We start from the raw sequence: 60,082 nt of genomic DNA, 5'->3' as shown, positions 1-60,082 counted from the left end.
CACCAAAGCTTTCCTTTATTGTAGATCTGCCCTCTGAAAACCACCTCTGTGCCTAAGAGTGGTCAGATAAATAGAAGAAATTGTAGTGTGGTATATATAATTATTTGGGGATTCCCTGTACACTTCCATATACCGTATTTTTTGCTCTATAAGACTCACTTTTTCCCTCCTAAAAAGTAAGGGGAAATGTGTGTGCGTCTTATGGAGCGAATGCAGGCTGCGCAGCTATCCCAGAAGCCAGAACAGCAAGAGGGATTGCTGCTTTCACTGCGCAGCTATCCCTCTTGCTGTTCTGGCTTCTGAGATTCAGAATACTTTTTTCCTTGTTTTCCTCCTTCAAAAACTAGGTGCGTCTTGTGGTCTGGTGCGTCTTATAGAGCGAAAAATACGGTATATAATAAATGCTGGTTCAGGGATTGTTACAGCTTGGGTGTTTGCTGCAATAGGGGACAATGCTTTACAAAGAACATATTACAACTGGCCTAAGAATGAATTTGTACACTTCTTTCAACATCACAAAAAGGCACGGACGTTTTGATATTATGCAAATTATCTAAAGTCAATGATTTACTGAAAAGCAGATGAAAATATTTAATTGGCTTATAGGCATAAGATGTTGTAATAGTACGTTGAGGCAATTTTTTTACAATCAATGGGAAACAACAGCATAGTTTTAATTGAACACCATTTTGTGGCATTTAAGCTAATGAGACATGCATGATACATTATTAGTGGTCAATTATAATTTTTTAAAAATACTTTTTATATCTTACATGATCGTCTGTACCCTATGATACGTTTGGCTTATGTGGATTCCCAGCGTTTCTCCAGTTGACAGGTTGTGCTGCAGAACTGCAGCTGAAGGGATTCAAAACAGAATTGGAAACAAATGCCGCCTCTCATCTTGGAGCAGCTTAAAGCCACAAAGCAGTTGAGCCAAAATGTATGGATCCAAGAGGCACTCCCGTTTAAATGGCTTGTCAGATACAGATGAAATCTGTATTTATTTCTCTTTCACGCACATACCTTCCAATCTCTTTATTAAGTAGGTACCCTCCAAATTCAGCATCTGTCATTTGATGTCATCTGCAGATGGAGCACCAGTGTCCTCCACAGAGTACAGCTGTCCATCTCTGGCACTCAGGTGATGAATTGTTCACTGCAAGCCAAGCTATTTGGTGCTGCAGGTGGGCCCCGTGTGAGTAAATGGGAATGATGTACCGTAGTTATGCATGGAGATACTGAAATCATTCTCACAATGAGTTTATATCAATTAAATAATCTTCACATTCAACGAGCCTGTTTCTTGAGGTGTCTATACTGGAGCGTTGCAGTTTGATAATGAGAGGCTTGCCAGGAGTCGCAGGACCCAATCCAGAGTTAAGCATTTTTAAGCCCTCTAATATCAGGTCTCTGATTCAAATCACACCTCAGTCTTGAGCTCCCTAGGCAGCCCCAGCAAAACACAATGGTTCAGCCTCAGCCCCCAACCTGTAGTATGGCAGCATAATACTGACCTCCTTTGCAGGGACGTTGTAAGGGTTATTGACATATGGGATGCGCAGTGAACGTTCCATTGCCAGCTATGATTACTTTTGTTAATTTTGTTCAATTTAGTTTGGTGGAAGTGAGAAGTGGCAACTTTATGACCCCATTTAAACGTATTAGTGGGATTCCAAGCTCTCATTCCTTATTCTATATCTGATGGCCACTATAGGGTCCGCCCGTAATGATAGCGGCAGCAGTGGCTTTAAGTTGTAAGTAACAGGAAATAATAAAGCTAAGAATATTCCACGTGTTGGAAGCAAATGAGGATTGTTGGCCTTATTTTTAAAGGTTGTAAATTCAATTCCTTCTGACCTTTTTGTTAAACAAGTTAAATAGTTTGCTGCTTCTTTCTTCTGGGCACTAATTAATTCTTGTGTTAATTTTCAATTGGAGCAAGCAAGTGACAGTGTACTTTATTAAGCTTTGCAGGTTAAAGGTGTATTTAATAGGAGTGTGCAGCAAGCACCAGATTCGCCTTGTTTTTGCAGCGTTTGGAAACAGCCCCATCTGTTTCAGCTCCGCTCTGTCACTCAGATTCAATTTTTTTATTCAGGTTCAGATCTGATCTGTTAAATCTGAAGCTTCCCCCTCCTTTTTCACATAGATGGATGGATTAAATTTGCAGGCAAAGGGCACCTTCTCCACCCAAAAAGGGGGATTAAAGCTGTCAAATTTCAGGTGGATAAACCCCAGCGGGAGTCGTGCACAAAATCCTCAAACTTTTTTGTTTTAAAAAAGAATTATATTATTATTATTTGCCATGTTTCCCCACATGAAGTCTAGAGATAATTGGGATAGAATGATGCCATCAGTTTTGGGGTTAACTTTATAGTTCCCACCAATGCCAGGCAATTTTAAATTTCTGTGGCTGAAGTAGAATAGATTTAAGCAGCTGGACTCTCCAAAGTGCTCAGGTTTGGTTGGATGATGTCCCTGATGTGAAATGTTTCTGAGACACTCAGAATTGAGAAATGATTTCAATACATGCCTTCCTATATAGGAACTGCAGCACTCGGTCAATTGTTAGAGCAGTCAGTTTAAAGCATATTTATTTACTTGTTTAGAAATTATTTTGTTATTAAATATTTAACAAACAAGACTAACAGAATATTTCAACGATTCAACAATTTCTTTTGTTGGATTCTTAAATCATTTTTATTAATTAAAAATCAATCTTCAGTTTAATTTGGTGAGGTTTAATTTTTAAAAAATACAAGTACAAAATATGCAGGAGATTAGCTTCTAGAAGCATTTCCCCCTTCTGTAATACACAGGCAGGAATGCGTCTTCTAAGAACCATCTAAGACAGTGTCTGACATTACACCGGCATGCATCATCTAAAAACAGGATGCTTCAGAACTACTGGTTTTATTCGTTTCCAGATTTAATTGGTTAACCAATGAATCAATTAATCGACTCCTTTATCTGGCTGGCTGACTTAGAATAAAGAATTAGAAGCATGGCTGTTTGCCCTTGTGGTCAGTCCACTAGCCAATGAGAATGACCGCTCCCCGCTTAAAACGGGGGGCGCCCTTTGCGTGGACGCGTGCAGCCCCTAGATCTGGAGCGGCTCCAACAGCATAGGCTTGGCTTTGCCTTCCCTCAGGTGGGATACCTGGAGGTCTCCGCCTACCTCAGTCAGTTGTCCAATCGCACCTGGGGGAAGCATTGCCAAGGAGACCAGGCCAGGTAGGGGAGGGATTACCTGCCCACACAATAGAGGGAGGATCTTACCTGGGAATCCTCACTTGGCTCCAGAGCTTCTCCCACCCTACCCACCCTCAGTTAATGTCTTATTTTGCAGGTTGACTTTTCTTCACAGGTTTTGCAGGTTAACTTTTCTTCACAGGTATGCGGGCGCTGCTACGTTAAGGTCGCTGTTAAAGGGCCGGAAAGGAATTTCCCTGCATTGGTAGGTTTCGCCTTTCCCGTAGGAAAACGTCACAACTTTGGCGGTATCAGGCCTTGGGCGGAATCCTTTAGTCCATCTTCCTCTTTGCGGCGGCGATACCAGGGTTCCCCATTAAAGGGGTTTCTGAAGGGAGGCTTTGACCGTACGCCGAAAGGTCGTCATTGCTCTCCCCTGCGGCGGCAGCGTAACGGGGGCGGCTATCTCTGCTTGAACATATGTTCTCCAGAGCCGGCCCATCCCCCCCACTGGATAACCCTGATGCTCCCTAGGTCCCCGGCTGGGGACTGGGGAGGGAGAACGCCCAATGCCTGAGCCAAGGTCTACCCACATTTGAAACTTAATAAAGTTGTGGCCAATTTAATCCCATAGCACGTAGTCTTGAGTCGTTATTCCACATGACGGGGGGACCACGCGGGATCTGGGGACTCCGCCTGTCTGCGCAATGGCTGATAATGTGCCTGAGATATACAAGACTGATAATCTCCAGGCTCTTTGGGAAGCCAATATTTAAACAGGTTTCACAATTTAAACCAAACATCCCCATTCCATGTTTCTCCATGAAAGTCAAGAACGGAGAAGGTGGTCTAGATTTTTCTGGGAAAGTATAGTTGGAATACAACACGCATACCAGGCTATGTGTGTTACCGTGTGACATGGTCATTATCCCATCTGATAAACAAAGGGGAGAGAGGTGCTGAGTAGTAAATGGGCTTGCTTGAAGAATGTGCCCTCGCGGCCCTGAAGTCAGTCATCTGAGGAGATCACTTGCTACCAAGCTTCTAACCCAACCTGTATTACATTTGTGCTGCAGCAGGGATTTCTTTTTCCATCGACCTCCTGATTGTACGAGGGGACTCCAAAACTCGCATGTGAGCAGCAACTGTTTGTCCTCCTCCAAGTACATTGTGGAGCGGAGCCAGCAGAGAGTCTCTTACTGTCCATGCCTGCTGTTCTGTACTGATTAGGAATTGGATAGCAGCTCTATGAATGTGATGCTGCCCAGCTTCCAGAAGTCATGTGAGACGGGGCATCAGGAAACGGGAGCTGACGGTCACATCACAGCCACTCCGAGAAGAAATAGCCGTCTAAAAAAAGAAAGGCATCCTGCAGCATGACTGGCGCTCTGGCCCTGAAGCACCCTGGCCCTGGGCTGCTCAGGCTGGGATTAGAAGTCACACAGCCATAAAGATGCCACTCCGACAGGCAATGCCCATACGTTATGTGTGTGGTGACAGGTCCTACGTTTTCTACCACTTACAGCAGGGGTCAGTAAACCTCTTCAGCAGGGGGCCGGTCCACTGTCCCTCAGACCTTGTGGGGGGCCGGGCGATATTTTTTTGGGGGAAATGAACGAATTCCTATGCCCCACAAATAACCCAGAGATGTATTTTAAATAAAAGCACACATTCTACTCATGTAAAAACACGCTGATTCCCGGACCATCCGCGGGCCGGATTTAGAAGGCGATGGGGCCAGATCTGGCCCCCGGGCCTTAGTTTGCCCACCCATGACTTATAGCTTAGCCCATGCAACAGCAACCTCTGCCCCCCTCCCTCCAAAAAAACAGCCCATAAAGGATGTTGCAACAAGCACAAACAGCGCCCAGGATCTGAACTGGAACAGAACGGAACTGGAACTGGAGCAGAAATTATTTGCTGTTGCACCATTTTTCAGCTCAATGATCTTTAACCCATGTTTTGTGTATGTATACTCACCAGTCACCTTCCTCGTTTTTCCTTTCAAAAAGTAGCATCTAGTACAAATGAAAGGAACATTCTCTTTAAAACCCTTATTCCCATATTTATCAAACAAATTCCAGTTCTCAAAATAACTTTTCAGCATGTCTCCTCTCCCTTTCCCTCCTTGGAAATAAATTAGTTGACATAACTATATTTAGGGCATTTCCCATTCTTATTAACACTTAACGGGGGAGGGGGGTGTTATTTGGAGGCTTCCAAAGAAAAAAGGGGGAAAGGGAAAGGGTTAGGCATTTGCCTTTATCTCCTGTGTAACCTAACAACAGGAATTTTCTTCAGGGCAATTTACAGATTCCATAAATATACAAAAAAAAAAAAAGAGGCTCTCCCAGAGCTTTAGTTCAGGAATCATCTTCCCTACATCTCATAGGTTTCAATGCTGGCTAAAATATTGCATTTAACAAGCTGACACCTAATAATAATTTCCAAATGTCTTCAGTGTCTTAGAACATATCACTTCAAACCGCATTTTAAAATGGAAGTTGAAAAATAATGAAATTTAAATCCTTAAAACTTTGCTCCTTTATGAAGTGGCCTCAAGCTTTGCTTTGAGTGGGCATGTTTTGTGTCGTACTAAGATCCAGAAGAGCTGGATTCAAATTCCTTCTCAGCCATGAAGCTCACTGTGTGACCTTGGGCCTCTCGCTGCCTCTCAATGTACTTGTTGTCAAGATAGAATGGATGGGGGGGGGGGATGGGACATGAATGCCACCTGGAGTTCTTTGGAAGAATGTTGGGTATAAATATCATCATCATCATCATCATCAAAGGCAGCTTTGGTCTCTGTGTTTTCCTGGCATCACATAGCAACTCTGCCAATGGCTACGGATCGCTTGCAAGCTGAGCGATAGAACCCAAACTGTGTTTACCTCAGATTTTGCCCCCCGTTTTTCATGAGGGCAAATTGGCAATATGAGGTTTTTTAAAAAATCATATGTTTTAGTTTGGCACCCCATTAATATGTCTACAGTTATGGTAACTGCTGTTAAATTATATTTATGCAAATTCTGGGATCAGAATTAGTACATAAACATGTAAATTGCTGCATTAACCTACTTCACTGTTGGAAATATTTCTTCAGGATATGCTGATAGATATCGTGTAAAGTCTAACAGATTTTTGAGAAGAGTTTTTCCTCCCTTAAAAGACCCGCAATATCGCAGAAGCAGAAACGGTGCATTTTGTGAATTACTTAGGAAGACTGGTAGATGGTGCTAGAGGATGCTCGGGATCCACATTAAGCCCATTGTAATGCAACTGCTAGTTCTGGAAGCTTCCCTGTTTCACCCGAGGAACCAAGGCCCTCTGGCACCCTGGGCAGAAGAGAAGGCGCAGCTCTTATTAATTCAAGTTCAAGTGGCGATAAACGAGGTTTGTGTTTGATTAAGAGATATATCTTCCTCTGTTGTATGGCTCTGCCATGTATTGCTCACCTGACAGAATATAGATTGAATTGTTTATGATGTCTGACACAACTTCTACTTTCTTCTGAGATTCTCTAGTTCAGCGTCAGTCATAATTTTCAAGAAGGAAGGAAGGAAGGAAGGAAGGAAGGAAGGAAGGAAGGAAGGAAGGAAGGAAAGAAAGAAAGAAAGAAAGAAAGAAAGAAAGAAAGAAAGAAAGAAAGAAAGAAAGAAACTTCTATTGCAACTAATAAGTAAAAATGGCAAAAGGGGGGGTTGAATTCACTCCCTACTTTTCAAATCAGTTGTGAATATTTGTTGGAACATACTGTTTTTGTTTATGCTGGAAGCCGCCCAGAGTGGCTGGGGCAACCCATTCAGATGGGTGGGGTATAAATAACAAAATTACATACCCTCCAACATTTCTCCGATGAAAATAGGGACATCCCATTCCACAGTGGTAATTTTACTATTTATACCCCACACATCTTACTGGGTTGCCCCAGCCACTCTGGGCAGCTTCCAACATGTATAAAAGCATAATAAAACATTAATTTTTTTTAAAAAAACCTTCACTACACAGGATTGCCTTCAGACAGCTTGGGGGGGGGTCAGATAACTCCATACCCTCCAACATTTTTCCAATGAAAATAGGGACATCCTAAGGAAAAGTGGGACATTCTGGCATCAAATCAGAAACCTGGACAGCTTCTCTAAATCAGGGACGTCTCTGGAAAACAGGGACACTTGGAGGGTCTGAAATCATTATTATTATTTCTAGGCACCTCACTGTTTCCACTGTGCCCAGAGTGTGGCTCGATTCTTTTGTCAGTGACCACACAACATTCTCCTTAACCAAGTGGCAGCCTGCACTTCCTTCCAATTGATTCAGATTTCCCTGGTCTGCAGATAATCCAGTTAAGGAAGGGAGGGAAGCCAGCATAAAATCATGCATTACCTGAGTGAAGTGCATTGTGAGTTCACATTTTGAGTGAGCTTTTTAAAAAATGTATGTAGTGACGTTTTAGTGGCTGCTCTCTGTGGTCACACCCCCTACTTCCAATTGCCCCCCCCAACACAGTTTAGCACAATTTTGTTTCAATCAACCGAAAGAAAAAATGCAGCATGCTTATCACCATTGGTTGATGCTGAAGGTATGTTAACAATGTGTGTGTGTATCAGCATTGCTCAAAATTGCTCTTGTGCAAACAATGATATCAAAAATAAAATTAGCCCTTTAGAATACAAACAGAAATCAGCTTGCTGTCTTAAAATACAGATGATGATAATCACATTACTATTAGTATTGTCAATTCATCTTCAATATAACGAAGAATGGGTGGTTAAACCTCGCTGAGAATTTTGCCCTCTCTACTAAGATCTCAGTCTTCCTATTGAAACATGAAATAATATCTCTGGGAAGGGAGGCTGTTTGAGGAATACAAGTCCAAATCTCCTTTGGGTGCATGGAATTAGCCTCATTGCCGTTTCAACTCAACATTATTTAGGCACACAGTTAAGGGCTTAGTCTTGTGTTTACAGGTTTGTGAGGGAAACGGCAGAGCAGGGAGAGAAATGTGATGTTCAAGGGCGGGGGAGCAATCCCACAGGGGATACATCTCAACAAACACAAAAGCTGTCAATAGTAAAATCACCACGGGCTTACAAAGAAAGATGCAAAGTTGGGCACTGAACTTGCCTGAATTTTCAGGGTATAGTAGAATCCCAAGAATGTCCATCTGAGTTTATTTCCTGGAAGCTTAGTAAACTGTTATCATCATAATAATTCCTCTAGCAGTTTTATCACCTTTTAAAATTTCTGTCTGCCATTGGGCGGATGCTTTCAGTGAAGTCTCTGTGCTGACCCTGATGTGTCTTTACCAAGTGGTAACCGCGAATTTGGATCCTTACATGGTATATAATTAGGTTTATTGTTTCCAGTGCATCTCTCACGAAGCAATTACCAGTAGTGTGTTTCCGTTCTCCATTCCATTATCTATCCTGTTGCCCAAAGGAGAATTACTTATCGCAAGTCAGCAACAGTTGACTATATTGTTCTCTTGACTATATTGTTGTTTTCAGATGCATTTAATTCAGCATTTTTAGGAGGGCAGGAGGGATACAAACAAAGCAGTAGGACAATGTGCAGCTTGTTGTACCAGATTGCTTCAGAGCACAGAAGGTCTGCCAACCAGCAGGGAGACCCTTGTCTTCACAGAGCAGGAGGAAGGCTAACTATTAGCCACAGTATGTTGAATGCTGGAGACATTGCCTCACGTCCGTGCCTGAGGGAGTTTCACACTGTTAAGTCCGAAACACATTCTAAAGCCAATATTGTGTTCTTTTTATGAGTACAGTGGTACCTCGGGTTATGTACTTAATTCATTCTGGAGGTCTGTTCTTAAGCTGAAACTGTTCTTAACCTGAAGCACCACTTTGGTTAATGGGGCCTCCCGCTGCCACCGTGCCGCTGGAGCACGATTTCTGTTCTCATCCTGAAGCAAACTTCTTAACCTGAAGCACTATTTCTGGGTTAGTGGAGTCTGTAACCTGAAGGGTATGTAACCTGAAGTGTATGTAACCTGAGGTACCACTTTGCTTGCATGTTACAGAGAATCAGAATATAATATTTGCTGTAATGGAGCTATCCAAAGTCCACGCAGCCCAGCATTTTGTTTCCCACCCCCACTCAGGAGGCTCACAAGCAAGGCATGGAGTGATCCTAGATCACAGATCCTAGAGTTGTAGAGTTGAAAGGGACCCTGGCCCAGCATCTAATCCTGATGAGGAATACTGCCATTGAACATGGAGCTTCTGTTGAGCTTTCATCACTAATAGCTGATGATAGACCTGTCTTTCATGAATTTGTCCATTTCTAAAATAAAAGCTATCTATCTATCACCATGTTTTATGACAATTTAATTCAATAATTGTGCATTGTGTGAAGAAATGTTTTATCCTGCCTGCTCCAAATCTGCCAGTAAACTTCACTGAGTGATCCCAGGTTGAAAGATGGTGAAACATTTCCCAATTGCTCATCTTTTCCCCCTATTGAGGGAAGTATCTTAGCAAAGGTGCCACCACCAGCTTCTAAAAAATTTCAGTCGTGTCATTTAGTGAGTGTTTTGATGGACACTGTCTTATAGTGGAATTATGATATCAGCAGTTTTATTTTCAGTTGTTTTCCTAATGATTGCTAGCATGTAATTTACCTTTTTCACACTGAGTTGACATCTTCACTGAGCTGTCCACTACTGTCCCAAGGCCTTGTTCCTGGTCAGCTACCGCCAGTCCAGACTCTATGAGCACATATGTAAAATCAAGGATTTTCTTGCCCTGACATGCATCACTTTACATTTGTTTACACTCAGTGGTGACTGGCAGCCCTGGACCTGGTGGGGTGGCCTGTCTTCTCAAAGGTAGAGATCAGGTTGACTGTTCTAATGGGGAAACTAAGGATAGAGTTGAATGTGATAATCATTAGAATTCCCACCATTACAAAAACTCTTTATCCAATTCACCAACAATGCTTTGCAAATTTTAAATTGTGCATTACAAATGGCAACATTTGGTGCAGTCATTAATGGAGATTTGATTCAGCTTTGTTTGCTTGGCACCCCCTGGCCAGCAACAAAATGAAGAGGAATCAAGTTCCCTCTCTTCCATCTGTTTCCTTTTACTCTACCATTATCCATGTATCAACACACAAAGGAAATACTCCTGTTCCTGCATCTGATTTTAACATCAAAAATACTATAGTGAAATCAGTCTCTGAATGTCAGTCATTATATAGTCAAAATGATGTCATCCATGTACAAGAGGGAGGTATCAGCACGTTTGGGAGAACCCAAGGTCTGTGAAACAACAATAAAAACCCAAGGGCAGTAAACCCAAACCTTTCTTAAAATGACCAAGAGAGCTTTGCTGGCTGGCTGGAACCCTGAACAGGAAACTCCACACTGCAACATTGGGGTGTGTGTGCAGGTGTCACAAGTGGGACCCACAACAAAATGTTTCCATGTGGAAAGTTCTGGGTTCTGGCCAATGGTCACTGCAGAGACAGACTAGAAGATCAGGTTGTTTCCTATTTTATTTTACTGAAGTGCACTTCTAACCTGTTCTTGCAACATCCAGTCTTAGGTTCAATTAGACATCATAAATTCTGTGACCACATTTTCCAGTGGTTCAAAACTATCTACTCTCATTAATCATTTTTTACCACAACAAAGGATAGTTCAGGCTTTACGGGCAGAATACATTGTACAGCAAACACAATCAACTGGTATGTCAAATAGACAAACCTAATTGTGAATATGGCTGGCCTCCATCACAAGTTTTTTAATTGGAGGATGTAAGACATGGAATGGGACGCGGGTGGCGCTGTGGGTTAAACCACAGAGCCTAGGACTTGCCAATCAGAAGGTCAGCGGTTCGAATCCTCGCGACGGGGTGAGTTCCCGTTGCTCGGTCCCTGCTCCTGCCAACCTAGCAGTTCGAAAGCATGTCAAAGTGCAAGTAGATAAATAGGTACCACTCCGGCAGGAAGGTAAATGGTTTTCCGTGCTCTGCTCTGGTTCGCCAGAAGCGGCTTAGTCATGCTGGCCACATGACCCGGAAGCTGTACGCCGGCTCCCTCGGCCAATAAAGCGAGATGAGCGCCGCAAACCCAGAGTCGGTCACGACTGGACCTAATGGTCAGGGGTCCCTTTACCTTTAAGACACGGATAGCAACACAGAGGAGGAAGACAGCTGTGTATAGTCGCTCTTAATAATCAAGACCTTTGGAGCAAATACTTGTAGATTCGGTGTATTATCTATCTCCAATAACTTTTTACTCACTTGAATGAAAATTGTGCTTCTACCACTGCATTTCTTTCAGTAAAGGTCATGAAGTTTGTAAAATGTGTTTTGAGTGCACCATAGCATCCAAATAGATATAAGAATTGCAAAGCAAACCTGAAGTGTAACAGCAGATGTCATACTAGTCTTAACCAATAAAATGTAAAATAAAATGTGTGATAATTCTAAGAATGGTACTTTGTGCTTTTAGAAACAACAAAAGTCAATCCCTAGGATTAAGCAAATAAACTAATTATTTTTTTCTGGGTAGAGAAAACTGCAATCTTGCTTTTTTTCTCTTTGCTATGTTCCATTACCTGCCCACATTTTTCATACCTGCTGTAGAACTGCAGTGTGTCACAGGTGTGGGCAAAATTGTCCCACCGAGGACATAGCAAGAGCTGCATCATGGGGCTCAGTTTACAGATCAGTAAACTTCTTTAGAATACAAGGTGGGGCTAATTAATACAACCCGTGATAGTGTGTGATAAGGTGTTTCTGGAATGCCATTAAGAATGGTAGTAGAATTTCCTAACTTTCTAGATAAAGTGCAAAAGATGAGAATATGCACTCTCCAAATCTCCAAGAGTACCTATATATGACATTTTTCAAATTTCGTCACCGCTTAGTATGACAGAACCCCAAATTAGGCTATGCAAATAGGCACGCAAAGCAAAAGAGAAAAAAGCACCTCCAGGATTGAATAGCATAAGTATAGTCATACCTGTATCTAGCCTTGCAGGTTTGTTGTGACAATAAAAGGATTGCTGTTTTCTGAGCTCATTGGCGGAAGGACAGGATTGCAATGTGATACATTGGATAGACATTTTGAGACAAAAGCACAGGATAGTATAGCTTCCCAGTGCTGATTATGAAGAACCACGGCCATTACAGCTGAGGGTGCCCTGACCCGCCCTGTCCACCACCTCCTGTGTCCTGCAGTGGCGCTGCATTAAATGCTAACCCCTTTTGTGTGTGTAGTTACCAATGCATTGTGGCAAATATCTTTTTAATGCTAAATTTAGTGCATGGATTACATGCCGTTCCTGCTCTGTTTAGTAAGAAGGAAGAAAAGAAATTGGCGCCCTAATCTCTTTCATGCTGAGATCTATTGTCACTTTATTAAATTCAAATTTACTGCTGAGTTCCCAGCCAAAAAATAGCTGTTAGCACACTATAGTGTAAAGCATAAATCTGAGTTCACTGAATCAGAGACATTATTAAAGGAGAAAAAAATGACTTAATGGTCTGTCCAGCCTCATAAATCTTAGCGTTCGCATAAAAGATTATGACAAAATTTACGTCCACTAAATGCATAGTATTAATGCAGTCATGGTGGCTGGTAGTCAAAACAATTTCTTTAGCAATCTGATGTTTAAAAATTATGAGGGCCTATATAAGGAGATGTCTGGAAGGCAATATTTACACAGCAATATTTTGCATAGAATGCATCTTCCGAAAGCCAGATGTTTGGCGAGTCTGGCCATTGGACTATGTCCACCAGGCTTCATTGATGCCGGGCAGAACTTTTCCTATTGTATGGTGTTCTAGGCCATCTGTGTCAACATTAAATTCACCTTTTCCATCAGCCTGGAATATGTTGTTGTTGTTTAGTCGTGTCCGATTCGTGATCCCATGGACCAGAGCACACCAGGCACTTCTGTCTTCCACTGCCTCCTGCAGTTTGGTGAAACTCATGCTGGTAGCTTCGAGAACACTGTCCAACAATCTCGTCCTCTGTCGTCCCCTTCTTCTTGTGCCCTCCATCTTTCCCAACATCAGGGTCGTTACCAGGGAGTCTTCACTTCTCATGAGGTAGCCAAAGTATTGGAGCCTCAGCTTCAGGATCTGTCCTTCCAGTGAGCACTCAGGGCTGATTTCCTTAAGAATGGAGAGGTTTGATCTTCTTGCAGTCCATGGGACTCTCAAGAGTCTCCTCCAGCACCATAATTCAAAAGCATCCATTCTTTGGCAATCAGCCTTCTTTATGGTCCAGCTCTCACTTCCATACATCACTGCTGGGAAAACCATAGCTTTAACTATACGGACCTTTGTTGGCAAGGTGATGCCTCTGCTTTTTAAGATGCTGTCTAGGTTTGTCATTGCTTTTCTCCCAAGAAGCAGGCGTCTTTTAATTTCGTGACTGCTGTTCCCATCTGCAGTGATCATGGAACCCAAGAAAGTAAAATCTCTTACTGCCTCCATTTCTTCCCCTTCTATTTGCCAGGAGGTGATGGGACCAGTGGCCATGATCTTAGTTTTTTTGATGTTGAGCTTCAGACCATATTTTGCGCTCTCCTCTTTCAACTCCATTAAAATGTTCTTTAATTCCTTCTCACTTTCTGCCATCAAGGTTGTGTCATCTGCATATCTGAGGTTGTTGATATTTCTTCCGGCAATCTTAATTCCCGTTTGGGATTCATCCAGTCCAGCCTTTCGCATGATGAATTCTGCATATAAGTTAAATAAGCAGGGAGACAATATACAGCCTTGTCGTACTCCTTTCCCAATTTTGAACCAATCAGTTGTTCCATGTCCATTTCTAACTGTAGCTTCTTGTCCCACATAGAGATTTCCCAGGAGACAGATGAGGTAATCAGGCACTCCCATTTCTTTAAGAACTTGCCATAATTTGCTGTGGTCAACACATTCATTGCTTTTTAAAAAATCTGTCAATTTAAGACCGGACTTCTTCAAGCTCTACAAAGCCAGGGGACTGGAAGCCAAGATTGATGCCTTAACAGACATGCCCTGTGCCATGATCAGAAATTATGTTGTGCAATGTCACAAACTGTGTTTGCTTACAACTTACCATCTATGCACCCACACATCTCCTGGGTCTTTCAGGCCCAAATCTAGATGGGAAAGATGGAGTTCCTGGGACCAGGAGAGTTGCCTCATATTGTCCTCTGCCTGTGTTGCCTTATGAAACATTGGAATCTTACTATATTGATGGAGGAAACTTCCTTAGAATTGACCCCCATGCCTGTTTGTTGCTTTCAGTCACCAAATTTATTCTATTTTATTTTGCAGAACCAACTAACAAGTTTGATTCTTAGGTTAAGCATGAGTAAAGCGGAAGGACATAGACTTCCATCGGCTCCTCTAGACACTGGGAGGAGGTGGGAAGTTCTTGAACCTGAATTGCTGTTGTGCTTTTATCCATTTTACTATTTTCTTATTGCAGTTGTTTATTAACTTGAATAAATGCTTTTGTTTAGCCACATCTCAAATGTTCGGGGGGGGGGCTCAGCTCTCAATGCACCCAAACTGGAGTCTCAAGTTTTTCTCTGTGTGGACCCAAACTGGTTTGACCCCTGTCCATTATCCTAAATCAGATCATTTCACTGCATCAGTTTCACAGGGGAGGTCATAAAAAATGCAGCAAGCTACTCTTTTGGTAGCAGTTTTCAGCTGGAGGTAAGAAGAAGCTAGACTTCCTTTCAGGACTACATGCTGCAAGGACAGCACTGAAAAACCCGCCTCCTGTAAATACCTAAGCTAAACCAGTCTTTCGGATGGTGAATCCTAATCCCATGCTCTACTCTTTCCCTTCGTTTCTAGTTCTGAACTTCATTTACCTCAAGAAGCTCCTAATCCCCAACTGTAAAGTATAGCATACAAAGAATATCATTTATGTTCTAAAACTCCTACAGGAAAGTTTTCACACAGGTTTGTACCTTACTAGTTTTACTGTGTCAGAGTCTGCCCTTTAAAGCTGTGTACTAAACGCCCTTTTTTCGCTCCAGAGCTTTCCCTGTGAAAACTGGCTCTTTAAAGCTTAATCGGAGCAAATGACAGTCCACAGAAAACCTGAATTGATGTTGGCTCTGATTGAGTGCTAAAGAAGCAAAAACCAGCTGCTCGGACATAGTGTTTTTAAGCACGAACCTATGCCTGGAAAGAGTGGGGCAAAAGGCAAGTATGGATGAGCCCTAAGAACTGTTGAAAGGAATTTGCTTGTCCTCCAGTTGACTTGAGCTCACCAATTTATCTGAAGTCACATTCACATAAGGAAACGGCACCACAAAAGGGAAAGACAGTTGCTTATTCAGATGAGCCATCCATGCAAAGTACCTCACAGTGAAATCTGTAATAAATCTGTTCTCGGTGAAATCTGTGATAAACCCCATGGAATATAAGGACCATAGGTTCTTTTCAGGCCCTTACTAGCAAACATTAAAAGGATAATCTTAGACTTCAGTATTTTGTTTGCCAAACTGTGGCTTCCAAGGTCAGAATAGAAAGCAATGAAGCTTTCTACTCTGCAAGGTCTCTGAAGGAATCCAAATTTCTCTGTTCCAGATATTTACCTGCTGGCAACGCTGATCCTGCCTAAGGGAAGGAAGGCAATGATGGATAGGTAAATCCCAAGGAACCAAGTTTAGTTACGTAGAAAGATATGTAGAGGAAGAGATTGAATCACCAGTAAATGCAGTCTGTTAACATCAGAAAACATGGTTTGAAGGCAAAGGGCACAGAAAATGTGTGAAATAGCCCCAATAAAAGCTACGTCACACAGGATTAATTTTTACATGGTAAAAATGTGAGATGAATGCACATGTGTTTATTCATAACTATTAAGGGAGGGGGTGTTGAAAAACAATTTCCTGTTGGGATATTGCATCCAGGTGGGAAATTCATCTCATGCAAAACACTGAGTAACTGGGACAAATTATTATTAAGAACAACAATTATATCTTGAGGATATGGACAAGCTGCTGGAATATGTGTGGCTGACCATCTGCCCCTTTGGCACTTGCGCACCTTGGTTTCTTAGAGTTAGCCATAGCAGATTGTGGGTCCAGAGAGTGATTGCTGCTTCCTTAGTGAACGGGGGGGGGACCAACGGCCTTGAAGGATGTGGTGGGGCACCTTCTCCTTAAGAAGACCTCCATGGACCCAGAAGCATTAAGCAACTCTCATCCTTTTTTCATCAAGGTGCTTGAGAAGGCAGTGGCAGTTCATCTTCAGGCATGCTTGGAGGAAACTGATAACTTGGTATCTGGCCACTGAGTTGGATGAAGGTGAATAAATTAAAATTGAATCTTTACAAGATGTGGTGTGCTCTTGCTTGATGTCTCCTGGGCCTAGGAACTAGGGGAGCAGCCTGATTTTGATATGCTGCACTTTCCCAGAAGGTGCAGGTACATAGTCTAGGGTGCTCTTTGATACCATCTTGTTGGTGGAGATGCAAAGGTCTCCAGCTACAACATTTCTCACCAGGGATAGCTTGGCCACAGGAATCCATGCTCTGATACCCTCCCATTACTGTAACGTTGCCCTTGAAGACAACTTGGGAATTGCTGCCGGCATAAAATGCAGTGGTCCAACTTTTGAGTGGAGCCACCAGCCAAAATCACGTCACATTGATTCTTAAATATCTGCATTGAGTTTCTGGTCTGAATAAAAGTTTTTATAAATGACTTACAAAGCCTTGAATGACTTTGGGCCTAAATCCTTCATCAGCACCTTTCTCTGCAAGAACAGGGAGGTTATCAGATATTTGGGAGGCTGCTTTCAGTTTGGTGGGTCATCAGAGCTGTGCAGGCCTGATTCAGATTCTCCACATATTAATCAGATGGTGCACATGCAATATCCTCACCGGACTTGTAGGCATGCAGCGCACCTAGAGAGCTCCTAAGAATCAGTTGTAGAAATTGCCTGAAAGGTCAGATGGGGGAGCACTAGGATTATGGGCAGGGAACAGAACAGCAGGAGTGAGGCAAAACATTCTTGTTTGCAGGTCCCCGAGTCTCCTACGCGATTGCAGTTTGATCTGCGAAATTCAGGTCACTTGCCAGGGTTTGTGTTGCTACATTAAACAGCATTACAGAAGAAACAACATTAAACCGTACAAGGCTCCTTTGTAGAAAATAGCTTCCAAACAACAACAAAAGTATGGGAGCTGGGAAAGGAAGAGAAAGTCCAACAAAGCCAAATTTGTTTTTAAAATGTTGAGTCAAAAATGAAGCTAATTCTTACAAACAAAAGCAATGGGACAGCGATCTTAAATCTTTAACTCCAATATAGGTTTCTCGTGCCTTTTAATGGGTCCTCTAGAACTTTACACAGGTTTACCAAGTATTGCAAGAGTTTGCAACTCTACTTAAATTCTACTGACACATAGGAATGTAGCAGGTGAAAATTTCCAAATTACTTTTCACCATGCCAGAAAAAAACAACACTCACTAAATTTCTACAGATGTACCGAAGACTACAGACAATGGCTTAACATTTATTTGCTGTCTCCTTGATAAAAGTAGTTCTGTGAAAAGAGATAGGGCTCTCGTACTAGCATGTCCCCAAACCCTGTGGCGGGGCAGGGGGAAGGTGGAGCCATGATAATGTTTGCATTTATTTAAACATTTACAGTATAACCTGTCTTTATGTCAGGAGAACCTGAAGTTAATGGTAGCAAATCTACAAACAATAACAACTATGGACAATATAAAATATCTGCAAAATAAAAACTTAAAATTTACAGGAGAAAATTTGAAAAAGTAGTAAGCAATGACAATTAATTTAGGCCAAAAGCTTCCTTTAAAAGCCACACTTTATTACCAGAAGACCATTTGGGGACCCAGTACCAAACCAATATTTTAAAAGGGTTCCAGGGGGTATCTGGGAAATTACAAGCGAGTAAGGGTTTATCCAGGATGTGGGTGGCGCTGTGGGTAAAACCTCAGCGCCTAGGACTTGCCGATCACATGGTCGGCGGTTCGAATCCCGCGGCGGGGTGCGCTCCCGTTGTTCGGTCCCAGCGCCTGCCAACCTAGCAGTTCGAAAGCACCCCCGGGTGCAAGTAGATAAATAGGGACCGCTTACCAGCGGGAAGGTAAACGGCGTTCCGTGTGCTGCTCTGGCTCACCAGATGCAGCTTGTCACGCTGGCCACGTGACCTGGAAGTGTCTGCGGACAGCGCTGGCTCCCAGCCTGTAGAGTGAGATGAGCGCACAACCCTAGAGTCTGGCAAGACTGACCCGTATGGGCAGGGGTACCTTTACCTTTACCTTTAAGGGTTTATCCACACTTCCTCCTGTCCCACTGCTTTTGCCCAGGAGAAAACTGCTCTTTAGCATTCAATCGCAGCAAACAGCAATTTGGGTTTTCCTTGGATTGCCATTGGTTACGATCTATCACTAAAGCAAAGGATTTGCCTTGGGAAAGAGCAGGGCAAGGGGGAAACTGCTCAGACCTGTGTTTTCTAGCCATGGCATCAGCAGAAGTATGGGCGAGCCCTTAGTGTAACTGTCCTGATCCCCTGGCCTACCTGACAGTGTGCCAAGATGAAGTTCCAAGTCGTGACAGTAACATACATGTATGTTCCAGCGGAAATAATAGAACTGTAGAGTTGGAAGGAACCACAATGGTGGGAAACATTATTAAAGATAATAATATTAAGCATATAGAAGAACAAGTCTTGCTGAAGAAGAATCACCATGACTTCTGCAAAGGTATGTTTGACCTAAATAATCTTTCAGAGTCCTTTGAAAGTGCTGGCATTTGGATAGGGGTGATCTGGTAGACATTGTGCAGCTGGGCATTCATAAATATTTTGATGAAGTTCATCACCCAAGACATGTGGGTGAACTTACCAGTCTTGCTTGATTACGGTATTTGGAAGCCTCTTTTCCTGCAAACACTCCTGCATGGTTAATCTTGAAGGATCATGTCTTTGGCACCCGTTTGTGGATTAATGGCATTAGGGTCTTCAGCTAGGGAGACATGGCATAATGTTTCAGCAATGACACTCTGACTCATGTGCTCATGCTCTGTTAACTCTGTGGGATAATCCACGGCTCGTCCACACTTCTGCTCATCCCGTGCCAAGAAATCACATGACCAAGAGGTCTTCCCCTTGCCTGCACCTTTCCCAGGGAAAACCTGCTATTTAGTGCTAAATCAGTGCATACATGGATCTGGGGGAAACCCAAACTGTCGTTCACTCCAATTGAGCACTAAACAGCGGTTTTCCTTGAGGGAAGGCAACGGGACAAGCGGAAGTGTGGATGAGCCCCCAGATTTGAAAATAGAGAGTAGGGAAGATTTGAATAATAGAGAACAGAGATATTGACATGGCAACAGACCACCATCAAAGATACAAGCCCTTTTGTTGACTCTGAATGGGTGATGCCAAAGGGTGCCCTCCCTTTGGAGTTGTTAACTTCAATTCTGTTTGCAAGGGCAACATCCCCTTTTTTAAAAAAATCCTCATATTGTTAGTAATGTTTTGCTGTATGGGGTTGAGATGGGGGTTGCCTGACTATAGCTAGGATTCAGTGTAGCCTTTTAAGTGACCTGTTTATTTTATTTGTCACCTAATTAAATATTCTCTCGATGACATACACAGTAAAATAGCAAGAATTAAAACAAACCTAACAACAAAACTATCCCTGTTTAATCATATGAAGCAGCTTCTGCTTATCGGAGAACAGCTGCCCCAGATTGCAGGAGCTCATGTAGTTGTTTCTCATCAATCCACCCACTGATGGAAGAAAGAAATCTTTGTGACCATATACAGTATATGCTCGGGGTCAGGTAACTGCACTTTATGAAGGTCTGAAAAATCTTGAGAACTGGCGATAGTACCTAGAATCTTGTGGATTTCCCACTAATACAGTTTTCTTTTTTAAAAAAATGGTTGGCTAGTGCCACCACTAAAATGTGCTTCATAAATGCTATCTGCTGCTTACTTCTGAAGACAGGGTGGCTTATTTGGTTTCAGGGCTATTTTATAGCCCACCTTGCTGTAGCAGTGACATACATGAACATAGGTATACCTCTATTATATTGTCCAATATTCACATAAGACAAAACATTTCTGGACATAAACAAGAATTGTGAAATAATCTGGCAGTAGAACAGAATTTTTTAAAGACTGTAAATAATCAAAATTGCTGCAATAAAGATATTTTAAACTATTCTTTTATTGAACATTGTTGTAGACCTCTCCTGAGAGTTTTTACATTTAGCTGCGGCAATAGAGAAACGATCCTAAAGACTCTGGGATTTCTACCATCCAACAGATGCGTGAAAATCCATTGAACAAGAATTCAAAACAGATAACTGAGAATTGTTGTTAAAAAATAGATGTAACATTTGCATCCATAGAATGGAACAGTAAGAAATTGGAGTTATTAAATCAGACACCCATATCACATAAGCAAAACGGCAGATCACAGTTAATTTTAAAATATCCTTCCAGTACTTTGTGTGCAGCTGACTAATGGCCATAAAGGATTGTCTGTCTGCTACACCCTGAACTGTACGTGGAAAGGTGGGGCATAAATATTTCAAATAAATACACATGTTAAATCAACCAAATACACTTTCTTTGTTACAGAATTTAAGTCATGCAACAGAATATGTTGCAAACCATTGCCAGGTCTTATTTTCACTTAGCTTATAAGTGGAAAGCACGAAGCCCATCTGTAAGCCTTTAAGTTGCCAATCATATTAAACTGGAATAGTTGTGATCAGATGCTGAAGAGGGCTTCTACCTAATATTGACCCTGTGAATGGAGATGTATGGATTTAGCCAGGGCTAGTGGGAGAAACAAGGTATAGATCTTTTGCCATGTGACCTGGAGTGACTTATGCCGCAAAACCTGTGCATTCAGTTAATGACAAAAGCATATCATCTTAAAAAATGTTCATGGTACAAAAACAGAAAGCATCACCCAGGAAAGAATGCAGAATGAATACACGCAAAAAGAAAGAAAGACCCTGACCCAACCCTCCCCCCCCCCAAAATGGTTGTTGTCAACAGTGCATCTAAATAAGAGGTTCCTGGCCAATAATGCTTTCTCTGTGACTAATAAAGCAGGATTTGAAAATGTCATAATGTGGATCTATCAACCTCTCACACTAGGCGAAAGAAGCTGATGTCAAGCCGAGGCACTCAACAAAAGATCAATTAAGACTATCAATAAATTAAGCTGTTTCGGAGTGTCCATTATGGCAGCTTGAGTAGGCTTTCACCTGTTTCCCCCTGAAGCAACCATTGTATTCAGATTTTTATTTTTAAGGAAACGTCAGCCCTCTAGGAAATCTTACTTTCCCCTGTCATTTTCTTGGAATATTTGCAGGTGATCATAGGTGAAGCCAGTGTTTAGCACTGAATATATCTCAGCCAAAAGAAATAAGGATTCCTTCACTAGGAACAGAACCCTGAAGAATGTTCATGTATATGAAGAGTTTCAGAATTATATAAAGTTTCAAAGGAACATATAGGCAACCAGCAGCCCATAGGCCTTCCCTACTTCAGCCACTGATTGGGAGTCAAGGGAAAATATTGCTTCCATGTTGCTAAGGCTGCATCAAGATTGTGAGATGGAGGTTAGAGCCTCCACTCCCAACACAGGCTTGCGATGGTCCAGGGTCCCTCACCAAGGGCCTGTCCTCAGGTGGTTGCTAAAAAGCAGCTCCTCAGCTGCTACACTGTCCTAACTTCCCCATGTGGCATCTGTTGCGTGTCGAGGTCCCCAGGGCCACCCCAATAACTCACACATCACACAGAATTTTTGTTTAAGATTTTTGGCATAATTTTGGCCTCAACCTTATTAAAATAAAAATTTGTGAGTGCTTGCTTAGGCATTGGTTGCAACTATCTGCCCCCACCATGGGGGACAGACTGACATTCCGCACGATGCGAAAGTCAGAAAAGGGGAATACACTTGGGGGTAGCGTCAGAGCAGGGAACCTGCCCTCAGCCCTCCCCAAATGCAACCAGGAGCTCATTGCTATGGCCCGAGCCCCCTTGACAGAGTGGACAAGCAATAGTTACCCCCTGATTCCTTTAACGGAATCCCTTGCAGCAGCAGCATTAGAGGGGCAGGCACAGCCAATCCATGCCCCTCAACCAACCAAACCATAAACCAATGCCTAACAGCAAACCTTACAAGTTGTGACGATTTGCTATGCAGTAGGCAAAAACCAAATGGCCCCAGCCAATCAGCCAGATGGACAAAATTCCTACCGGGCCCTTGCCCCATGTGGCATCTGCTGCCATTATAGGAGGGTTCTCCCAAGTCCCTTTACACCAGGGGTTCTCTTTTTTCTCTGGACCACACTTTCAGAATAAAAATTTGCTCATGCCACACCAATTTTTTTATTGATAAGAAATGCATTGGAAAACAAAAAGAAACAGCTCCTAGCAGTGTTTGATTTACAACATAGAACACAACTACTTTATAGCATGATCATGGGGCATCCAGAAAGTAAAAAACAATGCAGCTACTTAAGAACACGAACCATTCCCAAAATGTGATTATAAACGAGCCTCTTATATATGCACCTTAAGCATGCCTACTAACTAAACGAGAGGTGTGAGCTTGCAGTATCACTTGCTCTCATTTTGAAATCCATATTCTGCAAATAAAAAAAATTATTTTGATACTATACTATACCGTACTACACTGAAATGTTCTATTTCTTTGATTGTTCTTGAGTCTTTCCATCACACTTTCCACCCTGTCCTGCCACAACCTTTGAGAACCACTGCTTAAACCATAGATGACATGTTTTACTTTAGAATCCACCTGGACAAAATACAGATAATGAAAAAATATTAGCAGTGAACACAACCAGAAGAAGCCAACATTAAATACAGCATTCTTATAGTGGCCCAACAGTTATTTGACATGCATTCATATCTCTTCCAGCTTCACCAACTTTCCCCTAACTCATGCTAGCCCTTGTATCACTTTCTAAGTGCCACTCCCTTCATGAAGATGGATAAGAGGCACTTAAGAGATTGTCTCTTCAGGTCCGATGCAGAAAGGGGTTTAATCACGATTGCCTCTACCAAAAGTTCACCATGGTTCCCACTTATCAAAACAGAGCACATCCGAGCTAGTTATCTGACAAAGCTCCCACTTGCAGTACTAAGAACCGGCTGGGTGAGGACTGCAGGGCCTGCTCCCTTCCAGGGCCTTTTCCAACTGGCCCAGGGGGCGTGGCCCAGGCCCTTTTTGGAACAAACTTTTTGGGAAGGGTGGGAAGTGTTCTGCCATTGCTTCCCTGTTCCAGGTGGTTAATGTGCTTTAAAATGTCCTCAAGCAGTCGGTGGCAATTTAAATTTTTATTTCTTTTTTTCCTTTTTTCCTTTGTTGGGGGTGGGTGGGATGGATATTTGGTTGGGGATTAATTTTAGTATAATTGTTCTGTTCTTTTTTGTTGTTGTTTTATTGGTTCTGTATAGTTTGCGTTTTGTTTTTAAGGGGCGGGATCAGGGCTGCCTGGGAGTGGGGCCCCAGCCAACACGATGGCTGGGGCAAGTTCCACAGGGGGGGAAGCACTGGGACATCCGATCTCGGTGATCATGGGCAGGAGGCGGAGTTACGCTAAGACCAGACCATGTCATTACCGAGGAGGCAGGTTTAGTCGTTGTTTGAAGACTATCCCTGCCTCCGGGTCTGGCCTTGACCGGATGGATACTGGAATCAACAGGGGAAACCTACATGACCTGAAGGTGTTGCTGTGTAATGCCAGGTCAATGATGAATAAAACCACTGCCATCCACGACCTGATTGTGGATGGAGGATTTGACCTGGCATGTGTGACAGAGACCTGGTTGGAGGAAGCAGATGGGCCTGTCCTTGCCGCTGCTTGCCCACCAGGTTTCTCTTACGCACAGCAACCCAGGTCATGTGGGCGGGGAGGGGGGGTTGCAGTGATTTTTAGGAAGTCACTAGCTTGCACCAGGCGTCCTACTGGGAAGATCCAGTTTTCTGAGTGCATGTTCTGGAAGTTGGGCAATAGGGGCAGTACAGGATTCCTTTTGGTGTACCGACCTCCCCGCTGCACCAAGGATTCCCTGTCTGAGCTGCTTCAGGTCATGGCGGATTTTCTCCTGGAGACACCTAGTTTGGTTGTCCTAGGGGATTTTAACATCCATGCCGACACGACCTTACAAGGGGCCGCTCGGGACTTTGTGGAAAGCATGGCCTCCATGGGGCTGTCCCTGAATAAGTTTGGCCCAACTCATAGTCATGGACATGCCTTAGACCTGGTGTTCACCTCTAGTGACGTGGGTGATCTGACACTAAGTAAAAGTGAAACAAAAGAAGTGCCATGGTCACATCACTTCCTGGTGCAACTGGACTTCTCCGTGACCCTTCCCCTCTGCAGGGAGGTGGGACCAATTCGGATGGTCCGCCCCCGCCACTTAATGGATCCAAATGGTTTCCAGAGAGTGGTAGGGGATGCTTTATCCCATGTTGATGGCCTTTCAGCTGATTCCCTGGTGGCCCGCTGGAATGCGGAGTTAACCAGGGCTATCGACTGTCTGGCTCCGAAGCGTCCTCTCCAATTGCATGGAGCCCGGACAGCCCCGTGGTTTTCTTCGGAGCTGAGGGCGATGAAACAATCGCTGAGACGGCTAGAGCGTCGGTGGCAAAAAACTCACTCCGAATCTGACCGGACACAGGTTAGAGCTCAACTTCGAGCCTACCAAGTGGCGATAGCGACGGCGAAGAAGACTTTCTTCACCGCCTCTATTGCATCTGCAGAAAATAGTAGCAGGAGACTCTTTCAGGTGGTTCGCAATTTAACGGAACCACCTTTACCACCAGGGCCTTGTAAAGACCCCAAGATCTCCTGCAACGATTTTGCAAAGTTTTTTGCAGATAAAATCACTCATATTCGGAAGGAGCTAGACACCACCGTGGGAGCAGGGCTGGGGCGGGAGAGTGCTAGAGCTCTGTCTGGTCAAGTTGCATGGAATCAATTTCAATCCGTTACCCCCGAGGATGTGGACAGGCTGCTTGGACGCGTGAAACCAACCACCTGTCTCCTTGATCCTTGCCCATCCTGGCTAATAAAAGCAAGCCGGGAAGGGCTGGGCGATGGGCTCTGCGGGGTGGTGAATGCTTCCCTCTGTGAGGGAACATTCCCAGATCCGCTGAAAGAGGCGGTCATTAAACCGCTTCTTAAAAAACCATATTTAGACCCGGCCAGTATGGCCAACTATCGCCCAGTCTCAAATCTTCCATTCTTGGGCAAGGTGATTGAGCGCGTGGTTGCTGAACAACTCCAGGCACGCCTGGAGGATGCGGACCATTTGGATCCCTTCCAATCAGGATTCAGGCCTCATCATGGGACTGAAACTGCCTTGGTTGCGCTGGTTGATGATCTCCGGCGAGCTAGGGACAAAGGTGAGAGTTGTTTCCTAGTTCTGCTGGATCTCTCAGCGGCCTTTGATACAATCGACCATAACATCCTTCTGGACCGTCTAGAGGGGCTGGGAGCTGGGGGCACTGTTATGCAGTGGTTTCGCTCCTTCCTCCTGGGCCGTGTTCAGAAAGTGGTGGTGGGGGATGAGTGTTCAGACCCCTGGGCCCTCACTTGTGGGGTGCCACAGGGTTCCGTCCTCTCCCCCATGCTTTTTAACATCTATATGAAGCCACTGGGAGAGATCATCAGGGGGTTTGGACTGGGTGTCCATCAATATGCAGATGATACCCAGCTCTACCTCTCTTTCAAATCAGAACCAGTGAAGGTGGTGAAGGTCCTGTGTGAGTGCCTGGAGGTAGTTGGAGGATGGATGGCGGCTAATGGATTGAGGTTGAATCCTGACAAGACAGAAGTACTGTTTTTGGGGGACGGGGGGCGGGCTGGTGTGGAGGACTCCCTGGTCCTGAATAGGATAACTGTGCCCCTGAAGGACCAGATGCGCAGCCTGGGAGTCATTTTGGACTCACAGCTGTCCATGGAGGTGCAGGTCAATTCTGTGTCCAGGGCAGCTGTCTACCAACTCCACCTGGTACGCAGGCTGAGACCCTACCTGCCCGCGGACTGTCTCGCCAGAGTAGTGCATGCTCTGGTTATCTCCCGCTTGGACTACTGCAATGCGCTCTACGTGGGGCTACCTTTGAAGGTGACTTGGAAACTACAATTAATCCAGAATGCGGCAGCTAGACTGGTGACTGGGAGCGGCCGCCGAGACCACATAACACCGGTCTTGAAAGACCTACATTGGCTCCCAGTACGTTTCCGAGCACAATTCAAAGTGCTGGTGTTGACCTTTAAAGCCCTAAACGGCCTCGGCCCAGTATACCTGAAGGAGCGTCTCCACCCCCATCGTTCTGCCCGGATGCTGAGGTCCAGCGCCGAGGGCCTTCTGGCGGTTCCCTCATTGCGAGAAGCAAAGCTACAGGGAACCAGGCAGAGGGCCTTCTCGGTAGTGGCGCCCGCCCTGTGGAACGCCCTCCCATCAGATGTCAAAGCGATAAATAACTACCTGACATTCAGAAGACATCTTAAGGCAGCCCTGTTCAGGGAAGTTTTTAATCTGTGATATTTTAGTGTATTTTTGGTTTCTATGGAAGCCGCCCAGAGTGGCTGGGGAAACCCAGCCAGATGGGCGGGGTACAAATAATAAATTATTATTATTATTATTATTTCACAGAATTACGATTCCAATTGATGCCCTTGGCGGTGGTGGATGGTCGGTACAGCAAAGTACAGTACAAGGAAAGATTTTGTCTGTGTGGGCAACCTTGCATAGAGGATCTGTACCACTATTGATTGCAATGCCCGCTATATATAGAACCAAGAGACCGATTTATAAAACCCCTGCTCATGAATGGGACACACTTGAACAGGGCAGAAAGGGTGAAATGGCTGCTGAGTGATACTGATGACTTCGTAACTTATAAAGTAGCACTATATGCATTGGCAACTAAGAAGATCAGGAGAAAAGAACTAGATAAAATAGCGGTCAATTGCAAAGGTGATTCGGACATTTAAGCTGGCACATTCTATCTGAGAACCTCCTGCTATTTTATTGTATCCAACGAAAAATTTCTAGGAGACGTGACTGTGGCTTATTGTATTTGCAGTGCCTGATGTTTTTATGGTTATTGTGGTTTTTCTTTTTGTTTCCTTTGTGAATGATGCCATGGCCTTTGGCTAGTGCAGTAAAGTTGATGATGATGATGATGAAGAAGTGCCACTCCTGATAGAGCATCACCCTGCACACTATTTCATGACATTGGTTTGGCCTAACAAATGCACCACCCTAGAATGGACGTTGGATTTTTTCCAATGGGGCAACATGACTATTTGGAGAATGTTTCTTCTTTGTTGATGCTTTCAGTACTCATCTCCAAACACTGACCTGCATCAAAATTCCTTGCAAGGTTGTACACAGAACAAGGATCATATACCCATCGCAGTCTGATGGAGTGATTGCACCTCCCAGAGGGAAAAGGGTTGTAGGGGGAACCGATACCACTTACCCCTTCAGTCTTGACCTAATTCATTGTGCATGAATACTGGGGAAAGGCCAAAAATACTGTAAATAAACATGTTCAAAATATAGTATAGTGTAGTGTAGTGTAGTATATTATTATTATTATTATTATTATTATTACTACTACTACTACAGTATTGAAATTTATATAATGCCCTTCATCCAAGGTCACAAAGAGTCGGACACGACTAAACCACTAAACAACAAACAATGAAATACACATTTACCATGGATGTCCGTTGGATTTGTTTCTGAGTAGGCATGTATAGGTTTGCAGTGTTAATTGTTCAAATGCTGCCTAAATTTGCTGTTTTTGGTGGCTTTATGGTAACCGTATCTTAATTTTTATTTTTATGTTTGAAACTGCATGGAGAATTTCATTGTTGAAGTTCTAGTATATAAATATCTTTAACTTTAAATATCTTTAACAAATAAGCACAATATAACACAAAATGCAAAGCAAGAATTTTTTTGAAATGCTTTGAAATTTGGTTGGATCTCAGAAAGATACTTCCTGACTCTACATTTTGGAATACATTAAAAAGTTGCCTTATTTCTATTATTTATAACAACGGATTAGTAAATTGGTGAGAAATACACATGCACCTAAGAGGGGGGAAATGGCATGTTATTAAATTACTCCTCAGCACAACTAAACCTTCCAGCCCCCAATTCCATGGAAACCAACTAGTTTTCCAAGTAATCGATTTTTAAAGTGCTGTTAATATTGGATGCAACATGATTACCAAAGTTACAAGAACATGTTGGCAGTTGTTTCTCAAAAGCTGCTCTCTATCTCAGAGGCAGCATATGCACTGTGCAAAGCAGCAGCTGCCATGGCAAGAAAAGCTTTTAATTGAATACTTGAGGAAAGAGACACGTGGAACCTGTGTAACTTGATGTCAGATAAGTTATTGTTCCCCGTGGCACGCTGCATTCCCTGCTTCCCTTGTAAAGGGTGGAAAAAGCCACCTCTGGCAGGCCTTCTGTAAATGTCGTAGTATTAGGGCGAAGGAATGCCTAAGTGTTCAATATTTGTGGAGAATATGTGGTTCTGAAACCGCTCTCTTGAGCTCTCCCTCAAGTTTCTTACTCAAGCTGTGTACACATTACCAGCTTAAAATGCAGCTAAATCGGTCTTTTTTCTCTGTTCAGATAGAAGCCGGCTTAAGGAAAGAAGCATCAAAACACAGTAGAAACTACAGTTACACACAATCAAATCTGTAACTGTTTCCAAGCCTTGTTGTTGTTGTTGTTGTTTAGTTGTTTAGTGGTGTCTGACCCTTCGTGACCCCATGGACCAGAGCACGCCAGGCCCTCCTGTCTTCCACTGCCTCCCGCAGCTTGGTCAAACTCATGTTCGTAGCTTCGAGAACACTGTCCAACCATCTTGTCCTCTGTCGTCCCCTTCTCCTTGTGTCCTCCATCTTTCCCAACATCATGGTCTTTTCCAGGGAGTCCTCTCTTCTCATGAGGGGGCCAAAGTCTTGGAGCCTCAGCTTCAGGATCTGTCCTTCCAGTGAGCACTCAGGGCTGATTCCTTCAGAATGGAGAGGTTTGATCTTCTTGCAGTCCATGGGACTCTCAAGAGTCTCCTCCAGCACCAGAATTCAAAAGGCATAATTCAATTAAGGCAGGTAAACTAGTTAAAGCTTGTGTCACCCAGATTGTTACATTATGGAGCAAAGGGCTGGGTGTGAATCACTGAGGCAGCTTAACATACTAATTATACTCAACTCTAAGATTCTGGTCAAGTGGGTGGCTTGGGCTTCTGGAAAGGGACCATCGTTTGATATATGTTGTTCCCTGTGCCCTTTTCCTACTGCAGACACAAAAATGGTCTTCAGGACTTCAGGCTACAGCAACTTTAAAAGAGCAGATTTTTTCCTGAGCAATTATAAAACCAGAATCATGGGATTTACAACAGGAAAATATCACAGACCTGAAGGCATCAGGTCCCGCAGCACTAAAGCAGATATGTGGATTTCCCCTGGATTTTATGGTTAGCAAAGCAGAGAATTAGAGGTCTCTTTCCATTGATTTTATAGTCAGTTTTTGTTGTCTTGCTCCTTGAGGAGATCAATGTTAAAGATGACTGTGGTGATTCCCCAAGGATCACATTATCTACTCTGTTGGCTGTTGGCTTCAGAAATGCTGCAGATTCAAATTTATATGAAATCTATTGTTTAGTCAAGTGTGTATTTCTAGAGTGATTTATTTTAATATTGCCATCTTAGTACTTTTCAAAATACACTGTCTTAAGCCATGTTTAAGGACAGATTTAATTTGGGGCAGGCATCATGGGTTAGTTAAATAAAATAAAAGTGCAATATTGAATTGCTTACGTATTTGCCACTATATTTTGGCAAATACTCAAAAATTCCTTTCCAAGCAGATAGTGAAGGATCACAATCAATAGTCCTACAATAGATATGGTAAATCTGTTGAAACGCAAAGACGCCGTGACATACTTAGGGTGGGGAAACATATATTAATTTCTTAAAATATTTATATGCTGCAAGAAAGACTAAACGAAATAAAAGCACCTGACCTTGACACACACTGCACAGAGGTGCAAAATGAGCAACCGAGAACATGCAGTATTATTTACTAAAATGATTTATCTTCCATTTGGAGTTGGCTTTCAAGAAAGCATGCAAGAAGCCAAGCTCAGGGAAGCGGGCCGTGTTGCAGCCTCTTCTTGATTGCTAGTGATGGTGTTGCAATACCAGCAAAACTCACGGAAGGGCTGGGGAGCAGATTAATAATGGTACAGTGGTACCTTGGTTTAAGAACAGCCCTGTTTATGAATGATTCGGTTTACGAACTCCTCAAAACCAGAAGCAGTGTCCGGTTTGCGAACTTTACCTCAGTCTAAGAACGGAATCCAAATGGTCGAAGGGCACCAGTGGTGGGAGGCCTCATTAGGGAAAGCCGCCTCCGTTTAAGAACGGCTTTGGTTTAAGAACGGACTTCTGGAATGGATTAAGTTCGTAAACTGAGGTACCACTGTACTGCACATTGTAATCTAATTGTAATCTACTTGCTGCAGTAGTATTTAAGCAGAGCTTAGGGCCCTCGTATTTACGGGATCGCCTCTCCTGGTCTGCCCTGCAGAGGACCTTAAGGTCCATGAATAACCATAGTTTAGAGGTCTCGGGCCCTAAGGAAGTCAGACTATCCTCCACCACGGCCAGGGCCTTCTCAGTGATGGCTCCGACCTGGTGGAATGCTCTGACCCATGAGACCAGGGCCCTGCAGGATTTAACCTCCTTCCATCAGGCCTGTAAGACAGAGCTATTCTGCCTGGCCTTTAATTTGAATTCAGCCTGATCTTTTATTTCCCTTCTCTTCCTTCCCTCTCCCCTTTTATGAAGATCACCCGCTCTGAGACGCCACAGCTAATTCTCCCCTGGCCCAAGTAGGACCAATTCAGCCAGCTAGCCCTGGGGATTATCTAATTGATTTTTTTTTTTATTGTTATTCATGTTTTTATACCGTATTTTATGCTGCTTTTATAATTAAGTGTTTTAAAGTGTTTTAAATTTGTTGTTAGCTGCCCTGAGCCCGGTTTTTAAACCGGGAAGGGCGGAACATAAATAAAAAATATTATTTATTATTAACTTCTTATTCTACTACCAAAAAAGCTAGAAGAAGTGGTGGCAGTGGTGTCTTCCGGCTCACATGAGCTTTCACCTCGTCTCCTCTCTCGTGTGATGGTGGGCCCCCCCCACCTGCTCCCTTCCACCACAGCAAAGCAAGGAGAAGTGGCTGTGGCTTCTGGGTTCCATTGAGCTCTTGCAGGGTCAAAGTCAAGAGGACAGAAACAGATCCACTAACTATTAGGCCAAAGAGAAGAAGTCTACCAGCACACATTTTCCTTCTGTGACAATGGCATTGCTCCTTAGAGTCAGGAATGCATCCTCCTCTTGCAGCTGAGAGTTGAACTCTCCATGTGCAACTCAGGACTTGTGCCTCTTTAGTGTACAGGAATTAGAATGATCTGATACTGTATCCAGTCCTGCACAAAAGCCATCCTGTTACTTAATTTTTAGAAATCAAGTTGAGGGAATAAATATATAGAATAGAATAGAATCATAGAATCATAGAATCATAGAGTTGGAATAGACCACGAGGGCCATCGAGTCCAACCCCCTGCCAAGCAGGAAACACCATCAGAGCACTCCTGACATATGGTTGTCAAGCCTCTGCTTAAAGACCTCCAAAGAAGGAGACTCCACCACACTCCTTGGCAGCAAATTCCACTGTCAAACAGCTCTTACTGTCAGGAAGTTCTTCCTAATGTTTAGGTGGAATCTTCTTTCTTGTAGTTTGGATCCATTGCTCCGTGTCCGCTTCTCTGGAGCAGCAGAAAACAACCTTTCTCCCTCCTCTATGTGACATCCTTTTATATATTTGAACATGGTCATCATATCACCCCTTAACCTCCTCTTCTCCAGGCTAAACATGCCCAGCTCCCTTAGCCGTTCCTCATAAGGCATCGTTTCCAGGCCTTTGACCATTTTGGTTGCCCTCCTCTGGACACGTTCCAGTTTGTCAGTGTCCTTCAAATATGAACACATTGTTTTAAATGTTTTAGTCATCATTCTAATTTTTTTTAAAAAAACATAACCCAACTCTCTCCAGCTTGTGGAAAAAATGGAAGGAAACATCACACACCCCCTGCAAATTCTCCACCCCCACATCTCTATCAATGCTCTATAAACGGATTCCCATTTAGGCTCCACTGCACTGAGCAATTAAGGATTGGGAATATAATTTTCAGAGGGGTCTCGTTTGACACCACACAGTACTTTTACTCTGAGAGCAAGGTTTTGTTTTCTTCCTTTTAATTAAAATAACATATAGAAGGTCCAACTTTATTCCTCTGGAGTTTTGTCAAATGCTCTAGAGACCGCATCTGCCACCACAAAGTCTCTGCCAGGTTTCTTCAATTTAATTTCCAAATTGTACAGTTGCAACGAAAGACATAATCTGTGTGTGTTTGCCGGCTTGCCAGCCAGCCAAGTGCTGCTCTGCTTTTCTTTCCAAAGGCTTTTTCTGAATATTGCTGGATTCCTTTGCATGAAATGTTTACATCGTCAGACTAGGACAAAGGATGGGAACACATCGCCATTTACTCTGGCTTCAGGGCTCCCCGGCTGCTGGTTGGAAGCCATGTACAGGCAACCCATATCTAGCCTGCGATTTCTTTAGAAATACGGTGGGTTTTGATGTGTTTCTCCTGAAACCAGCTTCCACGGAAAAGGAAAGCTTAAGCCACATTCACTCTGCAGTTAAGGTGAGGTGTGGACACTGGAGACAATCTCTTGCACATGCGCAGTTGGCAGCTTAATGAATAGGAATCAGGGAGGGAAACCAAGCAAGGAATGGGCACTGAGTGGTGACATCCCCACCATCTCTCTGGTGGACAGCAACGTGCAAATTCAACGTGCAAATTCAAACAGCAGTAGGAAATTACCACACGTTTTAAGCCTCTAATGTGTACATAGTCAAGAGTCCACTTCAGTTTCAGAAAATTAGGGACTTTATAAAATCAGAGACAATGTGATGCTTATGTCTATAAGAAATAAACAAGCCACCCATGTCCATTATCTCAATTTATCTCAATTACAAAGCAGTGAGCTGGGGGGACCAAGGTATATCACACCAGAGAAACCTGCAATGCAAGTACAGTGGTACCTCGGGTTAACTACTTAATTCGTTCTGTAGGTCCTTTCTTAACCTGAAACTGTTCTTAACCTGAAGCACCACTTTAGCTAATGGGGGCTCCCACTGCCGCCACGTCACCGGAGCACAATTTCTGTTCTCATCCTGAAGCAAAGTTCTTAACCCGAGGTACTATTTCTGGGTTAGTGGAGTCTGTAACCTGAAGCGTATGTAACCCGAGGTACCACTGTAATAAAAAGAAACTAGACAGTTCAAGCAAGCAATTTATTCATCCATTTTTGGTTTGTTTTTTGGTCACGCTATTGGGTGGTTGGTTTTTTTTTTGTTTTTTTTTTGAGATTCTGGGGGTTCCAGAGGCTTGCCTACTTCAGTAACAATGGAGGGGCTCACAGCATGGGCACCCAAAGTAGATGTTTCAAGGAGACTGAAGCCTGGGCAAGCACCTGGAACCCCTGGGATCCCAAACCACACAGAGATTGGGGTGGCATGTAACCAAACAATGTTCACACCACAAACATAGGTAAAAATGTGCCTAAAATGAATATGGTGAAAATAACATATAAAATGCACCATGTTAAGGGAAATTGCCAAAACCGCATACAAGAATGTATTTGTCAGAATGAATTCGCACTGAAATGTTGAATGAATTTCATGAGGTTTTATTTTAAATATCTGTTACTGCAAATGGCTGCAGAAATGTGGATAGCTGCATTGAATATTGGAAAAATGAGAAACAGAGAGAAACAAGACTGATAGATCCTTCTACGGAATACAACCCCATCCAGAACCAACCACCTTCCACCTTGCTGACTCAGCGCCTTAGAGCAGATACCATCATTGTCTTTTCAACATTCTGCTTCAATTTATTAGCCCATCCAGCCCATCACTGCTTCTGAGTACCTGTCTTGCACTTCAGCATCTTTTCTGATTTTGGAGTGAACAGAGGCATAGAACTGGGGGTCATCCACATATTGGTGATGCTTAATCACAAAACTCCTGGTGGCAGCTCCCAAAGCTTCCCGATAAATGTTAAATAGCATGGATGGAACCTTCCAGAACACCACAGGACAACTTACATGGTGCTGAATAGGGGCCCACCATAACGACTTTTGGAGATAGGACCAGAACCACTGAAGTAAAGTGCCCCAACCCCCACCTCCCTGAACATCTCCAGAAGTATGCCATGATCAGTGGTAGTGAAGTATTGTGGTCAACAGTAATCACTTCCTAGACCCACCCAGTTTCTCCCCTTTGGCTAGCTCTAAGAAGCCAAGGTGGGCAAGAGTTAAAAGCAGCGTGGTCAGCTTCTCCAAACAGTTTGTCCACATCTTCAGGCCACAATAGTCCAAACCAATCCAGAACAGATGGGACAAATGGTGCCATGTTAGAGAAGCTATGCTCTGATGGGTGCCTTCCCAGTCTTCTGAGATTCTGGTCTGAGGTTCTGCCAGATTAATTGTCAACTCCACTTCTCCACTAGATGAGATCCCAGACTGATTTACACTTTAAGATGGCAGGGACATTTGCCACATTTCCCGCAGTGTTCCCTGCAGGGAACGTGTGTGAAAGGGGAAAGCATGTTTCTGCAAGGAGACACAGGGCATCTCATACTTTACACGTTCCTGCAGGGAACCCTTGTGTAAATACTATAAACACTGCTATAAAGTGTGAATTGGTGGACAATCAATAGCTTTTCCAGATTGGAAACTTGGATCCTTTTATCTGACAGAGGAGGGCAATTTATCACCCCAACGAATTATGACACAGAGTACTGAACATATGAAGGGGACATACTGAGGGAGACCATTGATCCATCTAGCTCAGCATTGTCTGAACTGACTGGCAGCCGCTCTCTGGGGTTTCACACAGTGGACATTCCCAGCAGGGAATTCAAAACGTCCTTAACAGATTGGAGAACTGGGACCAGAATAACAAAATGAATTTCAATGAGGACAAATGTAAGGTTCTGAACTTAGGCAGGAAGAACCAGATGCACAAATAGAAGATGGGGGATATCTGGCTTACACATGAAAAGGATCTTGGGGCCTTAGTGGATCACAAGCTTAACATGAGTCCACAGTGTGATGCAGCTGCAAAAAAAGCTAATGCTATTCTGCGCTGTATCAACAGAAGTCTAGGGTCCAGATCAAGGGAAGTCATAAAGGTAAAGGGACCCCGACCGTTAAGTCCAGTTGCGGATGACTCTGGGGTTGCGCGCTCATCTCGCTCTATAGGCTGACGGAGCTGGCATTTGTCCACAGACAGCTTCTGGGTCATGTGGCCAGCATGACTAAGCCACTTCTGGCAAACTAGAGAAGGTCACGGAAACGCTGTTTACCTTCCCGCCGGAACGGTACCTATTTATCTACTTGCACTTTTTGGTATGCTTTCGAACTGCTAGGTTGGCAGGAGCAGGGACCGAGCAACGGGAGCTCAACGGGAGCGGGGATTCGAACCGACAACCTTCTGATCAGCAAGTCCTAGGCTCAGTGGTTTAGCCCACAGCGCCACCCGCGTCCAGTACCACTGTATTCTGCCTTGGTCAGACCACACCTGGAATACTGGGTGCCACAATTTAAGAAGGATATTGACAAGCTGGAACAACCAAGATGATCAAGGGTCTGGAAACCAAATGAACAGAATTACTAACTTCTTTTTCATGATTTTTTTTTAAAGAGAGCATATACAACCTACTCAGTTCGTTTCCTAGAATGCAATGTGATCCCAATTTCAAAGTAGTCTGAAAAATGGCAAATCAGTAATTGGAAGATGTCCATTTTGTGGAAAAGGTTGGCTGGATCTAGACGCATCAAAGAAGTGTTCCAGTTAAACACGTTGCAAACTCATACAGGGAAATCCGGTAGGGAAAGATGGGACTCCACAGCACCATCTGGTGTCACAGTGTTATATCACATATTCAATGCATACGAAACACTTTTTCTTTACCAGTCTAGCCGAGTCTGTTGTTTCAAGTTTCATATGAAATATAACAAGTAACTTGATTAGTACCCCATTGCAAGACCCATGTTAAAAAATCATATTAAATTGTAGTCAGTGTAATAATTTGCTAATGTATTTTTTTAAAACCCATTTGAAGTAGAACCACCATTATCTGAATCTTCCATGAGTGTTGCCCTTTTTCAGTGTAATTCGATTTAATTTCCTTTTGGTAGTTGCAATTCCTGTTGAGTTGTCTGCCATACCCAAATTATATTCTGTTGTGAGGGTGGAGGCAGCATTACCTAATCTTAGCAATAAATTCTCACACCTGGAATTCATGTAGTGCTTTTGGAGTAGAGGACAAATTCTTCAGATATGCGCTATTCCTCAGCTGTATCCTGCCGCAACCCTGTGAAAGCCAGCCATCATAGATGAGCATCTCTCAGCTGGGAATGAGCACAGCACCACAGGATTCCTCCTTTAACATCCCGTCTTTTTCCTCTTCCCGTGAGCAGCAGAGAAGGTGTCACCTGGTCCTCCATAATTCTACGAAGTGAGCATTCACATGTGGATTTATGTCATCTTTTTCATCCTTCATTTCACCACCCCTCTGTCTTTTTCTGGCGCCAGGAACTTGTGACTGAAAACAGCTGTTGAGCAAGTGGAAAAATAACACCTAAGAATAGCTCCAGCCCCCCAAGCACAATGAGTATAGATTTTTACTATGTAAAACCAGTGGAGGTGATGACTAGCTTGCTATTTTCTATTCAGTTGAGCCCTGCCATATTTAGGAGGACTTTAGTAGGCCAGGAAGCTGCATCAGAATGTCCGCGTAGGTAATGAGGGACTTGGCAGCTCACAGAGCACCCAGAAAGAGATTTTCCAACTATTGAAAATGGAACATTCATAAACGGGTCTTAAGGAAGCCACCATAGTGGGTTGACCATGTTCCCTGGGAACAGACGATACACAGCTGCTGCATGAGAAAGGTCTACGTCAAGTTAGTTGCTTCTGGTCCCTGCATTATTACGAAAATAAACCAAGAGGCTAGGATGTATATTCTTAAACTTGGGTGGTGCAACGGGTGAGGCCCAAGGTAAGAATGAATGGCTCAAGGTAAAGTATTTTCTTTCTTTCCTTTTCTTTTTTAAACAATTTTTTTTCCACCAGTCAGAACCGATGACATAAATTAAGGATGTCCAGAGGACAAAATAGGAAAGAAAAATTAGCTATTTTCTGGTTCTGTTTCATAATGTCTGTTCGGATCCTGGCACATGAAGAAGCTACTCCTCCTGTCTGGTTAATTTAGCTATAAACTTTATTCAACAATGTCTTCCCTCCCCTCATGTATCATATCCATCTTACCTGTAGGACAATAAGAAAAGCAACTGTCAGTCCCAATACTGTTTTACAGTAGGAAAAAGCCACTACCACTTTACTGTTCTGGGAAAGCTCAGATATTAGAAAGGCTACCATATCAGACATATATGGATGCTTTGGGTTGTTTTCATTTTATGTTTCGTATTTGATCCAAAGCTTTGTATCTGAATGGCCTAAGTCAATATTCTGATTAATGTGTTATCAACATGCTCTGTGTTGGGTCATATATGAAAGATAATTGAGTGTTTTGTTTATTTTGCTCATAATGAACTATAATTATTCTAAAACAAACAAACAATTTGCTTTATTGAATTTTTTTTTAGCACTCATACAGCCAACTGGAAACCAATAGGAAAGTAAATAAACAACGGGAAATAAATGCAGGTCTCATGACAAGTTATCTGTAAACAAGGACATAAATTATTAGAGATCATACCCTTAGGACACACCCTGGCTAAACGCCACGACAAATAGAATTGCTCCAAAAAATCAAATGGGAGGTTGGTGGCTTCTTAACCTTAATGAATGAAAGAGGAGGAAATGACCCTGGTATACAGTTACCTCTGGCCACAGGAGCCAACTCTTATGCGCCAAGGTTCCTTCAGGCCTGCCAATAAAATATTTGCAGGGGCCAGCCCCCCCCCCCAGTTGATAGACATTGCCATTCAAATGGAGGGGAGTGTTTGTGTTGTATCATGTGATTGATTATGCAGATGAGGTTTACCTGCTCCACCCCCAAATATTTTATTCAAGTTGGCACCCCTGCCTCTGGCTTACCAAACTGAATAGGTCCGTTTCTCCAAGAGAGCAAGGGTCCAGATTCAGCTATAACAATTGTGGTTTGAGGACCTGATCCCCCCAAAGAGGAATGAATACACAAGGACCCGTGATATAAGGTTAATGGGCAAGAAAAGGCCACAACTTTATTGATTACAGCAAATGAAAAGGTATTGGCTTAGGCATTGGATTATGTCAGCTGACTCCACCCCCTCAGAGAGGGGTGAGTCTGAAACGAAGGGGGTTTATTCACCAGTAGGTGGAGCCTGTTGATGCTAATCCAACTATAGGCTCTCCCCTGATGTCACCGAGGGTCGTGCCATGGCCTCCCGCCAAGCAGGCATCGGACAGAGTACACGACCGCCAGATTCCTTTAACGGAATACCCAAAAATTGAAGGCATAGGCGATGGCCACACCTAGCCCTTCGACACACCACAACACATTATTCCAATGCCTAACCTACCCACCAATACCACAAAAGTTGTGACGATTGCTACGAGGTAGGCGAAAAAACCAAAAAACCTAATGCCAAATGGAAAAATTCCTACCAGGCCCCCCGGACAACCAGGGCGACCAACCTAAGGTCCATAGCAAGGCCAAGGAAAACTAAGACCCTGAGCTCAAAGGGAGTGGAGGGTGGGTGAATCGCGACGGGACGACGAAGAGTGAGGCAGAGGAGGGACTGGCGCCGCAGCATTTAGGCTGCTGAACACGCCCCCTCGGAGGCACCTGGTTGGGTGCCTGCTGATGGGCGTGGGCGGCAGTCAGGTGAGTGGGAGGCAGGGGGCTAACGTCCCCTGCTAGAGGCAGGGCTCGGGTTCCCACCCGCAACCACTCCCCTCTCTTCCAGGGAGGAGAGTCTTTGTACAACATAAAGTCCAAGGATGTCTTCCAGCCTCTGGAGAGCATCAGCTGCCAAAAGGTGAGGTTCATATCTACTAGTTTCTGTCCCAGTTGCAAGGATAAGAGAAGGTATCTATTATTACTGGACAACAGCTTTACAAAATTAAAAAATATTGCAGGACATCAAAACGTTTTTTGAAATAATAATGTCATATCAGAAAATAGCAGAATATTAAAAATCTCTAGAAGACAGATATAAAAGCAACCACAGCAGTAATAGTCTTTAGAATTCAAATGAGGAAAACAACTGAATTTAAAGTGTGAGAAACTAGCAAACTTTTATCATCCCTCCAGGATGCAAAGCAATCTTTTTATGAACACGGTAACAAAAATTCAAAACTCCAGGCCAACCAATAGAAGAAAAGGGAGAAAAAAAGATTATTACTCGACTCCTTACAAATACAGGTGACAAAATACTTGTAATAAGGTCCATATCTACTAGAATTCAAAAATTATTCTCCCCCAGTGAAAATAAGCAACAGCTTTGCATAGAAGATATTCTAAGAGCTCAAACTGGCCATCTTTCGCTGGTGCATAAAGGGGAATTTAACGCTCCCTTAACACTGGCAGAAATTGAAGATCTAATTTTGAAACTTAACTTTGATCCTTCCCCAGGAACAGATGGCTATACTGGCCTTTTAAAGAACTCATTTAAGAAAGAACTAATACCTATTTTGCATCAACATTGCATTACCAGAAGATGTTCCGGAATCTGGAAACAAACCTGTATAGCTGTTATTCTCAAACCTAACAAGAACGGTGAAGTGGTGGACTCCCGTTGGCCGATCAATAGAGATGCTAAGCTTTTTACAGGCATATTCCTAGAGAGATTGGCTGATGCAGCTGCCCAGTATCTGCACACTGACCTAGAAGATTTTTTAATACAGAGGACTCTGGTAGTTCCTATCCAGACAAGTCCTTAAGGCTGCACATTTTGGGGAAGGTTCCAAAAGGCCTCTGGCAAGCTCATCACTAGAGGCCTGTAAGGCATTTGATAAAGTGACTTGGACATTCTTATTCGCAGTACTAAAAAAATGAAAGCTGCCAATCTCTTTACAACTGGTGTGCGACACCTATATGAAGAAACTGGGAGTGGTTTGTAAATAAATGGGCAGGACTCATAATGGTTTGGCATGGCCAGAGGCTCTAAGCAGGAGTGCTTATTGTCACCCCATTTGTCCAGCCCTCTTTTAAAGCTACCCAAGATGGTGGCCATTACCGTGTCCTCTGGGAGAGAGTTCCATCGCTAAACTATGTGCTGTTTTAGGAAGTTTGTTCTTTAATCGGAATCTTCAGAAATTCAGCTTCATTGGATATCTGCAAATTTCAAGCATGTGTTTTGGCTCTCATATTGTCTCAGACTTTAAATGTGAACTGAATCTAATTTTTCCTCCACCTTTAGCTAAAATTCTTGGTGTCAAATTCACTGCAAGGACCTTCAATTTTCAATTAAATTTATTTAGAACTAATTCACTGCAAGGACCTTCAATTTTCAATTAAATTTATTTAGAACTAAATTAGATCAACCGTTTACTTGATCTGCTAGAATCCGGTCAGTTGTAGCCTGAATATTGAATGGGTATTTGATTAAGTCCTTTCTGGGATCTGAGACATCAAAAAACCACTGAACCAAATTTTTGAAAGGATCTAAGGGATCCACTGCTTTCAAATTAACACTTGCCAATAGGATATGTAAATGCCTAAAGGACTACAAATATACTACAAATGAATGAATTTCAGGGCTATATTTACATTTGTCTTTCACATCTTAAAAAACACAATGCAGTCACACAGAAGGTAGGGTGGGGGGGGAAAGAGAGGGGGAGGGAGACAACCAGCCCAATTCTGATCATGAGGCAAAAAGACTTTAAAATTAAACAGTTATAATCCTAATATCTAAAATTCTGGTGAAACATTCCTAGCATCAGGAATCAAACTGAGGAGACTTTCAAAAGCAGTTTGTGATGTGAGCATGTCTAAGCAAGATGTTTGGATACTGGTGGTGGTGGTGGTTGTTGTTGTTAATGCCCGACCCATCTGGCTGGGTGGCTTCTAACGCATATAAAAATATAATAAATGAATACATAATGCTCTTGACTTCCGATGTACTTTAAGGCTTGTGTAACTGATGGGGAATTTCAGTCAATAACCTGTAGAGATGGATTTCCCCAAGTCTCTTGGATCTCCAGCGGGGGTCTTGGATGTGCCGATCTAAATGTGAATGCATGTGCAGGCAGTGCTGGATGCAATGCTGCAAACAGACGAGAGTCCCTCTTAGAGAAAGGGAAAGAGATGTAAATAAGTGGGAGGTGCATACTGTTATGGTTGTTCCTTTTGTCATGTATAAAAATACTCGGATGAAGACTCAGCTGTCAGAAATTTGTTTGTGGCTCTGTTGCTTGTTATAACATGATTCTTATAAATGGATTGCATTGTAAATCATTTGTATTTCCTCTTGTTACTGTCCCTTGAAGCAATTTTAATTTGTGAATGAAGGCATGAAAACTGTAGCACTGTCAGAGTTTATTAGCTTCACAACATGTGCTGAGAAACAAGTTAGCATCTAGACATGCAGCAGGTTTATACATTCATTTATTTATTTTAAAATTCTAATTAGAGGGAAGGAAAGAGTGTCAAGAGTCTTCAGTGATTCACATTTTAACAGCCAGATTTATAATTTATTAATTTCCATCTCATAAAACTTTCATTACCTTTTTCCACAGGAGTCCAGGAGGAACTCCAGTTTATTTATTGTTTCTAGGTAGGGCGTCATTAAATATTTGCTGTCTCCTAAAGTTGGTTGAGAGGCAGGGTTATCATTTGCCACATGAAATTCCACTAAATTGTATGAGAAGAGGCACCCAAATGTTGACCAAGCAACCTTTGGAGGAAAAGAAAATGGTTACTGTCTCAATTCTTAGAAAACTGAATTCTTAGAAATGTTGACCACACAAGGAGAAAACAAACAAACATGCCCACACAATGTGTTTTAGGGCATCCACAGTTAGGTTATATTGAATTTTCTTCCCTTAATGGATTATCCAGACTGGTGGAAACCTGTTTCAGTGGGGAAGAAGTGTGATTCTCACGTGGATGATGTGGAAATTGTGTGTTGTGTGGATGCAGAGAGAGAAGACCCTCCAATTGTCCCTATTTTCCAGGGACATCCCTGATTTACAGAAGCCATCCCGGTTTCTGATTTGATCCGGAATGTCCCACTTTTCCTTAAAAAGGTAAAGGGACCCCTGACAGTTAAGTCCAGTCACGGACGACTCTGGGGTTGCGATGCTCATCTCGCTTTATTGACCGAGGGAGCCGGCGTACAGCTTCCGGGTCATGTGGCCAGTATGACTAAGCTGCTTCTGGCAAACCAGAGCAGCGCACGGAAACGCCATTTACCTTCCCGCCAGAGCGGTACCTATTTATCTACTTGTACTTTGACGTGCTTTCGAACTGCTAGGTGGGCAGGAGTTGGGACTGAACAATGGGAGCTCACCCCGTTGCGGGGATTCGAACCACCAACCTTCTGATCGGCAAGTCCTAGGCTCTGGTTTAGACCACCCACATCCCTTCACTTTTCCTTAGGGTGTCCCTATTTTCATTGGGAAAATGTTGGAGGGTATGCAGCTATCTGGGATGAATGGTAGCAAAAGAGGGGCTTGTCACTTTGTTAAGCCACTTCTGCAAGAGCAAGCCATTGAGGAAATGATGTTTATTTTCTTCTGGAAGGACTAGATGCTGATGCCCAAAGATAAATGAGGTTTGTCTGCTATCCAGACTAGAATGAGTGAATATTTAAGGGATTCTGGGGTGCTTTAAAAGCTATAATACCCAGAATATACATGGCAGCACCTTTGGAACTCCCTGCCTAATGAGATCAAACAGGAGCCTCTTTTCAATGCCTGTTAAAAGCATTATTGCTTAGACAAGCCTTCCCAGATGCTTAGAAAGTTGAGGTGATCTTAATCTGTTTTGTATTTCAATTTCTGCATGTATTAAATTTTGATCATGATTTTTTCCTTGATTTTATTGCTTTCTCTTTTTGTAAACTGCTTTGAAGTATAAACTTTATGAAATAAATATAATGCTCTATGTTGTTCCAACAATAGAGGATGCTCAATAGCCTCATGACAGAAGTATATGGGATTCTAGAGTGAACTTCTGCTTATATCCTTGGACTTGCTGATGAGCTCCTTTGTCTATTGGACCTTGTAAGACATACTGTTGCACTACACTATTGGACCACGTCAGATTTTTGGGGATTACATTGACACAGACTGATTTGTGGCTGGAACCTGATGATTGCGTGGCGAGTTCCCGCCTCCCCCCAGTGAAATAAAAGACACACGACACAATTATTTAAGGTTAATGGGCTAAATATGGCCACAACTTTGTTGGTTACAGGTGATGAACGGTATTGGCTTAGGCATTGGTCCTAACCAACTATATCCGGATTCAGCCCGTCCGCTTGAAGTCCGGGGAGGGTTAACCACCAGTAGGGAGGAGTCCTGCTGATGCACATCAACTAGGAACTCCCCTGGGGTCGCTGCTTGGGGGCGTGCCTTAGGCCCTTACCTCCATAGGCTTCGGACAGGGTAACACCCCCCAGAATCCTTTATTGGACTACCCTTCAATATGTGAGGCAGGTGATGGCGCTTCCTCCCCCCTTCCATCTACATAGAATCATAGAATCATAGAGTTGGAAGAGACCACAAGGGCCATCGAGTCCAACCCCCTGCCAAGCAGGAAACACCATCAGAGCACTCCTGACATATGCTTGTCAAGCCTCTGCTTAAAGACCTCCAAAGAAGGAGACTCCACCACACTCCTTGGCAGCAAATTCCACTGTCGAACAGCTCCTACTGTCAGGAAGTTCTTCCTAATGTTTAGGTGGAATCTTCTTTCTTGTAGTTTGGAAAGATACCAATACCAATGCCTAACCGCCAATACTAGGGAAGTTGTGACGATTTGCTACGAGGTAGGCGAAAAACCAAGTGACTGGTGCCAATTTGCCAAGTGGAAAAAATTCCTATCAGGCCCCTCATCGGCAACCAACCAAGGTCCATAGCAAGGTCAAGGAACAAAAACCTTAAAGGGCGGGAGGGTGGGAAACAGGAACAGCTGGTAGGCGGGAACAGCTGGTAGGCGGGAGAGCCCCAGCCACGCCTTCGTTAAATAGGGCAGGCCACGCCCCCAGAGCCAGCTGATTGGCTGGCCAGGGGGTGATGTGGCCAGGGATTCCCTCAATCGCATGGAGGCTGAGAGCCAGCCACCGCGCGAGTGGTGGGACCGTGAAGCCCGCAACCCAACCTCCTTCCGAAGGCGGAAGTGGCTTTATCAAAGATTTAAAGGGTTTCTTTTTTAAACATTATTTTTATTAATTCTGAATAAGTTACATATTCACAATCATTTATTTATTATTTTACAACAGAACAAGGATATGGCAAGGCGGAGGGAGGAAATAAAATGGCATTACAGACCAAGTAATAAAACAAAAGCTTTGTGTAATGCAATACTCTAGACAATGTTAGAGACAAGGTAAATACATTACCATGACTCAAACAGTAATAACAATGTAATTCTCTTTTTTCTTGCTCTTCCAGATGTGACAGGGTATTATCCAATAACTGTTGACTCAAGAAACTGTGTTACTGCATCCAGAGATGTACAAAGGCTGGGAGTGACCGTGTTCTCTTTTATTAATTCATTCAATAAAGTTTAACTATACTACCCTTTGGAACCAAAGATACAGAGTAACATTCTTGAAATTATTCCAGTGTCATGCAATTATTGCTCTAGCAGCTGTTACTAAATGAGTAATTAGTTCTCTGTTTATCAGACCCATATAAACAAGTTTAAAGTGTCTATTAACAGTTTATTGTGTATTAATGTTAACCTCACTCCTCCAGTATAATGTTGTGGATCTGGTGATAATTTTAGAGCAATGATGCACCATTTGTGAGCTAGTTTTAAGGGCAGTGGATTTGTTTGGGCTGAAAGGGATTTATATGGTGGTTTATTTCACAATTTTTTCCAATCTCCCTCATACACCTTAGTGCCAAAGTCTGGCATCCAGTTAAGTGTAAGACATTTGTTTGAAGCCACCTCAGAAATCTAAAAAGAGTCTATATGTTTTACAGACCAGTTCTCTGGGAACTTCATAATTTCCTCATTCCTACAGGTGTCATTCCTACACCCTAAACTTTTGACTTTTAACTTAGAAATACCAGAATTGTGCCACAGTTGTAACTGCAGGAATGAAGTACTGTATCTCTAGATCTCAGTGGCGTAGCGTGGGTTGTCAGCACCCGGGGCAAGGCAAGTAATTTGCGCCCCCTAACCCGTGGATTTGCCCTAACCCCAGATGTTGCGCCCGGTGCGGCTGGCCCCCCCTGCACCCCCCATGCTACGCCACTGCTAGATCTCTCTCCTGTGCTGCAGCCACTGGAATTATTTCATTTCACTCATAAAAATCCAAGCTGCTTAAATTAGGAGAAAGTAATAAACAAATTTCAACTTGTTGTTCAAGAGCAAATATTGTGAAAGGACCAAAACTGCAAAGATACAATGATTTATTTAATTCTTAATAATTCTGTAGGAAATGAATGAATTTATTTTGAACTGCGTGAACATAATGAATTTCAGTGCAATACAATACAGGAACTGGATTTGATTCTGAAATGAAAGGACTTTACTGAACTAATTAATTGAATCTGATTAGCTGCAATTAAGAAATTATGCAATAAATAATTTAATTAGGTCTTTACTGATAAAATCTGGTAGAGTAATAAACTGATGATTTAACTGATTGTGACAAATCGATTATACCTTAAGTGAGATGTACTAATATTAATATGTCCTGATTGCAAAATGTGATTACCAGAGTGTTTTGACTGAGTGACGCAAACTAAAATCATAACACTGCAATCTGAAACCTAAAAGCAAATTGTTGCTGTATATGAGACTGAGTGTATAAGACTGGAATGCAAAATGTGATTATCTTTTTAAAATTAGCTATAATGTGTATTGAGAACACACCGTTTAAAAGTAGTCACCGCTTAAGGCCATGGGTGGAGCAGGAAAACCAGCTGGAGATAATAGAATTTCTATGAAAAAAAATGGTTGTATAAAACACCTTTAAGAGGCAAGGACCCAAATGCAACGAAAATGGGGAACAGAATTTTAATAATTAAGATACTACCCATTCTTCTCTGAATCAGTTTGGGGCCAAAGGTAATGTTTAATTGGGGCTTTTCAAACAGACCAACGCTGTTTCTGTCCTGTAACCAGCCCAGAAACCAGACTGAAATGGGTCTAAATAATCAGTTTCCTCCAAGAATCCCTTGGAAGAAACAGATTCACTTTGTTCGTTTTATTTAACAGGATTTATATACCTCTTAACCATCAAAATATCTAAATAGAATAATTATTCTCACCTCTTCTCTAGGGAGCTCATAGAGATGCCTACTGGACTTTCTCTGGCGTATCCTCACAATAACCTGGTGAGCTTAAGAAATGATGTGTGGCCCAAGGTCACCCCGGGATCTTCAGGTCTGAGTGGATATTTGAATCCAGGTCTTCAAAGTCTAAATGCAACACGCTGTCCATTGCGCCATGGAGGTCTCCAAAGATGCTCTTTGGATCCCAGCCATGTTTTATTTATTATTTAGGCAATCCTCACCCTCCACCCCACACTCATGGTACCCCTGCTTCCCCACAAAAGTGAACTTTGCTCAAATGGTTTTTAACACTGGGCCCTCAGGCTGAGCACTTTTGCCATCTTTAGAACATCCTTGCTTCACACATTTCCCCCACTAGGCAATGCCAAGTATCTGATGCAGGCAATGTGCCTGAAACTCTTCTTAACAGATGGGTATGTTTCTTGTAGAGAGGCTGTCTTTCCCAGCAAGAAGAAAATGGCACAAGTAAAATGATCTCATGAAACGACAAGAAGGTTCACCTGCAATTCAGTACAATTGTTGGAAATCCATGTCAAATATACAGTAGCTCTGAATAATCCACGTGCAATGTATGGCATTCTCCTTAATGGGAGGCGGGTTCAGGAAGCCACATAGTTTATTAATTTACTAAAATAATATTGTTGTCAATCAAACTGAGACTGTCTGGCTCACTCATATTTCAAAAATGTTAGGGTATTTCCATAGCACCTGGAAATGTATTATTCGGTCCACACATCCTGCAAGGCATTTGGGCATATTCAGGCATAACAGAAATTGGGAAATTCAGCAGATGAGGGATGGTCCTGGGAACAAGTGTGTCAGCTCCGCCACATGTCAGTCACCCTACCAAAGTGGAAGGGGCACTGCTGGGAGCAGAAACGTCAGCTTGGGAAAGCTCCCTGCATGGTTATCTGTTGCACAGTGAGCCTACACACAATATAAGCAGTTATGATGGCCTGGGACTTGGGCTCGGGCTCAGAACCAGAGGAGTCTCAGTCTGCACCAGATCCTTTGCCTCAGGCATCATTTGAACCAAGTCTTGGGCCTGATCCTGAAGAGGCCCAGCCTGCACAGGTTCCCCTGCAACAAACACCAGCTGGGCCGAGTCAGGGGCCTGAGCCTGCCTTGGCTCCAGATGCGGGGATTACCTCGTTGCCTCCAGCTGGGCCATCACTTACAGCTGCTCCACTGGGTCGGGGAGGCTGAGGCGGCCCCTGGGTCTAGTAACTCACCGACGTCTCCTGAGCTGCAGAGACTAAGGTCTGAGAGAAGTAGAGACCTGAGTACTCGTAGGAGGAGTGTTCACCTTCGGGCGAAACAGGGAGGTGAGTCGCCAGGGGATCAGGACTGGCTGTTACCCCAACTAAGATAAAAGGCTGTCAGACCCCGCCCCAGGTTGTGGGAGCAACATTGCTGTATGCCAGATCCTGCCCCTGTCCTTGCCTGGTTTCCTGCCTTGGCCCTATCGGACTGACTCCTTGTGGAACCTTCGGATTCTGGACCGGACCTGGACCGTGTTTCATGGGTTACCCCCAGGCCCAGCACAGCAGTCTCCTCATTTTCAACTCTTCAACTCACAGACTGATGGAGATGGGGGACAAAAATAGTGTGCTTATCCCAGAAGCCTCTGATTGTTGAATCTTGGAGGCCGAGAGCCAAGTTTGGGGCAAGTGCTCTTTGGTGAGAGAACCACAAAGGTTTGGCGAGAGAACTTTTGCTGAGAACTACTGAGAACAAAGTTAATAAACAATAATAAATAATGATAATAACTCCAGCAGATAGTTAACACTGCACAACATGCAGCAAAGAAAAGCATGGAAATATAGGCTGTAAAAAGCAGTGTGTTTTTTCTGGGGGGACTCGAGGGTACACAGTACTGGCACCTTTCCCCCTCCAGATGTTAAAAGTACAGCACCTACTGGAACAACTTCATGGTGAGTACTGGCACCTTTTGTTATGCCAACAACAAAAAGGCACGCTGTTAAACCTTTAAAACTTGCCCTACCAGTGAGTCCCCCAACTGTCCCCCTTTCAAAACTCTCTTCAAGCTATCTCACACTTAGCACAGAGATATCCACATGCTTGGTAAGTCACAAAGTGGTTTACCTACAAAACTCTTCACACTCATACAGAGAGAGAGAGAGAGAGAGAGAGACTTTTCAGCATACAATGCAAACCAAACTAATCTAAATATATAATGATAAAAATAGAAAAAAAAGAAGAGAAAGCAAAAGAGGAGGGGGGAAAGAGAGAAAAAAATCACAAAGCCTTCTATCAGAGTTAGATTTTGTCTCACTTGGGAACTTCCCTTTCTTCTCCCAACTTCCCACCCTGGGAGATCTTCCCTTCTCTGCCTCTCACACAGGGTCCTTCACCAGCCAGCCAGCCATGACCTGCCTTTGCGAATTTTCATTAACAGAAGACGTCAGAAAACTAAACAAAAGTAAAGTGAATAGAAGAAGAAAGAAAAAGGGGGAACACAGGAAATAAATATCATACAAAATAAGAGAGGGAGAAAAGATAAATAAATAAATAAAGAGGACTTCCGATTCTCTGACTGTCTATTATGTATATAAAGATTATTCAAAATATTCAAAATGTTCACTCCAGGATAGCATCAAGCTGTTTTCCAGGGTAATATCTAGCTGTTCCTCAATCTGCTGGGTGGTGTTTTCCCAGTTTTCAACACCAGACATCTCAAGTTCATTCATTTTCCTTTCTACACAAAAAGTGCGAAAGGAGCTCTTCAATTGTTATTATTGCTAAATGTGAAGAAGAGTCTTCCTCTGACCAGTATTTATTTCCAAGAAATTACAACATCCATTATTAGAATAATAATCCATAGTTATTTCTTGTTGTATACTTATTAATTTGTATCCAGTTCCATATCTTCCAATCCCATTTCCTGTTGACCATAATTCCATTTCTGTTTCTTCCATTCTTTTTCCTGTAAAATCACCAGAGGCCTGTGGCTTTCCCCTCTGAATTCACTCCAACTTGTGCCCAGGATCCTTTCTGTCTCAGCTTTATCTCTGTCATCTCAAGATAATTCTTAATGTCTCCACCAAAGTTTTCATTCTACTGCTCCAACATCACAGCTCCCTTGTTTTTCTGTTTCACTCCTCCAGGCACCTTTGTGGAAGTTCATCATCTGCTACCTTCCAACCATTCCATTCTCATACTCAGGCAGATCTCAATCAGTATCCCGCCCCCCAAAGTCCTGTGTATTCTTTGGTCTGATATTTCTCTGATCCATTTTTGTTCATCATTTTACACATCTCAGCTCTGAGCTCTTTCAATTGCTCATCCAATAATTGAGGCATGATATCAACAGTCGGTGGGGTGTTCAGCAGTATCTTTACCATATTGGGTTCTGTTAGTCTCCCCCTTAACAGTCTTTGCCTTAAAGAGCTTTCCTTTGCCCTGATAAGGAATTCAGTTTCACTTTGGAAGCCAGCACTTCACAAACACCAGAGAGTTAAAGATGAAGATTCTTAACAACCAGATTGTCCTTAGATTCACGGGCCTTTCCATACAGCAGTCAGAAGTGATGCATAGGCAGTCAAAACATTGCTTAGTTACAAAAGGCAAGAGATCTCTTTTGGTAGAGAAAAAAATGCTAGTTTCAGACTCGGCTTTGACATGCCTCTTTTGTTTCAGACCAAATCAAAGTGGCTGGAGCAAGCAGCTCAGAGCTCCTTACATACTGAAGTCCACATAGAGAGAGAGAGAAAGAGATAACAAAGGCATAAGCTAAGCCTGGCTAGGCAGCTTACTCTGTGGTTTAACCTCTTCACCCACTAATTAGATTCAAACATGCAAGCATTAAATGAGGCTAGAACCCTTCATTGGCAATGTGCCATTTCCCAATTTATGTGGAACCTGCACAGGCCTACAAATTCCTGGAGAAGCCTGGAATCAAATTGTCAATGCTGGGATTATGCATATGCAGCCTATTTATTTATTAAATGGCCAGTTTCTATTAATTACTCCAACTCCTCCAGTCCAGCTAGGGACTACACATATGTGGAAGCAAGTGCAAAACCATAGCCTAGCTGGATAAAGAACCACATTGGGAAATGTGCAGATTTCATATGCATGCCTATTTTTAATTTTTAAAAGAAAATAAATTCTACCCATTTTCTGTTTGGAAACAGGAAGAGGGAGCTGGATGAAGTGCTAAACAGCAGTATCATAGTTTTTTTATATAAAAAAAATTTAAAAAGGAAGAGCCCTCTGTGCTTCCACAGACTTTTATGCTTTTGAGATGAAATGGGGCACTCAGCCTAGACTTCTGTTTTTAACTATAAACCCTCAATACAAAAGCTATTCCGCTTCAAAAAATATGATTAGTCTCAGGTACTCTCTCTCACCCCTGAGTCCCCCTGCCAGATTTTGTAATTTTTTACAATCCTATTTTCCTATCTTTAAGAAATGTCTTTCTCTCCCCAGTTGTTGTGTGAAAGACTCTTGCAAGCAGCAGGGGAAACTGATTGACTACACAAGGGAGAAAGGGAGAAGGATGAGACACAAAGTGCTGTCAAATACACACAGTAAACAAACTGGGAAACAATAAGGGAGAAAACATGGCTTTTCTTTAATCCCTTACAGCCATAGCAATCCCATGTATTACCAGTGGCAGAAGTGAGTAAGAATCTGAAGTCAGAAGTATGGTGTTAAAACTGATCAAGCCCTGTAAAAGTTTTTACTTATGCTAAACTGTGCTTTGGAACTCTGGATATAATTTCTATAAAGAAATGTAAATTTTGAGGTCTTTATTTTTAAAAACGCACATTTAAAATGGCAGAATGGTCATTTTGGATCTTAACCAGCACTTTAACAAAGCAAAAGAAACACAACAAAAGCCAGCAGTGATTTCACATTTTCCTCACTGTCCTGGCAACTATTGCATGGTGATTGTGATCTCCTGGTCTGCAAGGTGATGTAAGCCACATAATTTTAGATAGATCCTTCAGCCCTCAATACATAGCTGTATGTGCCATTTTTGCAATAAATGTAAGGTTTGCAGAGATTGTGGTTACTTTCTTCTCTAGAAAGCACCTCCCATCTGCCCCTGCCAAGCCCTCATAGCGTTGTTGGCCATACAGTGGTACCTCAGGTTACAGCCACTTCAGGTTACAGACTCCGCTAACCCAGAAATAGTACCTCGGGTTAAGAACTTTGCTTCAGGATGAGAACAGAAATTGTGCTCCGGTGGTGCGGCAGCAGCAGGAGGCTCCATTAGCTAAAGTGGTGCTTCAGGTTAAGAACAGTTTCAGGTTAAGAATGGACCTCTGGAACGAATTAAGTTCTTAACCTGAGGTACCACTGTATTAAACTGCATCTCCTATCCCCAGCATAGCACTTGTCAGTTTCCCATGATGCACGGGCACTTTGCTGCCACTTTTCACCATGTTGCAGACTTCCTCAAAACTGGACTACAACAAAATGTCAAACACTCCTGTCTTGGAGCTGAGACCACCTAGTTTGCCACTTAAAGCGGGTTAAACCAATCTTTAATGTGTTACCGCAGCCATCTAATTTACTGGTTAGCAGAACAAGAGAGTTATATGCAACTGGTTCCTCCTAGAAGCAGAGTTCTTTGGAATAATAATAATTATTATTATTTTAATAACACATTTACAATATTTATAAACTGTATTTCATCCAGTTTTGGTGGATGCATGAAGTCTAGAACAAAGCAGAGAATAATGCCTTGAGTGGGGGAGAGAATTTGCTGGAATTCTAAGTGTGTGCAGATACATTCTACTTGGACTGTGTTTGCCCCAGGTCTCATATGGCTGTGAGCGAAGGAGATATTTAAAAGCCCACTTCCTTCTACTCATATTGTTAATTATTGTTTTGCATACATACCTCCATACTCCATATTGTGAGTGATGCTGGAGACAGCTGATAACCTTTTCCCAAAGAAATGCAGAGGAAATGATAGGGCCTTTGTTGTATCAATCCAGGACCTCTGATCAAACCCAAGGAGCCTCCTAGGGGCTGAGGTCCCTTCTCCCTTCCCCCAATAAAACATCTGAGGGGGCTGTCCTCCCAAAGTTGATGGGCATTGCCATTCAAATAGTGTGGGTGTGTGCTGCATCATGTGATCAGTTATGCAGGGTGGGTTTTACCTGGACCCCCCAATAGTTTAATCAAGCTGGCACCCCTGGACCAAACCTATAGTCTCCTTAGAAGGGAATGTGCTAGGCTAAGCTGCTCTTCAGTAGGTAGATGGAAGCAGAAAAGCATCCACCCAGGCCTTCCAGCATTTGGAATGTGTACAGGTGTAGTCACAACAACAGAAAAAATTGGATTCTGTGAAAAAAGGAAGAAAATGCAACACATCATGCACAAAGCCGTTTCAATGCACGGAAGTATATTCTTTCCATAACATCTATTTCAGATGCCACACTTCCAGCTGAGAAAAACTTTGACTTTGTCAGATACCAGGCTTACTCCAGACAAAAGTCTGGAGCCCTGGAAAACTACAACAAAGAAGTGATGTTTTAAAATAGATTGATAGAGAGAGCCACTGTCAAAGCACGACTTAGGCAGCCCTGCCAAGGCAAAGAGTTTGCTACGAGACATATGGCCTCCCAGAGGGTCACATGGCCTGTGTGGTGGGGGGATACATTATCTGCCCTGGATCAGATGACCTGTGTATCCTGTATTCTGGTGAGCAATGTGAGTAGCGAAGGCACAGACATTTGGGGTGAGCCTCTGGGGAGCATATCCACCGAAAAGGTGCCAAGAGTATTGGGATGCCTCTCTGCTGATTTCCACAATTCTGCGTGGAGAAATTTGGCTGGGAGAAACAGGGTAAACTAAGACAGCTACTTCATGCTGGGACTGCCTCTGCGGTTGCATTTCAGCTAGGTTACTTGAGGCTGCATGAAAGAACAATGTTTTCCCATGGGCACTTAGTGCCCATGTTCCAGATCCACTGCAATGCTCATCAAATTATCCAGTCATTGCTCGTGATGGAAGGGAGGGAACAGTGTGCTTGCTTCCTGGTGGTGGTGTGAGAGAGTATATATTAGAGTCACACTAATGAAGTCTCTAACCATATCCACTGCAGTGCCTGGTTTCATTTTGTGAGTGTTTTTAATTTACAGTTAATATTGGATCATTTCTTTCAAGTATGCCACTCTGGGTAAAGAATATTAAATATGATTCTTTTAATTTTTTGTTATTTGTTGGGTAACTTTGATAGAATCATGGAATTGTAGAGTTGTTAGGGATCCCAAGGGTCATCTAGTCCAACCCCCTGCAATGCAGGACTCTCAGCTAAAGCATCCGTGACAGACGGCCCTCCAACCTCTGCTTAAAAACCTCCACAGAAAGGGAGCCCACAACCGCCCAAGGGAGCCTATTCCACTGTCAAACAGCAGTTACTGTCAGAAAGGTCGTCCTGATGTTTAGTCAGAATCTCCTTTCTTGTAACTTGAAGCCATTGGTTCCAGTCCTACCTTCCAGAGGAGGAGAAAACAAGCTTGTTCCCTCTTCCATGTGACAGGACTTGAGATTTTTGAAGATGGCTCTCATATCTCCTCTCAGTCTCCTCTTTTCAAGGCAAAACATACCCAATTTATTCAACCGTTCCTTGTAAACTTGGTTTCTTGATAATCTTGGTTGCTCTCCTCTGCATACGTTCCAGCTTGTCATCATCCTTCTCAAATTGTGGTGCCCAGGATTGGACAAAGTATTCCAGGTGTGGCCAGCTTTTTTGCTGCTGCATCACACTGTTGAGCCATGTTACACTTGTGGTCCACTAAGACCCCAAGATCCTTTTCACATGTACTGCTAATAAGCCCATCTTATATTTGCTCATCTGGTTCTTCCTGTCTAAGTGCAGAACCTCACATTTGTCCCTATTGAAATTCATTTTGTTAGTTTGGGCCCAGTTCTTCAATCTCTTAAGGTCATTTTGAATTCTTATTCTGTCTTCTGCAGCATTAACTACCGCTCCTAGTTTGGTGCCATCTGCAAGTTTGATGAGCATCCCCTCAATTCCTTCATCCAAGTTGTTTATAAAGACATTGAAGAACAACGGGCGCAGGGCAGAACCCTGTGGCATCCCACTCGTCACTTTTTTCCAGGATGATGAGGAACTGTTAACCAATACTCTTTGGGTTTGGTCAGTCAACCAGCTACAAACCCACCTAACAGTTCCCTTGTTCAACCCACCGGCTTCCTCGCAATGGACATAGTGTATATTGAGGGACAATATACGCCATGTCCATTCCCCTGATCCACCAAGCTTGTAACTCCATCAAAAAAAGAAATGAGATTGGTCTGAAATGACTAATTTTTGAGAAACCCATGCTGAGTCTTAGTGATCACAGCATGCTTTTCTAAGTGTTCACAGACCGACTGTTGAATTATCTGTTCTACGACCTTCCCTGGTATCAATGTCCAGCTCACTGCTTGGTACCTGGGTCTTTGTTAGATTGCATTCAGTTTTAAAAGCTAGGAAAATATCGTACTAGCTGGGGTGTGAGGGAGCAATTTGCGAGAGGGCCTCTAGGTGCTAGCCATGAACAAAGCTGTTCTTCCCACTGCCCTGAGTGGCTGGAAGGTGCCTCATTGTGCATCAAGAAGAAAGGGAGACCTTCTAACATGTAAAAACTGGAGGAGCAGGAGGGGAAGGGAGCTGTGAGCTACAGCTAACTAAGAATAAGCTCATGACAACTGAAGTGGGACTAGTGGGGCAGGCAAAATTCAAGTTGAATTTGGAGGTTGCTATTTAAGCAAAATGCTGAAAGAATTTTGAAGAAACCTAAAAGAATTTAGAAAAGATTCATGAAGTCGTTCAGAAGGAGTTTTGTGCATACTGAAAGCAAACTGGTGGCATGCAGTTCTATCAATTCCATCTGAATTCGGAAAGGCTGCATAGGTCTTGGATCGCTTCCTGAAGCCAGGGAGGGGCTTGATGGGGGCCAATAAACTGAGGTTTAATCCTGTTATGATGGTGGCACTGTGAGCGAATGGTTCCCTTGTCTAGGAATCAGCTGGATGACATGGTCTGGAAGGGGTTGCACCTGCCCTGAGGGCACAGCTTTGTTCTCTAGGACTACTCCTGGATTCTAACCTGTCAGTGAAGACCCAAGTGATTTCTGTGGCTAGTAATGCTTGTGTTCAGCTTAGGCTGGTTCACCAGCAATGGCTGTTCCTGGATCAGGCGCTTGTGACTTCCTTCCTGAACTATGACAGTGCTGCTCTTGAAGACTGTGCAGAAGCTCCAGTTAGTGCGGAATGCGTCTGCTGGGTTGGTTAGTGGGACAGCCCAATAGAAGCACATGCCACTGGTCCTGAAAGCACTGCACTGGCTACCAGTAGGTTACTGGGCCCAGATCAAGATGCTGGTACTAGTACACAAAGCCCTAAATGGCTTGGGACCCAAGTACCTAAAAGAACACACCTCTCAGCATTAAACATCTCAGGCCCTACAGATAGCCCTATTGCTGATGCTGCCTTATTGACACTCACCCCGGACACAGCCTTCTCAGTGCTAGTTCCCCATTTGTGGGTCTCCCCTCCTGGTGAGATGCATCTGTCTCCCTCACCATTAACGTCCAGGAGCACCCTAAAAGCATTCCTGTTCACCTGAGCATTTGACGGCTGGCAAATACTGTTCCTGGCAACCTTGAAAGTATTAGTTTGCCCAGGTCTGTGACTGCTTTCAAATGTTTTTAGTTGTTCTTAATTACATTTTTATGTTTTCATTTTATTTTCAGTTCTATTATGTTATCACTTTGTTGTCTGCTGCCCTTGGCTCCTTTGGGAGGAAGTGGAGGGATAGAAATATAATAAATGAATGTATTTAACTTTCACGTTCTAAACATAATTTCTCTGAAGCAAGTCCTAGTGATTTTTATGGTGTTGACATTTAAGCATGCATACTTGGGATTGTAGCCTTCTTTTAATTTCCAGTTTGTGATTAATATGTAATTTGTAACTGAAACATTTCTTACCTTCAGGGAACCACAGAGTTCCATGCAGTGGGGGAGCTATTTATGGGGCGGGAGGAGCTTCTTGCTCTCTCTGGTGCCGCCAATGTCCCTCAAACTGAAGCATTTAAGATCTAACCAGTCCAGGTATCAGAACGCAGGTATCTCATCCATTACATAATATATTAAAACTACCGAATGTTGAAATGATGGCTGATGACATTAAAGGGAAAACTTTACACGTCTTCATTTTTATCTGAGTTTCAGAAAACTACCTAAGAGGCAGAGCAAACCATTATTTGGCTGTATTACAGAAGAAAAATGAGTGCCACATAGCAAAAGCTAACAAAACTCAAAAGTGGAAAAGCAGTTAAGGTTTAACTGGTCTTTTGGATTTCAAAAACCCCTAAAGCGATGCACAAATCTAGACGTTTTGTGAGGTAGATACATTAGCAGTCACAGCAGCTGTGGGAAATTCACAAATATTTCCACTGGTACTTTGCCAGTTAACTTTCCCAATGCTATTTTACACAAAGCATTATGAAAACTCCACTACTGAAAAAGGAATGCACAAAACTTAACAGCGAAATTTAGTTAGGCCTGCCTTAACACCGCCATTTACTTACACACCTTAGGAAATGCAAGTATGCGCTGTGCATCGAGTATCCCCTGCTTCTTTGATTTTATGCCTGTTTAAAACAACAACAACAGCAAGCGCTGTTGCAAAATATAAAATGCAGGCGGCACAAGACACAGCATGGCTGATGTCAGGTTCAGGACATGATTTTGGTCAGGGAAATGAGGCAGGGGGTGGGTTAACTGTCCCCTTTCCTCCAGCACCGCTGTATCAGTCTCACCGGTTTTTAAGCTTAAAAAACAACAACACAGGGAGAACCTGTCACAGATTTCCTGTGTCAGTTGTGTCTTCAAACAGCCTAAAGGTCTTGGAAAAGTGGATAGTTTACTAAAGGAGGCTTTGGACTGATTTGAGGAAGGTTCTCACATTTCTGAGTCAGATCCCGTCATTAACTAAGTGTTTCCAGTCAGACCAGGGGCTCCCCTTCCAAGACTTGGCTGTCCCAAAAATGTATGGCTGTTGTCCCCTGCCCCCCCCCCCCCGAGAAACCAAATGAAGCATACTGGGGAACTCCCATGGGCCGGAGGAGAGAGGGGTGTGGGGCAGAAGGAATGTTTTTGTTTTGATAGACACACAGAGAGATATACCCTCCATGGGTACTTTCTGGTGCTCAAAAAAGTGGTGTGGCAGCTTTAGACATACTTGGAGAAAATCTGGACTCATTTCAATCTGGATTCAGACCTGCTTTTAGGCTGATGAACCTGTGCTGGGAAAGGGATAGGGGGAGTACAAAACAAAAAACTTGAATTGGTGCAAAATGCAACAGCCAGGGTGCCTACATGAGCCGCTGGTAGGCTGCATATAATTCCCCTATTACTACAGCTACATTGGTTATTACTTGTGTTTGTGTTTAAAACCCTGAATAGCCGGGGGGGGGGCAGGGGGGCAGAATGTATGAGAGAATGCCTGCTGCCATACAGACCTGCCTGTGCCTTGAGATGCAGGGACAGTGCTGTCTGAGTGGTACCTGAACAGAGCAACATATATGCCATGGAGCCTTTTGGGGGTGTTTCCACATCTGTCAAATTCCCTTCCTGCTGATATTAGGAAACAGACCAAGACACACCTCCTTCAGAAATCTTTTGGAGGAAGGCTGGAGTGAAGAATGGTTAGTGAATGATTATTACAGCCAGATTTTTATGGAACAGTTGTAACAATTCAGTACTGCCCTTTTTCCTTTTCCTCTGTGTTTTGGAGTTACCGAATTAGTTTTTAATTATGTTTGATTTTTATTCTATTGCAGTGTATTACATTTTTATTGATTTAAACAGCTCTGGGCGTATTTTTGATAGGCGGCCTACAGACCTCTGAAATAAAAATAAATAAAAGGTTGAAGATGTCTGGCACTGGGAGCAGGGGGCTGTTGTTTATGGGGCAACAGAGTATCTAAGCCCCCTAGTCACATGATCACATATGAATCAAGTGTTCAGAATCCATGTTATTAGCAAATCTGATCTCCTAACTGAGCAGTTCGGCCCCTCAACCTGCATTCTCAAAGAAGGGGCCACATCACAGGATTTATATAACGAGAGCATGTGCACACTCTGTTGCTTCCTGAGCAGCTGTCTCTGTTGGGCGAGAGTTTTGGGCGGCTTCCCAGTGAAACCAGATCTGCCGCTCAGCAGAGAACATGAGCCCATTCAGTCATGTGTCACTCACAGTGCCACAGCTGGCTCAAGAGAAATAGCATCTAGAAAGGTAAGATGTCCCTTGCATATCTATTAACAAGGGGATTCAAAGCATAGCCAAAAGCGAAGGTGGGGATACCAGCAGCCATCACCTGAAGTGTCACATGGCAAGCCTCTCTAGGATATGCTGGCGTGGCTGCAAGAGGGCAAACTGTGTTAAGCTGGAGAGCGTTAAAAATAAATATATGTTGCTCCCAAGACTGTCATCAAGAATGTATGTACACACGCACACACACACAGTATCTATAAAGGTAACCTATATTTTGCAACAAGGAAAGCTGGACTCTGTGCACTGGCGGACAAAGGTGGGGTCAGGGGGGTGGTCCGCCTTGGGTGCCATCCTGGGGGGTGACATCGCGGGGGCTCCCTCCCCCTGGGATGCTCAGCACTTACCACACCGCCCCCCAGGATGCTCGCTGTGCACCCCCGGGACGTTTGCTTGCTGCGCACCATGCCCCCCACAGGCGGCGCGCCACGCCCCCTGGGACATGTGCCAGCCACGCCCCCAGAGGTACGCCACTCCCGCTGCAGGTAGCTTCACCAATGCCTCTGTGACCTGTGCAGATTATCCAAGCGTTTCCCCTTATTTCGCAGTGCGGCAGAACCGGCTGCCCTAAATCCACCTCTGCCTAAGATGGTTCTTGAAGTCAGCTGGAATGGAGTTAATGCTGGGACTCAGTTTTGATCTTTTTTGTGACAGTTTATTTCAGTGGCTGCTTGTTATTCTAGCTGCTCCTGTTTGGGTTTGTAACCTGTGAGTTAGCATCCCTTTATCTCTGTGATGATGAGGAATGGGTGGTACAGCATGGGCCAAAAGTATTATTAAATGTTAGGTACTAGAAATAAGAAAAACACTCCTTTTTAGTGGAATGTGTTTTTTTATTATAGAATACAGTCACAGATAAAAAAAAAGAATATACCTGTCAGGGTAC

The 60,082-nt window shown here is 43.3% G+C and overlaps 2 long non-coding RNA genes across 2 annotated transcripts; one reads left to right on the top strand and one right to left on the bottom strand.

Annotated features, from left to right (window-relative positions):
• Positions 1-3,907: 3,907 nt before the first annotated feature.
• On the bottom strand, positions 3,908-5,873 carry LOC310748238. The gene is made up of 3 exons (XR_014541236.1): positions 5,792-5,873; positions 5,176-5,213; positions 3,908-4,545 (listed from the first exon to the last, which is right to left on the bottom strand). It is a non-coding gene; the product is annotated as an uncharacterized lncRNA (long non-coding RNA).
• Positions 5,874-6,198: 325 nt separating this feature from the next.
• Positions 6,199-16,834, top strand: LOC310748207. The gene is made up of 3 exons (XR_014541199.1): positions 6,199-6,588; positions 14,493-14,581; positions 15,765-16,834. It is a non-coding gene; the product is annotated as an uncharacterized lncRNA (long non-coding RNA).
• Positions 16,835-60,082: the final 43,248 nt, after the last annotated feature.

Source organism: Podarcis filfolensis, assembly GCF_964270895.1.
Source record: "Podarcis filfolensis genome assembly, chromosome: 13".
Classification (NCBI taxonomy): domain Eukaryota; kingdom Metazoa; phylum Chordata; class Lepidosauria; order Squamata; family Lacertidae; genus Podarcis; species Podarcis filfolensis.
The sequence above is the reverse complement of the archived record's forward strand: the minus strand, read 5'-3'. Positions and strand labels throughout refer to the sequence as shown.